This window comes from Zingiber officinale, chromosome 3B (assembly GCF_018446385.1).
Source record: "Zingiber officinale cultivar Zhangliang chromosome 3B, Zo_v1.1, whole genome shotgun sequence".
NCBI classification, from domain to species: domain Eukaryota; kingdom Viridiplantae; phylum Streptophyta; class Magnoliopsida; order Zingiberales; family Zingiberaceae; genus Zingiber; species Zingiber officinale.
The window spans coordinates 89,471,815-89,543,903 of NC_055991.1; the positions used below are offsets into that span (position 1 = coordinate 89,471,815).

Here is a 72,089-nt window from a genome sequence, read left to right on the forward strand (position 1 = left end):
GTTGGTGCGGTTAGCACTGACGGTCTAACTCAGGTTTTGATGAATGACAAAGTAGGTTAAGTTAGTTTCATAGTGATCTAACATTATGACGAAGTGTGCAGGAGAAGCCCAGTTAGATCGATGGGTCGACCGGATAGCTGGCACAAAGCCCCGCTAGGCCGATGGGCTGACCTGATAGCTTGCACGAAGACCAACTAGGTCGACGGGCTGACATGATAGCTAGCACAAAGTCTAGCTAGGTCGATGGGCTGACCTGATAGGTGGCACGAAGTCCAGCTAGGTCAACGGGCTAACCTGATAGCTGGCACGAAGTCCAGACCGGTCAACGGGCTGACCGGACGTCTGGCAGTTAAGTTAAGGTAAGTCACTGGAGGGGAGTGACTTGGTGAGAATGCATTTCCTACTTGAGGGAACAGTAGGTGTCGATCCAACTTAGAACCATTTCAGAAATCTAAGTTAAGATCGTGACTAGATTCCGGTCTCGGTGAGATGGAATCTAATTACTACTCTTTTATTATATTTGTGCTAACTTTTGTTTTGCAGGATAGTATAACTTTTATTTTATCTCGGACTAACATTTTCTTACAGGAGAAAGACTTTCTGGAAGATGGTGGTGTTGGATCGAGAAGCGCTAGAAGGGGGGTGAATAGCGCTCGTGACTTTCACTTTCTATATTGGAAAACGTTCGAGTAATGCAGCGGAATAAAACAGAAACAATCGTGAACACAAGTTATTTACTTGGTTCGGAGCCTAGGGTGACTTCTACTCCAAGGTCCATGCTCGTTGAGCGTTTACTTTGGGCAACAACTATATTATCGCAAATCTTTTACAACTTTTAAATACAAGTACTAAATAAAGAATTTATACTGACAATACAAAAAGATGAAGAAGCTAGTCGTCAATCGTCGAAGTGTCAAAGTGCTTCGGAGCAGTGCACAGCTTTAGAAGATCGCTTGAATTCTGTTTTTCGTTGTGCTTTGAAGCTGCAGCCCGAGGCTCCTTTTATAGCCTTTATAGATCTGATCCAGATCCTCAAAACTCGGGATCAGGTTTCACTCGAAGCGGATCGGTCGATCGATCCCCACGTTCAGTCGATCGATCAGATGATCTCCTCCTCATCCGGTCTACTCGTCCGCTTCGATCTGGTCAACTTCAATCCTTGGTTCAATCGGCCGATCCCGCCGTTCGATCGACCGATCAACTCCTCGGACCTGATCAATCTGGCCGGTTCTAATCATTGCTTATCCTTGATTCGGTCGACCGATCCCAAGGTTTGGTCGACCGATCTCAAGGTTTGGTCGATCGATCCCCTGGTCGAACCCAGTCTGCAATCTGAAAATCTGATCTTGTTGCTTGGAGGTCCGGTCGACCGATCCAGATGTTCAGTCGATCGATTCTGGTCGATTCTAACCCTGCACACAAATGTTAGTCTCCTGCAAAACAGAGTTAAAACATAACATATAATATATAAGTTGACAGCCTTCGGACTATCCGATTCTGACTTCAAATTTCCTACTGTTCCCTCCACGGGGAACGCACCCTCACCTACTCCACTTAGGAGAGTATACTTAATGCCAGTCCGGTCCTCCAGACTGACTGGACTTTCTGCCTAGGGTTACCACCCTCTAGGATTACCAACCCCTAGGGTTTTTCGTCATCAAGGGTTACCTCCCCCTAGGTCCTAAGGTTACCCCCCCCCCCCTTAGGATTTTCTCCACCTAGGGTTACCAGCCCCTAGTACCTAAGGTTACCGCCCCTTAGGGTGTTCCACTACCTAGGATTACCATCCCCCTAGGACCTAAGTGTTGGTTGCTACTCGGAATACCGTCCTAGTTCCCCTGTACAAAAATTTGTACAAGCTTAGAACTATCCTAGTTACCTATGTGCTCTACTAAAGTTAAATTTGGATTGCAAATGATGCTTAACATTATTAATCCAAATTTCTCTTTAGAAGTTAAACTTGGATTGGGAACAAAACTTAACATTTTTACTCCAATTTCAACCGATGTGATCTTCCTAAGTTAAACCATATTACAGAAGTTATCAAATATCTATTTCTAAGATCGGCTTCCAGGTTAAACATGGCGAGGCACTAGGCCTTCTTGGGTATGGGATCATCCACCACTTCCTAGACAAAGTCTCACAGAGAAATTGGATATTTAACTTCTTACAGTAAACTAGGTTTAACTATAGAGACCTCAATAGAAACACATTATCGAAACATGAAATCAAAAAATAAAATTGATAACAAAAATAATAACTTAAAACCGATAACCTCTTGTGTTTGGTTTTACAAGATCTATACAAAAGGATGAACTAGTCATGATGCGGAAACTAATAACTAGTTATATCTTTTGTATCTTATAGACCTCTTGATCTTCTATTGTATTTCTCTCCTTCTCTTGAACGTCATGTGGGCGACGATCTTCCAAGAGGTAGTCCACCCAAGCTTCTTCCAAAGCTTCCAAGATCCGACCACCAACTATCCTCCAAGGGGTGCTAGATAAGAGAGCTTCCTTCTCTTCTTCTTCTCCTTCAAGCAACCGTCCACCAAGAGATCACCACCAATTGATGTCGCTGGCCATCAAGAGAGAAAATAAAAGGAGAGAAGAGAAAGAGCAAGGGTCGGCCACCAAGGAAGAATAGAGAGGAATAGAAGATGTGTTATTGGGTGAGGCACCCACTCCTTCTCTTTAATATTCCTTGGTCTTGGCAAAAAAAGTAAAGTTTTGTAACAAAAAATAAAACTTCCTTTCTTATCATAGCATGGCTGGCCACAAGCTTGTTCTCCAAGCAAGGAAAGATTTTAAACAAAAATTAAAATCTCTCTTTTAAAATCCCTTTTGTGGATAGTTATAAAAGCAATGTTTTATAAATTAAAATCTCTCTCTTTTAAATCCTTTTATGGATATCTATAAAAGATAAGATTTAAAATAAAACATGGTTTCAAAAAAGGAAAGTTTTATAACAAAAATTAAAATATTTCCTTCACATTATAGATAACTACAAATAAGGAAAGAATTCAAATATCTCTTTTATTCCTTTGTAGAAAGCTATAAAAGGAAAGCTTTTAAAATTTAAAACTCTCTTTTAAAACCTACATAAAAGGAAATTTTTTAACAAAATAAAAACTTTCTTTTATTTCCTTTTATGACCAATCTAAAAAAGGAAAGTTTTATATTAAAATCATCCTTTTAAATTCTTTTCATGGATCTCTATAAAAGGAAAGATTTTACAACAAATAAAACTTCCTTCTTCTTGTGTGTGGTCGGCCCCTTGCTTGGATACCAAGCAAGACTTGGCTGGCCCTAGCTTGGGCTCCAAGCTTAGCTTGGTCGACCCCTTGCTTGGTCTCCAAGCTTAGCTTGGTCGGCCCCTTGCTTGGTCTCCAAGCAAGCCTTGGCCGGCCCTAGCTTGAGCCTTAAGAAACTAGGCTTTGGGTGGATATAAGGCTTTATATAAGAGACTACAATAGGGACCTAGAGGAGGAATTGGTTTTGGTCTCCCGATGAGCTTGAGCTTCCCGTGTTCACCCCGAACACTCAACTCAAGTTCATCAATAATAACTCATACCACTAAAGAGTTATTATTGTACTACCGCACCAATCCCATATTACAATATGGGTTCCTTCTTATTATGAGTGTGTTAGTCTCCCTGTGTTTAAGATATTGAATGCTCACTAATTAAATGAGTTACTCACAACTCACTTATTTAATATCTAGCTTCAAAAGTAGTACTACTCAACCTTATCGTCATGCCGGACTAAGTCCACCTGTATGGTTTACATGACAATCCTTATGAGCTCCTCAAGGGGACATCATCAACCTAGATTACTATGACACAGTTTCATTCTATAATCAACAACACACCATATAAATAATATCATTTCCCAACTTATCGTGCATATTGATTTAACGAGCTAAATCACACCCTTTGATAAATTAAAGAAATAAATATTAAATATACGTGCTTGTTATTATATCATGATTAAGAGTACACACTTCCATAATAGCAGAGGTTTTGTTCTTTTATATAGTCAGTATAAAAAGAAACTAGCTCAAATGGTCTTGCTCAATACACTCATAGTGTACTAGTGTAATTTATTAGTCAAGATAAACTAATACTTAATTACACTACAACCACTCCAATGGTTTGCCCCATTCCATCTTGGTTGTGAGCTACTATTTATAATTTATAAGGAACTGATAATATGATCTTCTGTGTGTCTCCTCACACCATGTTATCTACAATATAAATTAAATGGACAACTACACTTAGCATAAATATAGACATTTGACCAATGTGATTCTTATTTCAAAATGATTGTTTATACAAGAAAACTAGACTTTTAGTATATACTCTAACACTAAGGTTACTGCCCCTTAGGATTTTCCACCGGCCTAGCCGCAGTTAGGACTTTCCTGCAAACTCATTCCAGCACATTAGATAACAACACAACTTAACTTTAACCCTTTGACATAATCAAAACATAGGTTCAATCGTCGGATGCTTCCTGCACCAATAGGTGGTCCGAGTGCCCGGAAGAGATCCAGGCGCCCAGAGGCAAAACTCTATCCTATCGCAATGAGGAGTGTACTGATTGGCCGGGCCTACGTCACGGCTCGTGCGCTAGAAAGGGATCCAGGCGCCCGAAGCACTTTTATAAAAGATGGCCTCCACCAGAGCTGAGAACAACAACTTCTACTTCGACTGCTCTCGTGCGCGCTGCTTCCAAGGCGCTCTTCCTACGCTGCGAAGCTTCTCCGACAACCCGCGATTTAAGTCTTTATTTTATTATTGTCGGTAATCTCTTTTTACAAATTCTTGTACTTATTACGAATTATTAGTGATTGCCCAACGAAAGCACTCGACGAGTGAGGGCCTTGGGATAGGAGTTGACGAAGGCTCCGAACAAGGTAAAATTGTTGTTGTTAGCATTGTGTCTTTTATTTTTCTGCTGATTTCGCTATGATATTTTTTCGATCACTATCCAACCCCCCCCCCCCCCTTCCTCCCTTTAGTGACTTCTATGATCCAACACATACAGTGATGAAGGCCAATCGGGAGAGAATCTGCTCACACAATTGTCCAGTCAATCGGACTATAGCCTCCTACGACTAGACTTGAAGGGGGGAGGCTTGTGATGCGGTGACGATGAGGGGCCCTCGCTCTCGCTGCCACGGTGGATATCAAAGGAGGTCAAAGTCAAGATGGCCAACGGGTTGACGGTGTTGGTCGATCGGGCGAATCATACTCCGACCAGGGATTAGGCACCAACCCACCGACACAAGGAATAATCAAACTGACTCTCAAGGGACACGCAGAAGCCGAACCGAGCGGCTCCTCCACTCAGCCTAGCAACAGACTCGACATCAACAAAGTACGCGGATAGTGAACTGCCCATTGAGCGGCTATCCCACTCGGCCAAGCAATAGAGCATGTGAACAGTGGGCTTCCAATCGAGCAGCCATCCCGCTTGCCCAGCAACAGATGACACTCGGACAATGAACTTTCAGCCGAGTGACTATCTCGCTCGGCGTGACAACAGACATCACAGGGATAGTAGAATTTCGGCCAGGCAGCCATTCCGCTCGGCCAAGCAACAGACGCAGCAGGATATCTTTGGACATCCTTTTGGGAGTTAGTGCCTCTAACAAGCAGCATGGTCTGACAGAAGATCGTATGACAGAAGCTTCCACTGTCACTTCAGAGATATGCTCCGCCTGTTAAGGTACTGTGTCAGGGACACTTTACTGACATGTCTTTTTAGGAAAAGGTTTGAGATGCGTGCTCGCCATGGGAAGTATGCGCGCTGCTTCCGGAGCTCTATATAAAGGGGGTCTAAGCATCGGTGGAGGTATGCTTTTTACGCGATTTCTACTTTTGCGCTATAGTTCTTGCTTCTTCTTACTTTGTCGGAGACTGACTTGAGCGTCGGAGAGCCATCGCCAGGGACCCCTTCCCTGGCTCGGCACTAACGTTGCTTGTGTTGCAGGTAGGAGCGAAGTCCACCGGAGGTCAGTAGGAGCATCACGTCCCCGGCATCCATCTCTTCGACTTTCGGACAGGATCAAGTACACTAGAGGATCTTTACTCGCGTATGAATGGGAGAAAAGGAAGGGTTGAAGATCCTTGGAGGAAGTGGGACTCTATCTCCCCTAATCTAGACTCATTGCCCCTCTCTTTGCTAGCCCTAGAGGCAGTGGCTTGAGCCTCTCGAACAACCATGGAGAAGGCGGCGGTTACTACCACGAACAATGACGAAGAGGTGATAATTACGATAGTAGAGAGGAGGTAAAGACCCTGGATCATGGATAGATCGTGAACCTCTTGGAAGAATTAGCCGTCGTGGTCGCCTAGGGCAAATAGAGTCAGCAACGATGAAGTGGACGACAACCTTCGTCGTAGGCTTGGATTTTTTGGGAACCAGCCATGACATAAAACAAAAATTAATCTAGCAAAAGGTGATTCCATGCAACATGAGGACTTTCAACCAAACGATGGAGGGAAATTATTGGAATGATCGCTTAATATTTCTTGCTCACGTTTTTCACCGATAGCGTCAAAATGTTTCGATTTGAAAATCGTATCACGATAATACTGTGGCAAAAATTCACCCCGGCATAAAGAACGATGACGTTGAGCACCTCTCCTAAATTTCTTCTCATGGCCTGCGGAGAATAACAAATATCAAAGAGCTCGTTAGAGGTTCCCCAATGAAGTCATTCCAATGCCTCGATAGTATAGAGAAAAGACAAATGCAAGAAGAAAGATTAGAGAGAGTCTCAGAGATCTAGAGTCTCCCTCTTATCGTTGTAGTAAAAGGTGAATCCCTCCCAGATATTAATACCTTATTAAAAGATATCGTTTGTAACCGCAATATCCTTTAATTATATTGGTAAATGCTGGGGAGCGGGATTCAGAGGTATGTAGCTTTGTGAGTCAGCAAGTCAAAAAGTCGGTGAGTCAATAATTCAGGAGATTGATAACTTGGTCAGATCATATCAGATCGGCTCAACTCGACTAGCCAAAGATTGTTGAGACCCTACATGGGAGCTATGTTGACCGAGTTTTAAAGCTTGTTATATTGATCAAATCTTGACCTTACCATATGACTTCCTAACTTGACTAGGATTCATTATGTGGTTCCTACTTATCTCCACATCATATACTATCGGGTGGAAAGACAAAGCTCTTTTCTTTATTTAATAAATTGATGGAGGTACTGTGTGAGTGAATCTATTTTTGCCACGACACCACAAGACGGCAAGTAGTTTGAAACAGATTATTTTATTTTAATTTTTTTAGGTACATATAGGTACAGGTGTCAAACGTATGATGGGATAAACTCCAGGTCATTAGTTCCTGAGAATCGATCTCTGACCATTACGTCAGAGATGTTATGCGCCCACAAACTTTCATTATATATATTTATCTTTTATTTAATTAACATATATATATATATATATATATATATATATATATATATATATATATATATATATATATATATATATATATATGTGGAGTCTATTAAGTTGTTTCATCCGTTAAATCATTTAAATAGATTGGATTGAATTAAAATTTTATCAATCTATTTAAAATTAAATCTAAATGCTAATATGTGACCATTACATTAGAGATGTTATGCGCCCATAAATTTTCATTATATATATTTATCTTTTATTTAATTAACATATATATATATATATATATATATATATGGAGTCTATTAAGTTGTTTCATCCGTTAAATCATTTAAATAGATTGGATTGAATTAAAATTTTATCAATCTATTTAAAATTAAATCTAAATGCTAATATGCTAACATGTGTAGATTGTGAGTCTAGACGGATTGATCCGTGATGAATTTAAGTTGGCCACGGATAAACAAGAATTTTTTTTTAACTCAAAAGTAAAATGAAAACTCGATCCTCTAACTCAAACTAATAAATTTTAACGTTCGTCCTTACCTAATTTAATTAATTATTGTTTTTTTAAAAAAATAATTTGTATATAATTTTTTTTTAATGAGCTGATGCATTAACTCGTCTAATCCTTTTGTCCATCTTAGGTTGAAAATTTCCTGATTTACCATGATACAGGTTGGCCCGCCCCGTTATGGGCCAACCCTGGGCTTTCATTTCTTTCAATAAACCCAGCTCGGTTCTCGATGCGACCGTAGAGGGTCGAATGTTGAGCACATGGCCAAAGTCAAACTTCTAGAAGCAACCAACACCAAAAAGCGCCGAGTAAAAAAGGTAGGCTAGCAGCTAGCATACAATGTAGCCATGAATCACGTGTGGCCCCACGTTGACCCATCCAACCCGCTTCGATTATTGTGTAGGCGTGCGAACGCGTTGAGTATAAATTTATGCTCCATATTCAATATCCAAAGGAGAAGCTATACCGATGACGTTTCCTCTCGTCGTCTTCTGCGTCGCACTGCCATGGCCGGTGGTGCTGCTGGTCAAGACCCTCGCTCGCATCCGCTCCTTCCTCGTCGTCACCCTCGCCGCACAAAGCTCCATCCCCCTTCCTCCTCCGCTGCCTCCCTCGCTCGTCATGGCCAAACTCCCGGTGGTCCAACTCCAGGCCTCCGCCGCAGGCGACGCCTGCGCCTTCTGCTTGGAGAGGCTGCAGCCGCAGGACGAGGTCCGACTGCTCGCCAACTGCCGCCACACCTTCCACCGCGCCTGCACCGACCGCTGGGTCGCCAAGGGCCAGGCCCAGTGCTGCCCGCTATGCCGGTCATACATTTTGCCCCCTCCAGCTGCAGCGCCATCGATGGTGGTTGGAACGTTAACGTACGTGCTGGTCGAGATATACACGCAAGCTAGGGAAGCGATGGAGACGTGCGTGCATGCATGGCGATATGTATGGAGTTAGTTGAAGTGTGAAATCTGGTGTGGTTATACGTCAATAGAACAATTAATAATGGCAGAAATTTCTTTAGAATAAAAGGGATTTGTTGTATTTAATAAATAAAATTAAGTAAGTAAATAAATAAATGTGCTTCGTTGAGAGTGGTTGGAAAATGAGGCATTAATGTAGTTAATTGATTGATTAGATTTCAGTTCGTTTCCAACTGAGCAAAGCATAGGAATATGTTACTGTTGCTATCACAAATTGATATGTGATACACTAGAACAAGAACTAAGTAGACAAGAATCCGCACATTCTATATCATTTCCAACAAAGCAAAGCATAAGGAAAGGATGCTTTTATCAAACTAGAACTCGTTGGAAAACTACATCTGCCCGGTATATTCCGAAAGCCCAAAGAACCATATCCCCAGCAACTTACAATTCTAAACAGCATGTTTCGAAAGCAAACAGGAAACCGAAATCCCTAGAAATCCAAAATCCTCAACAGCATGTTCTGTGAACTAAAGGAAAACCTAAATCAAAGCTCGAACTACTCTTACCACAGGTGAGTAGCAACTTACCGAGGTGTTCTTGGACTTACAACTGAAGAAGGAAGGTTCTAGGGTTTCGGGTGAGCTCTAAATCTCGGCGATTCCTCTATGTCCGCGTCCCTTCTTGACGAGAAGAGCTCGCGGAGTTAGCCACTTGCTGGCCGCCGGAGACGAAGCTAGGGCTTCGTTTTTCTTCGCTCGGGTAGAATCGGCGCCGTCGCACGCAAGGAAGAAGAGAAGGGGGAAGAAATTAGGTCTCGGGAAATTACCTAAGTTCTTTTCTTATAACTAGGGTTTTTATTAAATTCTATACCTTAAATATTTGCCGCTGCCTATCTGATTAGCATCGACCGCTTGCACACTTGGTCAGCCAGATCCGCTTAAGAGTTGGCTTGGCCGGAGGTTGTGAGTTCGAATCTCGACTTGGACATTTTTCTGTTGAAACTTCTTTCGTTTAGTAAAAATACCAAATGACCTCCAAAAATTACATAAAAATACTCTAAAAATTTCTAGAATATTTCTAAGGCATTTTAAATATTTTTAAATTACTTTTAGGACTCGAAATGAGGAAATTTGGATTGTTACAATTCCTCATACCTTATAAAAAGTTCATCCTCGAACTTAGAATAACTCTGGATTTTTCTGTCTCATGTTGTCCTCACGCTCCCACGTAACTTCCTCGTGCTTCTGATTCTGCCAGATGACCTTCACTAGTGGTACTTCTTTGTTCCTTAGTCTCTTAACTTCTCTGTCCACTCTCTGTGTAGGTCTGCTCTCATAGCTAAGATCCTCCTGGATCTGCACTGACGAAGGCTGAATCACTTGGCTAGGGTCGTGGAGACACTTCTTTAGCATGGAGACATGAAATACATTATGTATCGCTGACATGTCTTGTGGTAAGTCCAGCTTGTATGCTACTTTCCCAATCTTTTCTGTGATCAGGTAGGGTCCTACGTAGCGGGGACTTAACTTGCCCTTTTTGCCAAATCTCATCACTCCCTTCATAAGAGCAACCTTGAGAAAGACTAAATCCCCTACTTGGAATTCAAGTGGCCTACGGCGTGTGTCAGCATAACTCTTCTGTCTACTCTGGGCAGTCTCAATCCTCTGTCTGATCTTCTGAATTGCCTGAGTGGTTTCTTCTATTATCTCTGTCTGGATGCCCAGCTCTACTTCCATTTCTTTTCTTTCACTTGCTTCTTGCCAGCAAATGGGTGATATGCACTTCCTGCCATACAACGCCTCATAAGGTGCCATCTTGATGGTGGCCTGATAGCTATTGTTGTAGGCAAACTCAGCTAAGCATAGATACTTGCACCAACTTCCCTTGAAATCAAGCGCACAAGCTCTGAGCATATCTTCTAAAATCTGATTTACTCGCTCTTTCTGTCCATCTGTCTGAGGATGGAAGACTGTGTTGAACTTGAGTTTGGTGCCTAGTGCATTCTGAACACACTCCCAAAAGTGAGAGGTGAAGCGCCCATCTCTATCAGAAATAATAGATTTAGGAACTTCGTGAAGTCTGATCACCTCCTTAACATATAGTTGTGCCAACTGCTCTATAGAGTGTGACACCTTGATGGCTAGAAAATGAGCAGACTTGGTCAATCAGTCCACTATTACCTATATCGCATCATATCCATTTGTAGTTCTTGGAAGACCTGTTATAAAGTCCATGGATATGTCTTCCCACTTCAACTCTGGTATTGGGAGAGGCTGTAGAACTCCTCCTGGTCTCTGGTGCTCTGCTTTGACTCTCTGACATGTCATGCAGGTACTGACATATTTTGCAACATTTTTTTTGACTCCAGACCACCAGAACCTCTGTTTCACGTCTTGGTACATCTTGGTAGAACAAGGATGCATAGAGTAAGGTGTACTATGAGCTTCTTCTAAAATTTTCTTTCTTAGTTCTTCATCATTGGGGACACAAAGGCGGCTCCCTTGATAAAGAATTCCACTATCTGATACTCGAAACTCCGAATTTTCTTCTTTTTGTATCCCTTGCTTGATCTTCTGGATGTTTGGATCTTCACGTTGCTTTCTCTGTATATCTTCAAGCAAGGTAGACTCTAAGGTCAATGCAGAGAGTTGCCCATAAATAATTTCCATTCCAAAATCTGACAACTCCTTCTACAGTGGCAGGGCTAATGATGACAAAGACATCAAGGATGCACTGGATTTTCTGCTTAGTGCATCTTCCACTTTGTTAGCTTTGCCTGGGTGGTATAGGATTTCACAGTCATAGTCTTTGACCAACTCTAGCCACCTGCGATGTCTCATGTTTAAATCTTTCTGGGTGAAGAAATACTTTAAACTCTGATGGTCTGTGAAGATTCTGCACTGGACTCCATACAAGTAGTGTCGCCAAAGTTTCAGTGCAAAGACCACAGCTGCCAGCTCAAGATCATGAGTGGGGTAGTTCTTCTCTTAGTCTTTGAGTTGTCTGGAAGCATAAGCTATAACTTTTCCTTCTTGCATGAGAACAGCTCTTAAGCCCATCTTGGAAGCATCACTGTAGATGTCAAAACTCTTGTCACTCTCTGGAACAGTCAGAATAGGAGCACTGATCAGTCTCTTCTTTAGCTCTTGGAAACTCTGCTCACATTTGTCTGACCATTCAAACTTCTTGTTCTTCCTAGTGAGGGCTGTTAGTGGAGAGGCTATCCTGGAAAAGTCCTCCACGAATTTCCTGTAGTACCCAGCTAAACCAAGGAAGCTTCTGATCTCCCTGGCATTCTTGGGTCTACTCTAGTTGTTGACCGCTTCTATTTTGGTTGGATCCACCTGGATACCTTCTTTAGAAATGATGTGACCTAGAAACGCCACCTGCTCCAACCAAAACTCGCACTTCAAGAATTTAGCATAAAGTTGCTTTTGCTGAAGGATCTGCAGTACTATCCTCAAGTGCGTGTCATGCTCCTCTGGGGTTCTTGAATAGATTAGAATGTCGTCGATGAACACGATGACAAACTTGTCAAGGTATTTTCTGAACACTCTGTTCATTAAGTCCATGAAGACTGCAGGTGCATTAGTCACACCAAATGGCATGACTACAAATTTTTAGTGTCCATATCTGGTCCTGGAAACTGTTCTGGGTATATCACTTTCTTTCACTTTCAGCTAATGGTACCCAGAGCGCAGGTCTATTTTTAGAGAACATTGTTGCCCTCTTTAGCTGATCAAATAGATCATCTATTCTGGGAAGAGGGTACTTGTCCTTAACTATTTCTCTGTTCAGGGTTCTAAAAGCCATGCGCATCCGCATAGATCTGTCTTTCTCCTTAACGAACAACACTGGAGCTCCCCTGGGGGTGAATGACTAGGGTGGATGAAGCCCTTGTCAAGCAGCTCCTGAAGTTGTTCTTGTATCTCTTTTAGCTTTGTTGGAGAAATTTGGTATGGATCTTTTGAAATTGGACCAGTACCATGAACCAACTCAATTTCAAACTCCACTTCTCTGTTGGGAGGTAGTCCAGGTAGCTCTTCTGGAAATACCTCTGGATACTCGCAGACTATCCGAACTTCCTCCTGCTTGGGTCTTTCTTGTTCTTCTGTACTCACAATGAATGCAAGAAAACCAGCACACCCTTTAGCTAACATCTGGTGAGCTGTTAGAGAGGAGAGGAATTTCTGGGTCTTCCTCTTCGGCACTCCCGTGAACTCAAAGGATGGTTCACCTTCTGAATTCTATAAACTCTTTATAATGTTTATTGGTGATCCGTTGGTGGAAGAATTCTTCGTGAAACTCTGTCTCGGAGTCAGTCCAGCTCATCTGATTGACTACTCTCTTGCTCTTAACTCTCTCTTCCACCACATACGAGCATTTCCTGATAGGCAAAAAGAGGCACACTTGACCTTCTCGACTTCTGGCCAGTCAAGAAGTTCCATGGTGCTCTCCAGTGTCTTGAACCAAGCCTGAGCATCCCAAGGCTCAGTCGTGCCTGAGAAACTTTCTGGCTTCAGCTTCAGCCACTGTATCAGGTATGCTTCTTGTCTCCTAGGTGTTGTGACGACTTCCAGGGCGGCTGGTGGGACCTCAGTCACCACTGGAGTCTCCACGTTTTCAGTTCGGGGAGTGGTAGGAACTAACTGCTGATTAGCCATCAGATTGACAATCACTTATTGCTGCTCTGCTACTTGTCTCTGGAGTTGAACAACAACTTCAGAAAGATTAGGCTCTTCATTCTCCTGAGCTCGGTTCTCAGTATGAGTGGTACGGGGATGCCCTCTTCTTGACATCTCGTCATGCAGAGGGAAAACTTGAAATTATCACTATACTTTCTAGATATATCTTACTTAAGCATGATTCTTGACTTTAAACACATATGAGCAGGCACTTCTAAACATTTCTCTATACTGCAAGCACTAAAGGAAAAGTATAAAAAAAAACTTAAATACTTTCTTACTTGAAGACGGCAAGGCTGGTGCTGATGTGTGATGCTGGAGAATAGGAACTGCTCTGATACCAACTTGTAACGACCACACCTCCCTACTACTCTCTAGAGGTGGACGCTACTTTACTACTAACTCTACTTAACCGGTATGATCGAAACCATGAGGAGTCTCTACCGAAAAATTTCGGCAGCATCTCCCCTGTACCGGTGACCATAAACTGAGATACATATATAGTATATATCAGCCACAGGTGGCTGGAACATATATCAAACATCCATGTAATTAAATAAGTGTCAAACACCAACATATCTACTTATTAAACAGAACTCATCTCAGCATATAATCTAAAACCAGAATAATGTTTAATGGCATGAAATGTAAGATACAATCTCAAATATTTATTAACCACTAAAACACGAAAACTCAATAACATCCCAAGTCTCTCCCATAGTCCTGGCATCACACACCATCCGCACCACCTTGTCGCCTTCCTTTGCATATCTTTTCCTTGCCTTTATCTGCAGTAAGAGGAAATGCAAACTATAAGCAAAATTGCATAGTAAGCGCTATCTAACTCACAAAAAACTTGAATATGCATGTATACAAGAAGAAACAAAAAACTGAATGCTTTATAAGAAAACATATATAGCTGCTCATATTAAAAGTGCTAAAATTAGGAAATAAATCTGCTCATGTATAATCCATAGCAAAGCGCTAAAATCTGCATACACTTGATGTACAAGGATAAAACTGCATGCTGGAAGATAAGGCTAATCATGCTCAATAAACTAATCAGGAAATAATAAAACTAATACTGCATGCTTCGAATTAAAAGAAACTAAACTTGCTGACTCTAAACATAAGTGAAGCTTGTTTTATTTGTTTCAAAACTTATACTTTAATACTTCAAAATAATAATCAACTTCTCTTGGGCCCAGGCTAAGTACCAAAGCGCGCTCCCTAATAGAGACTGTGGTAGCTAGTCACAAGTCCTACGAGGGTAAAGACTTTGGTCTTACCAGGGCCAAGACCTTGGAATTGGTCACCTGGATTTGTTTAACGACAATCATGGAAGTCTGGTACTAGCATCTTCAAAGTAAAATATCTTAATTACTTCTTCTTTAAATGTCTTGACATTTTAACAAGCACCTTGTGTGCCAAAATCCCTAAAGTCTTGACTTTGGGATCTACTTAAGGCCTTGGCCTTTTTCTTTCTTTTCTTTATCTTTCTTATACTTGTTAATACCTCTAATAAAAGGATGTCTCATACAAGATTGATCTCAAATACTTTAACAAACCAAAATTGAATACTTAACAAACTAAAGTTTAATGCTATAACAACTGAAACTGCTGAGCTTGGGAAGTTCCAAAACCGCAGTTTAAACAAAAATAAATCTGCATACTTTGTCTAACAAGATTCTGAAATGCTAAACAAATCAAAATTTGCATACAATACTTATCAAATTCTGCAAGCAATACTTATAAAAATCTGCATACCATTCAAGCTTAAACTAAATCTAAAACTTGTTGGAATTAAAACATATACTAAACTTATTCACAGCTAAGCTTTTATAAGGTAATCGAAATCTTTTAACCATGCTTCAACAGAATTGCAAAGGAAACCAAAAGACAAACCACAGCATGCTACTAGAAATCAGAAGCAAATCACGCATGCTATTCTTAACCTCTTCCAAATCCTAATTCTGTACATAAAGCACCCATCTTTAACCAAATCTTCAACCTAGCAAAGCCTAAGGAAAAGTTACTGTTGCTATCAAAGGTTAATTCGTGATATACTAAAACGTGCACTCAATAGATCTACACATGCTGAATTGTTTCCAACCGAGCAAAGCATAGGAACATGTTACTGCTGCTATCACAAATTGATACGTGATACACTAGAACAAGAACTAAGTAGACAAGAATCTGCACATTCTATATCATTTCCAACAAAACAAAGCATAAGGAAAGGATGCTTCTATCAAACTAGAACTCGCTGGAAAACTACATCTGTCCAGTATATTCCGAAAACCCAAAGAACCATATCCCTAGCAATCTACAATTCTAAACAACATGTTTCGAAAGCAAACAGGAAACTGAAATCCCTAGAAATCCTAAATCCTCAACAGCTTGTTCTGTGAACTAAAAGAAAACCTAAATCAATGCTCAAACTACTCTTGCCGTAGGTGAGTAGCAACTTACCGAGGTGTTCTTGGACTTACAACCGAAGAAGGAAGGTTCTAGGGTTTCGGGTGAGCTCCAAATCTCGGCGATTCCTCTGTGTCTGAGTCCCTTCTTGACAAGAAGAGCTCAGATCCGAGAAGAGTTCGTGGAGTTAGCCACTCGCCGGCCACCGGAGACGAAGCTAGGGCTTCGTTTTTCTTCGCTCAGGCAGAATCGGCGCCGTCGCACGTGAGGAAGAAGAGAAGGGGGAAGAAATTAAGTCTCGGGATATTACCTAAGTTCTTTTCTTATAACTAGGGTTTTTATTAAATGCTATACCTTAAATATTTGTCCCTGCCTATCTTATCAGCATCGATCACTTGCACACTTGGTCAGCCGGATTCGCTTAATAATTGGCTAGGCCGGAGGTCGCGGGTTCGAATCTCGGCTTGGACATTTTTTTGTCGAAACTTCTTTCGTTTAGTAAAAATACCAAACGACCTCCAAAAATTGCATAAAAATACTTTAAAAATTTCTAAAAATCTTTAGAATATTTCTAAGGTATTTTAAATATTTTTAAATTACTTTTAGGACTCAAAATGAGGAAATTTGGGTTGTTACATCCATTTCCTTAAGTAGTATGTTATTTTGTTCCTTGGACTTGCTTAATTTTTAAACAAACATTTTATAATTTTAAGTAAATTTGATTTAGAAGAAAAAGTTATCATATCAAGACCTTTAGAAACAAATACGGTCCGTGACTTCTCTCAGACTCGACGTCAGATTCAAATTCATACTCTTCCTCGAACTCCGAATCTTCATTTCTTGATACAAAAGCAAGATGACTTGTGTTCTTCGGTTCTTCCGTGTTGAATTCCTCGGAAGAAGATTCTCCCCAAATCGCTTGGAGGGTTTTTTTTCTTCTTGTGGATTTTGTCTTCTCCTCCTGATTTGGACACTCGTGTTTGTAATGGCCCTTCTTATTACATCCATAGAACATTACTTCTTTTTTTGGTTCTGGTTGATTGTACTTTCTTCATTCTTCTTTTGAACTTCCTCTTAGTGAACATTCTTCTGACCATGTTCACCAATTCTTCTTCGTTTATTGAGTTTGAGTCTAACTCACTTTCAGGTTCACTTTTTGTTCTGGATTTTGTCTCTTTGCTTGGTCCTGCATATAAGACAATTCCTTTCTCAGCTTAACTTAAATTAGACTGTTCATGCAATTCTAATTCAAAAAAGAGTTCATCTAACATAATATTTGAAAGGTCTCTAGAGACTTTGTAAGCATCTACTATTGATGCCCATAAAGCATTTCGAGGGAAGGCATTCAAGGCATACCTTATCGTGTCACGGTTTTTCAGGTGATGACCGATTAAGTGGAGGACGTTGAGAATGTCTATGAGTCGTGCATAAAGTTAGGTGGCAGTTTCTTTGAGAAGCATTTTGATATTGAATAAGTTATTTAGTAGGAAATCTCTTTTCATTACCTTAGAGTCATATATTCCTTCATGTAATTTTACCAGGAGATCACAAAGTTCTTTCACATTCTCATAGGATCTGACTCAGTTTAATTCCTCCATGGTTAGGCCGCACTGGATGGTATTTATGACTTTGTAGTTCATTTGTGTCTTTTTGATCATTGGAGGAGTCCAATCTTCAAGATTTATGGTCTTTCCATCTACCATTGGTGGTGTGTATCCCTTCAGTATAGTAAACTAGAGCTCGATGTCAGACTTGAAGTAGCACTCCATTTTATTCTTCTAGTGGCTAAAGTTGTCTCCCTTGAATAGTGGGGGGCGGACTGTGTTGTAACCCTCTTAGTATGAGTTCGACATTCTTTTTCTTGCACAAAAAGAATTAGAAGGTTTCCAAGACTTTCATCTTGAGATTAGCAGTGCGAGATAAAGAATAAAAGAAGATTATCTAAGATTAAAGAAAAATTCTTTAAAGAAATAGAAAATGTTTTTGAAATTTGCTCGAAAAACTGTTAAGTTACTTCAGAGCAACCTCGCTCTAAATCAATTAAAGGATCAAAAAAATGATAGGGGGTGAATATTGTTCATTTAAAAAACTTTTATCTTTTATCAAAGTAAGAAATGGAATAAAAATAAAAGTAATGTAAGTGACTCATTTTGTTACTTGGTTCAGAGCTTATGTTGACTCCTACTCCAAGACCCAGGATCATTGATCATACCATTGAAAAATTAACTATAATCCTTCTTCCCAAAACCTTCAGAAAAAGTATTTCGTACAATGAAAAGAATGATAGTAACACACCACTATCTTCTTGTAAATAATACAAACTTGAATGTAAAGTATACTAACAAAGAGTAAAAGATGATGCTCGTCGGCACTTCTTAGCATAGCAACTTGCATGTGTAGTTTGAGATGCAGAACAGCAGAAGCATGAGAAGAGGGTTGCATAGAAAAAGATGTTTTGTTGACTTGAATCTCATGGTTTTTTTATAAGCTTCATTAGGTCTACTGAAAAGACGTTCGATCGACTGATCCTTTCAGTTGACCGATCTCCCTATTAGCAACTTTCCTTCTTCATCAACATTTGATCGATGCCTCATTAATTGCATTTATTGTTCAGTCGACCGATCCTTGGGTTCGGTCGACCAATTAGCCTGCTTTCTATCTTAGCAGAGATTCGATCTTCTTCATCATTAATGTCTTTAATTGTTCGGTCGACTGATCCTTGGGTTCAGTCGACTGAGCCACCTGAATTCCAAGTTTGCCAAGATTTAATCTTCTAGGTTGTTTACCAAAATGGGTTCGGTTGAATGATCATTATGTTTGGTCGACCGATCCGCCTTGAATACCAAATGTGCTATACTCGATCTAAACTCTATGCCATGTTGATTGGTTCGGTTATCTGAACCTCTTGTTTTGTCGATCGATTCTTCAAAATCTACAAAACAAAGTTAGATGCACAATATATAAAAGATATCCCTATAAGATAAAGTTAGCACAGAGATATGATACATGAGTAATAATAGACCGTAAAATCAGTCTTGATTTTAACTTGGAAACCACTTAGTTTCTTCAATTGGATCAATGACCTAGGGTGTGTCCCTTCTCAGGACATGACCTATCTGTCACTCCTTTCCAGACTTATTTACCTCAATCTACCTGCCAAACATCGGGTCCTCCAGACTTATTTGGACTTCTGCTTAGCATCATATCAGCTCACTAAGGCTTCCTCTCAATATTAGGTCCTCCAAACCTATCGACTCCAACTGTCAGGTGTTAGGTTCTCGACTCACTTGGACTTCCTGGCTAGCTTCCACGATCTGCTAAGACTTTCATATCTAGCCGCAACTAGGGCTTTTCCGATTGAGTAAATAGCCTGCACACTTAGTTAATTTATCATATCACAATAAGATTTAACTTGAACATTTGGCAACATCAAAACTCAGGTTCGATGCTGGTGCACTCTACATTAACAAAAACTTGAAACAAGGGATATAAATTGTTAACAACTCTGATTTTACTTGTTATCCACCTCCTTGAGGTGACTAATCTAAGAATATACTCCTCACTCTCTTCTTCCACTATGAACTTCTCCTTCTTAGACCTTCCAGAGGTGGATAAACCTCTTACAAGCTTAAGCACAAGAATACAAAAAGAAACAAGAAAACAAAGATAAATACAATAAAAAATGACTATACAATCAAAACCTTACTTGCTTGATCTCTTGTAGTTTGGAAACACCTCTTGTTGGTCTGGAAATGTAGCATCACTATTCTCCAAAAACCCCCAAGAACTAACCCTCAAAAACTCATTAAAATCCCTTCTTTAAAGCCTTTAGGTCGGGGTTGATTTTTACCTATTAGTCAACTGATCTTTGATTGATATGGTTTCTGACCGTTGAACCACCTCAAAGCTTTCTAAAACCTGTATGATTTTATTGATTATTCAAATACAGTTGACTATTGTAATCTATCATTCGACTTATCTGATTAGTTGAATCGAACAAATGAATCTAACTCACTTTTGTTCAACTTTGATCAGCTTCAGTTGACTGATTTCATCAATCAAATTGAATCAAGTAAATCTAACTCACTTTTGTTCAATTTCTGAATTCATCAATCGACTTATATCAACCATCAGTCGATTAATATCATCAGTTGAGTCAAAGAATCGAATCAACTTACTTCCATTTGGTGTCTAAATCCATATAGTCAACTGATGCATAAGTTTTACAAACATAGATCTTTGAATGAGCTTTGTTTTACAACAAAACTTGTCTCGTTCTGATATCTGAGTCAAAAGTTATGACCTTTAAAAGTTTGCTCTATCAGGACTTCCTTGTTTCATGTCAACTCCCTATTGGACTTCCAACTGCCAAGTGTTTAGGCAACCATGACCCACTTAGACTTTCTATATTGTGCCAAGTGTTTAACCCTCAACTGACCCACTTTGAACTTAACCTAATTCCCAACTAGGTTTGCCTAGTTCCCAACTATGTCTTCCACCATCTAGCCTAGTTAGGACTTTCATTGCCTAGTTCTCAACTAGGTCTTACACTACCTAGCCCCGGTAGGACTTCCATTGCCTATTCTCAACCAGATCTTTTATTGACAAGTTCTCAACTAGGTCTTCTACCGCCTAGTCCCACTAAGACTTCCATTGCCTAATTCTCAACTAGGTCTTCCATTGCCTTGCCCCGCTAGAACTTCCATTACCTAGTTTCTAACTAGGTCTTTCACTATCTAGCTCAACTAGAACTTCCATTGTCCAATTCTCAACCAAAACTTCCTTTTGTCTAGTCTCACTAGGACTTACATTGCATATTGATCAAACATCAAAATCCCAACTCGAGTTAACTTGATCTTGATCAACCTTGACATAAGGTCGATTGCACCAACACATTTGGTGAAATGACATCGAAGCATGGAGGAGCGGATAGCTGAGTTGGAGAGCCAACCAACTCAATGAAACCCATCAAAATGCGGGGTCACTAAGGCTCTGGTAGTGACAGATAAAGTCAAGATTGAAGAGGTCATGGCTTAACAAGCTAGGGAGAAGGTAGAAGTATAAATGGAGAAGTGGCAGAAAAGGGCTAGGGTGCATTCTGATAGAGTTTGACAACTACCCTAGTCCTAAACCCATGTACAACTCTTGACGAGTCATCTAAGGAAGCTTAAGCCACTTTCCAAACTTCTGAGGAGTTTGCCAAGCAAGTTTGGGAGGAGATACTTCAAGTCCAACAGGAGTTGGTCTCGTAAGAGGTGAAGATTGCCACCTTGGAGGGTCAGCAACTACAGCTTCAATCTAATCTTCACACTGAGATCTTAGCTAAGGAGAGGTTAGAGATGCAACTAGCTAAAGCGAAGGGAAAAGAGGTTGAGCTGAGTTCTTAACTGAAGGTGGAAAAGGCTAAGATAACTTCTGATTTGGAGATGGACAAGGCCAAGATGGCGGACTATCGAGTGAGTGAAGAAAACCATTGGAAGGACCAAAAGAAAGATTTTTTAGCCGCTGAAGAATTCGATGACTTGCTTACGTAGAGAATAAACAAAATGCTGAAGTATAGGTTTAAAGGCATTATCTTCTAGTTCGTTAGGTCAAAGCTAATCCCGAGGGGGAGTGATCTGTCATTCTTGGACCTGAAGAAAGCCTAGGCTAAGTTGCCCGACTCCAAAAAGGCCAACTGATCTCGTCTCCTTTCTCCCGCGTTGCCTCCTACTTTAGTTTTTTGGAAACTTGTCTTTATTTTAGATATCTATGTGTCATTTCCCATTGTACTGACTTTCTATAAAAAAACTTACTATGAATAGATGTTACTTTTTGAAACTTACTTCACGTACATGTGCTAATTTTTGAAGTTTGTCTTGTGTGTATGTGTTGAATGTCAGCTTCTGTGGTATATCTGAGTGAGGAATGAGTGAGGTAGGAATTAAGTCAATGGCCTTTCCTAGGGAGTCTAAGCAAGAAATGACTGAGAGCTATACTGAGTAATATGATTGCCTTTTACTTGTCATGTTTGCTTTGAGGAGCATTGATCAGTGAGTGACCTGATAGAGAGTTGCGAACAGAGCTTGCTGTAAAACTAAGCGCCTCATTCAGGATTTGTCATTCCAAGCATAGTATAGGCTAAGTTGCTAGCTCGAAGTTAGGAATTTCAAGCTTGTCATAAGACTAAGATAGAGAGGATATTGACAACTAAGGACAAGATATGGATGATGTAGGGATTCGAGCCTGAGACATGGATGTAGGCAACTAAGGCCAAGTCTCAGTAGTTATCGTATCTCTAGGCAAGCTCCGTTCCTTAGGCTAAGTCACTAGTGTGAGGTTAGGTTTTAAAATTTATACAACTTAAGTCTCAATTTACCAGAGATAAAGGGCACTTATTGAATTGAAATTACATAAAATTAATTTCAGACTTATCTGTCGAGATTACCTAAGCTGATAATATCAAGCTATCAAGTAGGGAAGGATGAGATACTCAAGGTTGAGCCTATCATAGGGTTGAATCACTAGCACAATGTTAGGCTTTTGAGCTTGTCATAAGGTGGAACCATTAGCGAGTCGGACTAAGAGGGTAGGTAGAGTCTCAATCACTAATGCTATTAGTGAGTGGGTTCAAGAGGGCAGACTAAGTTTGTTTGTGCAATCGACCTCCAAGATTTTAATGTCCGATAAATATGTTTAATAAAGCTTAATTAAGGGAAGTCCTAGTTATAGTTAGGCAAGAAAAATCTCAGTAGATCATGGAAGCAATGTAGAAGGATTTGATAGGTCTGGAGGACTCGATATTGAATCTCTGGTGGGTCAATCCAATACTGAGTCTTGGTGAGTAAAGACAGGTGGAGAAACCCCTTGGGGGAGATAACCTTAGGTTTTAGTGAGTGAATTCAGATGGAGAAAATCCTAGGGGGAGGTAACTTTAATTAACAGGAAGTCTTGGAGGAGTGAACTCCAAGCAAGGTTGATAGGATGGTTTCCATTCGACACCGTGTAGTCGACCGAACCAGCGGATCTTGGTAAATCTAACTATAGTTTTACTATAGTATTTTCTATTACTATTATTATTGTTGTCTAATGTAGTATTTCAGGAAAAAACCATAGTGGATCAGGGATAAGACACTGAGTAAGCAAGTCCAAAAAGGTAAACAACTGGAGAGGAGCGACGGTGAAGGCCATGTTCCGGAAAAGAACAACCTAAGGTCACTAATCTAACTGAAGAAACCAGGAAGGTTTCTAAGTTGAGATCAAGATAGTATTACTATCAATTACTACTCATGCATCATATAACTATGCTAACCTTTGTTTTGTAGGGATATATTTTGTTTAACTCTATTTTACAGGAACCGGTTTGATCGATTGACCGAACCCATGGATCGATTGACCGAACCAGGTTAATACAGAATAGAGATCAGATTAAGTTGAAGCAAAGAAGGAAGTCAAGTTGATTGGTCAATCAAACCCAAGGATCGGTCGACCGAACGATTACCGCATTAATGAAGACTTAATGGTGTATCTCGACAAATAGGGAAACTATACTATTTGGTTGACCAAACAAGTTGATCAGTCGATAGAATAATAAATGCTATTAATGTAGCCATGATTGGATCTGGACAAAGATGGAAAGCTGATGGTTCAGTCGACCGATAGAGGGATCGATCGACCGAAAGGATCAGTTGATTGAACGTCTTTTCGGTCGACTGAACCATGCTTATAAAAGCGCAGCTTGAGGTCCAAGGCATGTAGAAGTTTTCAGTTCTTCTCTGTGCTAAGTCTTTGTTCGTGTTACTGCTCTGCTACTCATCATCAAGCAAGCTACTGCTCCAACCAAGTACCAATGATCTTCATCGCTATTCTTTTCGATATATTTGTATTTAGCTTTCACTATACTTAATGTCATATAATATAGTAGGTTGTTACTATCTTATAATTTCATTGTATGAATTGCTTCTTTCTGAAGGTTTTGGAAATAAAAATTATAGTGAATTGCCTAACAATATGATTAAGGATCGTGGGTCTTAGAGTAGGAGTCGAGATAAGCTCCGAACTAAATAACTACCCGAGTCACTTGTCTTTCTTTTGTTATTCTATTTTCTGCTGCTTATTCTGATTGGTTTTACATTACTAAAATAAAAAGTTTTTCAGAAGCGATATTCACTGTTAGTTAGAGCCCTAGAGCCAATCATATGATGACTGTTGTATGGACTCATTGTATATATATATATATATATATATATAAAGGCATTTGTTTTTGGTTATTATACTTATTTGTATTGGTGCCAAATAACTAAGTATAATAGCGTCCTTGAGTAGAAGTTTCTTATCTATATCAATCGATTGGTTGAATCGATAGTGAGATGATATAGAGAACACTACTCTTAATCACTCCTAGTCAAGTATTAACATTCAGGGACAATGTTAATGCGACGAGACTAGCATGTAGGTCAACTCGATGACTTGATCTCACAAGTCATGGATAGAGAGATATCAAGTTGACACATGAGTATGCATTGGAGAATGTATACTGAATGACCCGCCATGAGAAAGTATCATGGATCATTATATGAGTGACATATACTTTCTCATGTGGCTATTAGTATGACTATTAGTCCTTGGACTTGAAGTCACCATGGTTCCCTACATAAGGAGTTGCACACTTTGGCTTCGTCAAACGTCACCCGTAACTGGGTGGACTATAAAGGCAATTACTGGGTATGTAACAAATTATGCGGAGGGATGTGAGTGATGTAGATGGGATTTATCTCTCCTATATAACGGGAGTGACATCATTATTCTTGATAGAGTGAGACCACTAACTGCATGGCCATGCCCAAATAAGTCAATATGAGATGTTGAGCTCATTTGATTGAGTGAGTTTACTTGGAGTTCAAGATTTAGATTGATTAGAGGATGACAGGGTCTATGCCTCACATTGATCAATCTAGATGTCAAGGATAGAAGTGCACTTGTCATATATTGTGAGGAATCACAATTAGTAGTCACAAGGTGATGTTGGATCTCAACATTCTTGTAACTTGGGTAGTGATGATGTGTTGCTAGATACCGCTCATTACTTATGCTTCTAAAAGGGTTTAGGAGTATTGCCAACGTTACAAGAGCCTATAGGGTCACACACAAAGGGCAATTAGATGGAGATTAGGTTTATTTGATGAACCAAGAGGATTAGGTTCATGTGATGAATCAAATTGGATTAAGAGTAATCCAAAGTAAACTAATTGAGTTGGACTCAATTTGGTTCATGTGTTAAATGAGTCTAATTTGGACTTAGACTCATTGAGTCAATTTAATTCAATGAATAGAGATTCATTAAATTAAAATTGACTTGAACCAATGGTTAGATTTGATCAACCATGGGAGAGAAGTGGTCAAGTTTGACTTGACTTGAGAGGAAGATGAAAGGTCAAGTTTGACTTGGCCATTGCCACCTCATTTGTGAGTTGGCATTAAGTGGGCTAATGATGATATGCCACATCATCAAGATTAGCACATGTGTGTGCCACATCATGAGGGAGATCAAGAGTTGTGACTCTTGATATCGCATGGGGTTTAAAAGCCCCTTCTTGAAGTGGTCGACCACTTTAACACAAGTGAGAGTTTCATTTTGCTTTGTGTAACCTCCTTCTTCTTCCTCTCTACCTTTCTTCTCTCCCTCTCCTCCACCATTGCTGATCCTCTAAGGTTGCTAGCACATTTTTAGAGGTTCTCTCCATCGATTTGTTCGTGTGGATAGACATAGAGGGTTGTACACTTGACAACTTTGAGATCCGGCGAACCTTGGACGAGCGGGATACGCGAAGGACTTTGCTACAAAGGTATAGTCTCTTCCTTGTAGATCTAGTGTAGATCTAAGCTAGAAAACATGTAAACGAAGTTTTTACAAAATTTTATAACTTCGCACGGATCCGGTGGCATGAGATTCGGGGTTTCCGCAATGCAAGAAGCGATTTTTGCGGTCCGAAAAACTCAACATTCACGCCCCTTTATCGCTTTCTATCGATCCTTCAGAGTCTCGGTCGTTAGCGTGATGCTAGGTTTTTCGAGCCTATCATAAGATGAAACTATTAGCTAGTGGGGCTAAGAGGGTAGACAAAGTCTCAATCGTTAGTGCGATGCTAGGTTTTCTGAGCCTGTCATAAGGTGGGGCTAAGAGGGCAGGCTGAGTCTTGATCACTAGCACAATACTAGTATTTCAAGCCTATTGTAAGGTGGAGTCATTAGAGTGTGGGACTAAGAGGTCAGGCTAAGTCTCAACTGCTAGCACAAGGCTCTGAGCCTATATTAAAGTAGAACCATTAGCGAGTTGGGCTAAGAGAGGGTAGGCTAAGTCTCAATCTCTAGCATGATGCTAGGTTTTTTGAGTTAGTCGTAAGGTAGAGCCATTAGTGGGTGGAGCTAACACTATAAGAAAAACCCTCATAGACATTGGTGAAACAACAGTGATTTTAAGCAAATTTCGATGTTTTTGAGTATTTTACATCGGTTTTTCCAAAAATCGGTGTCTATGAGCGCAGATTTTCACTTATAGACATCAATTTTTTTAGCCGATGTCTATGAGCGTCTTTTTTTCGTTAATAGACATCAATTTTAACAGCGATTTTTAAAACTCAGTATCTATGATAACTTCCTTCTTCTATCTACAAAATCGGATAGTAAAAAACTGTTGTTAAAAGTGGTGTTAATGAACTAAAATAAAATAATTTAATTTTTCCACCAATACTTAGCCAAAATTTGTAACACTTCACTCTTCCCTCCAAACCTAAACATATATCGCGCCGTCCACCGTATACCGTCGCAACGCCACCACCGCTTTCCTCCTCACTGCTGGTCGTTCGGTCATCTCTCTCAACTTCATCTCCCTCTTTCCCTTCCTAGATCGAATCCCTTCCTCTCCCAATCAGGATCAACACACAATGCCCTTGCTTCTTTGTCCAACCACACCGCATCTCCTCCAACTCACGATCAGGAAATTTGCAACCACAAAATTTCCTCCCGGTGTTCTTGTCTTATCAAGATCTCACGTCGTCCCCCTTTCATTTTTTTTGTTCACCTAAACTTCCCCTCGCAGCTTCTCCTTTCCTCTCCACAACACAGATCTTCTTCTATCATCAATAAGGGGGTCGTCGATGAGGAGGCTAGCGACAAGGAGGCTGCGAGCGTCGACTGCATGAGAGGTGGTCGTTGCCTCACCTCCTCCATCTACTCTGTGCTCAATGATCTCAAGAGAGGTGACATCGCTTCTTCTTCTATGAAATAGGATTCTGGAGTTGCTCTCGCACGGTCTGGAGAAGGTGATGAAGTACGTGCTGGTGACAGGGGGAGTGGTGAGTGGGCTAGGGAAAGGGGTGATGACGAGCTGCATCAGAGTCCTCCTCAAGTCGTGAGGAGTCCAAGTCACCCTTATTAAAATCGGTGCTTGCCTCGATTCCACCCCGTTTATGTTCCAAACTGTGGTTTTCTTTCATGTTTCTAATGCCATTTCTTTGCCTTGATTCCACCTTTAATAAAACCTCATGTTGTGCTTTTATGTTCCCATAAGTGGTAAGGGAAGAGAGGGGTCCTTATAGAGATCCTCAGCATCCATATTTTTTATGAAGAAGATGATGTGTGGATGGCTCCCGGATTCGTCAATCAATTTTATGATGTAAGACAAATATTGGCTTGTCTTTGCCAGATAAAGCGTTGGGAGATATTGATAAATATTATGGATAGGTTCCAAATTACTGGAAGACATATGTTGAAGAAGTAGATCAGAAAAGAGGGGATGTGGCTGAACTCTTTCTGTAAAGCACCTCTAAGACTTCCTATGCCTGCTGAGCTTTAATATTGGTGGGAGAAAGGTTTTAGTTTCTTTCTTTATTTATGTCATTGCCACAGTTTTGACATTGATGTTCCTAATCCTTTGTGCATCACCCATTAGTCACATTTGTCGGTTGCAATGTATGCTCTTGATAAGTCTTCATAAGCTCAATACTGTTAGTTTTTTTTCCTTTCTTTATTTTCTTGTATACTTTATATGAATTGTTTTAATAGTTTGTGTAACTTTTGCTTGCTATTTCATGCATACTCTAAAATAAGCTGTTAGGTTGGAAGGCTTTTGGGCACTCGTCATGCTGCCTTTGGAAATCCTATCCTTGTTTCTTCATTTTTTGTTTCTATCGGGAGAGTAAGCGTTTATTTAAATCTTCAGTTTTCTTTTGTCAATTTAAACATAAGCTCCTTCCTTTATTTGTTTCGAGGTCATGTTTGTTGTACTAAAATGGAAAATTTATTATGTTGTCCCCTCTGTAATAGACAAAGATAGGATTATAGGAAAACTACATATACTCAATTTGTCACATATTCTGCTTAGTTTTGGATTGAAAGAGTTCTGGACTTGTATTTACATACAAGAGTGACTAATTAATAACTGATTCTTAAACTCAGATTAATGCAGCTGAAGTGAGCTACAAAGAGAGCTTAGATATATTTGATGCCACTAGGGACAAAGGCTTGCTGCCTAATGTTATCAAGAGGTTGCCCATGTTTAAGCTAAGTTATGATGAGATCATTAATTCATGTGGGAGGAATGTATGTTGTGCCGTCTACTTTCAAGTACTCTTTTTTTAGTTTAGAATTTCTTCTTTTTTCATAATTTTGTTTGTTTTCATAGGATTTCATTGATGGAGATACTGCAAGGATGATGTCGATGTGTAACCACATTTTCCATGTGGTGTGCATTGATGTGTGGCTTGTGAAGCATGATTCCTGCCCTACTTGTAGACAAGAGGTTCTGCAATTTGAGGTTTCTTGGGTGGATTCTCTCTCTCTTTTCTGAATAAAACATTACATAATCTTGAGAAAGAAAAAAATACTTTTAAGGCTTCGAATGGGAGGATGAATGAAAATTAATAGATGGATGAACAAATGAATATTATTTAGTTTATGTTTTTCCATCTGGTATCCCGATCTATTAGATACATGCTTAGTCGAGATTAACTCTTCATTCAAAATCTAACAGATGTTGTGAAGTGATACTTGATTGCAAAAGTAGGCATCTATCAAAATTAAACACTGAAGAAACTATGGAGCACAAGCATAAGATGCTTTCACTTACTAAGAAAAAGTTCATTTATTTGCTAAAAAGATGGTGCATGCAATGGCATCAATGGATGCATTTTTGCATCCTCTTTTTGATGAACATAATTCAAGAAAGAGAGGAAGAAAGAAGAATGACACAGAAGAATATTATGAGGTTTTCTTCCTATTATTTTTTATTATGAGGTTTTCTTCCTATTATTTTATCCTAAAAAGAATAACAAGCATGTAAATGAAAATGACTTCATTTTGCAAGAAAACATTGCACAAGAAGCTGATTTAAGCAACAATGGTAATTCCTTAAGTAGTGCATCTGCGATCCAAAATCAAAATGACCAAATTATCAAGTACATTCTCGACATGCTAGAATTGTGAATCAAACTAACACAAGATTATATTTGATGAACATCTTGGCACCGTTGGCACTTTTTTATATCTACTGAAAAATATTTTTTGTATCTTGATTCTATAAAATGTTGTATCTCTAACTCATATGTAGTATCTTGTAGATGAGAATTACGATTTATCTTGTACACGGTACTCAATTTTTGCAAATTAAACTATGAGGTTAGAATATATACATATATATATATATATAGTCTTTTTCGAACATAAGTTAGAATTTTAAAGTCTAAACTACTTCATGCTAATAGCCTTTTCACAATCATTTAATTCCTTCCTTCCTGAATCTTCAGATATGTTGATTTAGATAAATCTCTTTAGATTGCTTAATTCTCTATTTGGTGTTGTTCATTGTTCTTATTCTTTGGTATTGAGGGTTAGTTGTGCACATTTCATTAGCTTTGGAGTATGCAAATTTCAACAGTTTCCTTGAATCAATGGTTTATAGGGAAAATAAGCTTGTCTAGAATATTATGTATTTCTATCCTCTTAATCTATTGATCGGGTTTTAAGGATTGATTGGCTGGCCAACAGACATTGATATTATATGTAGTATAGTTGTATACTTATGAGGGCATATATGTTAGTGAGATGGTGTTAACCTATACTTGATGGAAATCACTCCCTAGTAGAGGAGTAGTGTATTTTACTAGACTTTTCTCTTCGGATCAACCCATAGGATAACTTGATCTTGTTCCCGTTATTTATTATATATGTGATGATACTATGGAATTAGTTAAGATATTAATAATAGATGACTAGTATTCTCTTAATGAGATTGGTTGACTAGTATTTTGGAGACCTAATGTCTATTTTCTGCCTATATTTTAGTAGAATTATATTATAGTATAGGATACTGAGTATCAAATGTCTATATGAAAAGTATTTTTCACCTTCATATTTTGATATAATGGTTCACTTAACAGCCCATCTCGTGCGTGAGGTCAACATGTAAGTTTTTTTACTTCTTTTCTTACCTTTGTTGAAACATGGATGTACTTTGATGTGGCAATACAATTCCCATGGGTTATATGCATGAAGGGCCTTGAAAATGTATAATGCGGAGGTAGGAAGAAAAGGGAAAAACAACCAACATGGGTAGTTGTCAAGGTATGTCCCTTTTATTAGCAACTGTTTCACTATCCTCGAAGGAGTTATTCCAATATTTCTTTTCTAACATAGGCTCCTCAACAACTGGATACGGAGCAATGTGGTTTTTATATCATGCGATATATGAAAGATATAATTAAAAATTTTGGAGTTGACTACAAGGATTCACTTCCAGCAATGGTAATAATATAATATCTTCCATTTTGTATATAAGCCCTAAAGAAATTTTGTTGCATTTTCCAACACTGCTTCAGTATCATAATTGATTTGATATAAGACAAACTCATATTTGATTTGATTGATTATGAACTTCTCTTAGCTTTTCCCTCATTATATCAGATCTTGTTGCTGATATGCTTTTCCCCTAGTGCTTGATGTGTTTCTATGTAGTCTTTGAACTTCTCTTATGTGAGATGAACAAGTAGATAGATCCCTTTTAGATATTTGTTGCTCCAGTTGTTGCGCTTGGGGTTTATGATCTGATCTTTCATTTGATTTCCTCTAGTTCTACAAAGTTTATGTCTGGTTGAAAGAACAGTCTTGAATTTGTCGAGTTTGTTCTTAGAAATGATTTCATAAGCCTAGCTCAAAGAGGATAAAGTTTGAAATTCGTGTTGACTAGTTTGCATTTTAGCTATTTTCCCCTTGAAATAAAAACTTGTTTTGATGTTATTGTATCATTGGAAATCATATAAATGAATTGATGTTACTCATCTTTATTACTGCTGAGGAATTTATTTACTTTCCATGTACTCTTAGTGATAAAAGTGAATTTAATATTTGCAAACTAAAAGTGAATTTATTTAATTTCCATGTACTCTTAGTGATAAACAGTTATATCATTTGGGTCGACTACTAATGAATTGAATTTGAAAGATTAAAATTGTTGTTTATGTAGTTGGATTCTTTTAAATTTTAATCAAGGTGATTTAGCCCCTGTCAATGATATGTCATCAGCCAATATGGTTTAGGCATCATAGTTAATTATCTTGGAATACAACTAAGTTTATAGTCGAACAAAATACATATAGCCCCTCTAGCTGATGACCAAAACTATAAATCTTGTAAGAATATCCATATCAGCAATAATTCTAGTGAAAAAAGGCTTATAGTTCAGTATTCAACTTGTGAAGAATTGGTGTTTAATACTAAGGTTATAAATTGCATATATTTCAACAAATAACCTTTTTTATAGTGTTTTAGATATTCAGACTCGGTGAAATTTGTTTTTGTTTGTATCTTTCTACTTGTACATACTGTAAGTCATAGATAAGTATTGATTAATTAAATTGCAACTATGAGAAAACTTCATTGTAATAATTTCTTGTTTGGATTATATTAAGTTCCCAGGAATGATAGATCTATCACTATATGATGTGGTTGAGATAATTGATGAACGTTTCTCTTTTTAAGCATTTCAATTAGTCATCTTGTTACCTGGTGCTCTTACTACTTTTTCAACTATGATTTTTGGTCTTTGTTTACTAATATATTATTTATGTATTTTTATAGTTTACAAATCTCAAGTACTCCAGAGTTGAAATTGATGAAGTGCGGTTTGAGTGGGCTGAATGTATGCTAGATTACATTTGAGTAGGAAAGATATTTGATTTTTGAAAACTTTGGATGATGCATGCATTTGCATGGAATGTAAATTGCGGATACTACCCTGATGTTGTAAAAAGAATATTTGTGTATTTTATGGATATTGACTTGATGTGTACAATATCTATTACCTTTTGATGTTGTTAGAAGAATATTTGTGTAATTTGTGGATACGGGCTTGATGTGCGCAATATCTATTATCTTTTTATGTTGTAAGAATAATATTTATGTGTTGGTTACATGGACATTGACTTAGTGTGTTTAGATACACCGATGTATAGTAATATTAACTAAATTTTGTACTATTAAAATGTTGTATAATATCGATTTTTCACTATTTCGAAAATCAAATCGGTGTCATTAAACAATACTGATATTACATCGGTTTTCCACCGTTGCCAAAACCGGTATCATTAACTAATATTATATCAGTTTTACATCGTTGATGGAATTGGTGTTGTTAATATTACATCGGTCGTAAACCACTGCCAAAACTAGTATTATTAACATATATTACATCGATTTTACATTGTTACTGAAACGGTGTCGTTAAGTGATACTACACCGGTTCATAACCGATTCGAAAATCGGTGTCATTAAGTGATACTACACTGGTTATAACCCGATATCTAAAATGACAGACCCTTTACATCGCCTTCATAGACATCGGTCGATTTTGTAATAGACAGCGGTGGAAAATCGATGTCTATGAAAGTTTTTCTTGTAGTGTAAGAGGGCATACCGAGTCTCGATTGCTAGCACAATGCTAGATTTTTTGAGTCTATTGTAAGGTAGAGCTATTAGCGAGTGGGGCTAAGAGGGCTATCAATCCTTGGCCTATCGTAAGGATGAGTCGTTAATGAGTGGGGCTAAGAGGGCTATCAATCCTTGGCCTATCGTAAGGATGAGTCGTTAATGAGTGGGGCTAAGAGGACTATCAATCTCTGGCCTGTCATAAAGGCTAAGTCATTAATGAATGGGGCTAAGAGGACTATGAGTCTCAGTCACTAGCACCGAACTAGGAGTTTCGGGCTTATTGTAAGGCAGTTGCATAAGAAGAGATAGAAAAATGGAAATTCGAGACTTTACTAGATAGAGTGTGAACATTTACAAAGATAAATGACAAGAAATGTAAAAACATATAACAGTGGTACCCGATGTTAAACTGTTATATTTGAGAGGTGTCCTAAAGGCAATCTCCTTTAAACATTGTATTATTTACTTGATAAATAAAATTTACTATTCAAGTGTGCATTCTTTATGTATATTGATACAGGTTGTAACGAGCAGACCTAGAAGATGATGTGGCAGTCAAGGTCAAGGCGATATGGCGACCAAGGCCAAGGCAACACGGTGGTCAAAGTCAAGAGAAGAGAGCATTCCCCACCTGCTTCGTTGCTCACCCAGCACTAAGGCTATCAGGTCCAGCTCGACCGGAATACAAGACCAGCTCGACCGGATTATAAGACGGGCAAGAGAGAGCTAACCGGCCTTTAAGTTTGTCGAATATAAGGGGTTTGGTGTTTTATTCTTGAACTGAAAAGATAGTATGTCTAGTCATTCAATAATCGACCGAGTTTAAAGATGATCAGCCTTATAGGTTGGTCGGAATGTTTGACCCACCTCATAATCGACCAGCCATATATATGGTTAGAATAAGAGTTTGCCTCCTCGAGGCTCATAAATCTCTCTTTGCATGCTCGTCCAAATAAAAGGTCGGTTGAGCTTAAGGTACTTATGCTTACAAATCTCTCTATTCTTGCCCAGCCAGATAAAAAATTGGTCGGGTTTAAAGAACTTACCTTCATATTGATTCCCAAAAGAATTTCTAGCACACACAGTTCATCATATGATTTCTTGAACAGATTTCTAGCACACCCAATGCATCATATTATTTTTCAAACGGATTGCAAATATTATGTAGAATAATGCAAGGATAGATACAATGATGGTCGGTCTTATGGGTCGGTCAAGATATACGTAGCACAATGCATAATTGAGCAGCTTAATACAAGGACATGCATAAAGACGACCAACTTTATGGGTCAGTCGAGATATACACAACCAACAACAAGAGCAGAGAATCTTAACAACCTGTCAGAATAACAACCACATATTAGATAATATTTTACTAGAACTTTCTTCAAGGATTATTGTGTCTCTTATCAGTCGACCACTTTTAATAGTATATTCCTTCAATGATCTCAACAATGATAAAAAGGCTATACATATGGTGGGTAAATGAAAGATTGCTCTGGACAAGTATTGCACATTGCCTACGTTATACACCTTTCATTACCCAACAACCTCTGACATTATTACCCACCTCATAATTGCGAAAGCTATGAGAGGTGGTATATAAAGGGGGGTCATCTCCATTGACAAGTTACATTCCCTGAATATTTGAAGCTTACTCTTATATGCATGTTCTCTACTGTTCTTCATTCACTCATCCAGAATTATACTAACTTGAGAGTTGGAGGGTCTTCACCAGGGACTCCCCCTTAGTTTTGGGGCACTAATGTTTTGTTGGCTAGTCTCCGTGTGTGCAGGATAGAAAGGAAGCCGCTACGTGGAGTGAAAAGTCCTCTCTCAATCAACAACCAATCCACCATTTCCAATGCGCCATCTCTACAGTTTTCAAAAAGGATCATATATGATTTGATCTTAAAGTCAATTATAGGAAGTCCACAATACGAAGCATAGCATGAGGGAAATTATAATTGTATTACAATTAGTAGGTATCTCATTATGTGTAATTATATATTTATTGAAACCTTTCTTAGTCGATGAATTGATGAGATTGGACATCGTTAATTCTATGAGACTAACATATGTTATACTCCATGATTTATCCAAGCAGTTGATTCTCACTAAATGAAAACATTGGGATGTTGAAAGTTAGCACGTGGATCCTAGTTATCAGTAACTAGTTCATTGGATGTGATCTACTATCAGATTTTATGTGGTTCTTTGTATGTTAATAAAGATCTCATTGCAACTCGAGTACAAGTTTCCTTAGACTTAAGATATTCAAGTTATCTTGGTTATAGAAACTTATACTTTGACATCTCTGTAGGATATCTCCTAAGAGGTGTAGATTTGGGATGATTGGGTATAAGCTAATATGACTGAAGATGTTTAAATTGTTGGATCGTGAAGAATCGATAGAGGGGGGGTGAATATCGAAAAACGTTCGAAGGCGAGTAAGCACAGTGGAAAAGAATGAATAAGCCAAAGAGAACACAAGGATTTACTTGGTTCGGAGCCTTTGGCGACTCCTACTCCAACGCCCGCACACAAGGGTGCTTTCTATGGGCAATCACTATCAATTCGAAAATAGAATTACAAGATTAAAGTACAGAAATTGATAGAAAAAAAATACCGACAAATATAAAACAATAGAAAGGAAGAGAGCTTTGTCGGAGTAGCATCGCAACATCGCGAGAGCACAGGAGAGCAGATCGTCAATTCTGAGTTGTGTTTTGAACTCTGCCTTTGACCCTCGTTTTATAGGATGCTCGGGGCGCCCTGGTGTGACATAGCAGTCCCAACCAGCGAGCTCCACATGTCGACGCCACGTCTTGGATAAAACTTACCTCCGGGTGCCCGGATCCCTTCCGAGCGCCCGGACCTCCAGGCGCCCGGACCCCCTTTCTCCAGAAGCTCCTTTCCCTGCAAGACAAGTGTAACGACCCTTACCCTCCTCTTAGCTAGTCTGAGGGAGTGGCCATTACTTAACTATAAACTTTACTTAACTAGTGTTGCTCACGCTATTAATAGTGATACTTAGAACTCTCAGAAATTTGCTAAATATTGATTAGGCATGCAAGTAACATTTCTAATTACTTACTGCATGTGTTAAGAATGCGGCCAAGAAACATTTAAGTTAGTAAGCGCTATCTAACTTGAATGATGAAATTAAGTAGCAGCTGAAACATAAAGGATGTAGGTAGTTCATCTCAACACTCTACTCAAAAGATAAAGAGAGCAACTAAAAACCAATCTGCACATACATGCTACCACTATATGACTCAAATAATGGGACTAATGTATATAGCAATTGAAATGGAAGAATTCTATGAACAAAACCAGCAATACAAAAGGAATTAACCCATTTATGTTTCCCTATCACTCTAAGACAGAATCTTAACAAACTTTTAGTGAAGTGTCCCAAGGCTTCCATTCATCAGTCACCACACGCCCATCCCATATATCCTTGTCGCCTTCCTTCACTATAGCTTCCCTTTTCCTTTATCTACAGTAAGAGGAAATGCAACTATAAGCGGATTCTTAGTAAGCGCTGTCTAACTCACAAAAACTCAATGTGCATATACATGTATATATATATGACAGAACTAAAAACTGAATGCTAAAAGAAAATCTGAAACTGAAATTGCTTAATGAAAATCTGCACTGAAATGCTTGATAAAAATCTGCACTGCAATGCTTAATAAAAATCTGCACTGCAATGCTTAATAAAAATCTGCACTGCAACGCTTAATAAAAATCTGCACTGCAATGTCTAATCTCCACAACGAAGAGATCTAAAACTGCATGTATAAAACTGATAACAACAAATCGAACAGCATGGTTAACACAAGTTGTTCCTACTAAATCATTTCGAAGGGAATCAAACTGCATGTTTAGATGAACTGCTAAAAGATCTAGCTGAATACTCCCAGAAACAAAGGTTGTTCATGTCCAATGCATAGCACAAACAAAACTAAAACCTGCTGGAATTTCAAAACCCGTGTAAAGCTTGTTTCATTTGTTCAAAGCTTATACTATTATACTTCAAAATAATAATAAACTCTCTCCTGGGCCCAGGCGTAGTACCAAAGCGCGCTCCCTAATAGAGACTGGGGTGGCGAACCACCAGTCCTACGAGGGTGAAGACCTTGGTCTTACCAGGGCCGAGACCTCGGAACCGGTCACCTGGATTTGTTTAACGACAACCTCGGAAGTCGGGTACTAGCCTCTTCAAGAAAAATACTTGTTACTTGTTAATACTCCTAATAAAAAGAACACCTCAGAATTTAAACAGTAAGCTCAAAAGAGTTGTTCATATTCATTGCATAGCACATACGAAACCAAGCAGTAAAGGTTGTTTGTGCCCCTTTCATAGCACAAACCAAAACTGCACAGCAAGCTCAAAAAGGTTGTTCGTGCCCCTTTCATAGCACAAACCAAAACTGCAACTTGTTGGAATTAAAGCCTAAATTATAAGGCTGAAAAATCTAAACCACATGCCTAATCTATGCAATTTATTTATTTTCCTTTTGAGATTCACGGCAGCAAGCTTCAAAAACAACACTCTTTACAGCATGCTTCGAAATCAAGAAGAGACAAGGATCCGAAAGCTACTCCTACTGCAGGTGAGAAGCATTTACCTTTGTTCTTAGACTTACAACCGGAAAGAGGCTTCTAGGTTTTCGGAGACTTGCAAATTTCGGCAACTTCTTCACGTCTATGCGTTCTCCTCGACGAGGTGATCGCGATGGTGTAGAAGGCTCTCGGAATTGGTCCTTGGCCTACCGTCGGAGACGAAGCCCTAGCTCCCTTTTTTTTCTTCGCCCAAGTAGGAGCCGACGTCATGCGTATGTGGAGGAGAAGAGGTTTCTGACCAGAGAGAAAACCTAATTCCTCTCTTAACTTATCCCTCTTTATACCTAAGTATTTCTGTTATCACTTACCACGTAAATTTATTTCCACCCTCTAATTTATCAGCACGGCCCTGCTGGGTTCTTGGTCATCCAAAACAACTTAAGGCTTTGCTTAACGAGGGGTCTCCAGTTTGATCCTTGGCCCGACCTCTTTTTGCCTCAACTTTGTTTCTTTTGGTAAAAATACCAAATGAATCCCGAAAATTGTATAAAAATACTCTAAAAAAATTCTAAAAATCTCTAGAATATTTCTAAAGCATTTCTAATTATTTATAAGTAATATTAGGACTTGTAAGGAGGAAGTTTGGGTTGTTATAACAAGGTTAGTCCGATGCAATGTATATCCTACAAAATAAAGTATTAGCACAGTTTATAATTTGACATAAAGAGTATGACTTAGATTCCGTCTTTCCGAGACCGGAATCTAGTCAAGATCTCGACTTAGAGTTCTGAAATGGTTCTAAGTCGGATCGGTGCCTAAGTTCCCTTCCCAGGAATGCGTCCTCACAGTCACTCCCTTCCAGTGACTTACCTTTACTCACCTGTCAGACGTCCGGTCAGCCTTCGACCCATCTGGACTTCTCGCTAGCTATCCGATCAGCCCGTCAACCAAGCTGGACTTCATGCCAAGCGTCTAGTCAGCTCGTCGACCCGCTTGGACTTCATGCCAGCTATCCGATCGGCCCATTGACCTAACTGGGCTTCGTGCCAGACATCCGGTGAGCCCATCGACCTGTCTGGACTTCGCCTGCACACTCGATCAGAGTGTTAGACAACGACAAACCTAACTTAACCTAATTTGTCATTCATCAAAACCTGAGTTAGATCGTTAGTGCTAACCGCACCAACAATCTCTCCCTTTTTGATGGAATGACAACCTGGTTAAGTTAGTGAAAAAATATGCAAGTAAAAAAAACAAGCATGATATTTAAGGTTTAAGTTAGTTTTTAAGTTTGACTTTTTTTGTTGCTCTAACTTAACCACCTATCCCTCCCACTTTGGCATTCATCAAATAGGAACATAGGTCAAGTATAGAATACAGAAAAAAAAATTGAGAAATGAAGTCAAGTTAACTCGGGGGAGTTTAAACTTTTGAAAACTTGTTTAAAGCATTAGCTTTTAGTCTTTAGAAAATAACTAAGTTTTTGAGAAGTAGCTAATTGTTGCAAGATAACTTAGTGCGTTTTGAAAGATAATTTTTGCCAAATTAATTTAATTTTCAAAGTGAATTTGCAATCTTAAAAAGAATTTTCCAAAAAAACAATTAAAAAGCTAATTTTCAAGTTTTAGTTTTAAACATAAGTGTATAAGTTCCAAAGTTCAAGATCAAGTTAAAATTTTTTAAAATAAGTTTCAACCCTGAAACATTTGTCAAACATGAGTTTTCAACACCAAAACTTCAAGATCAAGGTTTAAATTTTCAAAGTAAGTGTCAACTTTGAAATACTTTTCAAACATGAGTTTTTCAAAACCCAAATTTTAAGATTAAGGTTTTAAATTTTCAAAATAAGTTTCAACTTTGAAATACTTTTCAAACATGAGTTTTCAAAACTAAAATTTCAAAAACTAAGTTTGAAAGATCTACTAATTAAAACTAAGTTTGCAAAAGATTCAATTTTCAAAATCTTAGTTTATAAAATCCAATTTAAAAGCTTAGTTTTATAAAAGCTAGTTTTCAAAAATAGATATATCAAATTAGATTTTCAAAGAACAGATTTAAAAAGAAATTTTAAGAGAGGACATTATTTTTAAAGCGGAGAAAATAATTTTGGTGCTAAGTAAAAAAAATGATTTAATCCTCCCCCTAAACCTGGCATTCAAAATAGCTGTCTAACCAATTAGGTATTTACTAACTATCAGAGGACAGCAGCTTTCACTTGGTTAGTCAAGTTAAGTGCATTTGTAATCAGTTAGTGTTTGACTAAACTGAATAACTTAACTTGATCAATATATGTTTGGTATTTAACTCCCAGATTTATCTCGATGCACTAACATAAGCATCTTAAGTCCAGGCAATCTGGCCTATGCATCTCACCCCTTTTTATGTTTGTCAATCACAAACAAGGTAAACCTAGGGTGTTGGTGAGATGCTCAAGTACTAGTCCTAGGGGAACATGATTTCTAAGAAAAATTTTCTAATCTAAGGCTAAAATTATTTTGAAATTCTAAAAGTAGGAAAGTTTTGAAAAATAAAATAATTTTAACCTAGAATTTAAAACACTCATTTTGAAAGCTGTTTAAATTTTAATGATCCTAATCTACTAAATTAGAGCAGAACCAATCAAATCTGAAATGATAATCAATAGATCAAGATGTACTACAAGAGTTATAATAGAGTCATAACAGAACTATATAACAATCACAACTACTGAGATGATGAAGGAGGTGGTGTAACACCCACTAAGCTTTTAAGATAAATAAGAGAATGATGAATTTTGCCTTAGAAAAATAATAAGAAGTGAGTTGAAACAAAAAGAAATAAAATGAAATAAAAAGAAGAAGAGGTCAAGGATTGAACCTTGAACCTCTTATACTATAATTTATAGAATTAATTAGTAGAAACCAATTGGGATAGAGAGAAGATATTGATAGCAAGGAAAGGGAATGCATGATAAAGATAGGAGTAAAGATCTAAGAAGAGAAAACAAGAAAAGAGCAAGAGAAAGACAACTTGCCTTCCTCCCTTCCTCTCTCTTTTCCCTCTCTTGCCGTGACCTTAAATGAAGAATTAAGGGGATTCATTCCCCCTTGTTTCATCATGAATGATGAGAATAAATTAGAAAATAAAATAAATAAAAGAAAATAGAAAAAAAAGGCTAAGGGAGAAGGAAAGCAAAAACCAAGTTTGCTAACTCTTTCCCCTTAACATAAAAGAGAATATGTGAAGGGAAAATTCTATTTTCTCTCATTTTTCTCATTCTCTCCTCTCCCTCACCGAACCCTCAGTCCCCTCTCCTCCATCTTCAGCCCCAAGCCAAGGTTTTCTCCTAAGAAAGCCTAAGATACAAGGAGGACTTAGCAAGGGAATCAAGGAAAGGGAACTAGAAGAAGAGGTTACTTCTTCCATCACCATACCTTAGATCCACAAGCGAAAAGGATGTAAGCTTCCCCTCACCTGTGGTACAAGGTTTTGTATGTGATTTTCGGATTTTATAAGGATTAGAAAACCTAGAAAAGAATTTAAGAAAATTCGGCCAAAGAAGAGTTTTCAAATCTAGGAAGGTTTAAACAAGTCCTCATTTCATGATATTTTTCTATACTATGTAGGAAGGTTTTTCCTTCATGTTTTTATACCTATATGATGCTTGATCAGAGGAGTACCTAACCCTAGAATTTCAGCCAAAAATATTTTCAAAAGGTTGGAGAAATCATTGTTTAATCAAACTAGTACAAGATTTCCCCCATGAACTACTAAGGGCCTTTTATTGGTTTTCTTGCTTGAAAGTTACTTGGAACCAAAAGAAATCCACTCATATGTTTCGGCCAAGAAAAGGGCTTAGGGTTAGGAAGACCTTTAAATTTAAGTAACCATGTTTGTATGATAGAATATAGAGTTCTCTTAAAGAATTGCATGTTGAATATTGCTAGAAATTCATGAACTCTTATTTTAAATTTTCGGCCATGATAAGATGGATAGCTTAGAAAAGTTTAAACAAAATTTTAACATGTTCAAGACCTCTGTAATATTATGATATGGAAGTTGTTTGATGCTCTTATGCTTAATTAGAGTATAGAAAATTTAGTTACATGATATATGACATGTAAGATCACAAGGGTCCTAGCTTGTTTACGAACCAACTTTGTATATGATGTTCTTAGTAATTTTTACCATGAAACTTACTTAGGTTTTCCATGCTTTAGGCCACTTAAAACCTAGTTTAGGGATTGGTAGGTTTCGGCCATGAGGAAAAAAAAAGAAAAAGGGAAAGAAACCTAGGAAGCCTAAGACACAATTCACATGTATGTTTATTATGCTTGTCTTTATATATGCTATGAAACTTGTAAGACTTCTTATGCTTTTAGGCTATTTGAAGCAAGTTTAGACACTGATGAGTCTCGGTCAAGTAGGGTTTAAAAGACCTAGAAGCCTTAGAATTGAAACCAATGGTGTTAAAAATGCTTCTTATGGAAATATGATAATATGTTGATTGTGTCACATGCTTGTATAATTTTTCCATGACCTAAATGGACCATTGTATGTTTCGGCCATGAAGGGATAGATGCCCTAGAAACCCTAGAACAAAAATTAAATATGCTTATGTCACTCTACATGAAATATGATAAGTAGAAAACCAAAGTTCTCATGCTATATGTTATTTAGTGACCTAAATGAGGCTAGGGTAAGTTTCGGCCATACCTATTGTATGATGTTTTATTATGAATTTATACATGATGTTAGTTCAAGTTCACATTCTTGTATACTTGTTTTTAGCCCTAAGGAATACTTGTTAAAAGTTTGGCCATGACATATGTTAAGGGCTTGAAGAACTTAGTAACTAGCTCAAATGTGCTTACTATGTTACTTGGAAAAAAATGCTATAAATATGGTTTAAGGTTTCCATGCTTTCATGACATTTGAGACCTTGTTTCACATCTGATAGGGTTCGGCCACATGAAGTTTAAGGACTTGGAGAACTTAGAGACCAAGTTAATCATGCTTATAATGCTTCCTATGAAATTGATGTAATGATAATTTAGGTTCCACATGCTTGGAGGTTGTTTTTACCTAAATTGAGATCTAAGGGGGTTCGGCCATGATAAGAACCCAAGGGATTAGGAAGCTTAGAACCCAAGTCAACTATGTTACCATGTTTCTTATGTTAGTATAATCACATGATACACCCTTATGCTTAAACATGTATGCTTGTTATTTATACTTTCCATGATATGATATGTGCTTAGAAATATGCATGCTTTGATGATATGTTATGTGCTTAGAATATGCATGCTTTCATGATATGCTATGTGGATAGAAATATGCATGCTTTGATGATATGCTATGTGCTTAAAATATGCATGCTTTCATGATATGCTATGTGGATAGAAATATGCATGCTTTGATGATATGCTATGTGTTTAAAATATGCATGCTTTTATGATATGCTATGTGGATAGAAATATGCATGCTTTTATGATATGCTATGTGGTGAAAATATGCATGCTTTTATGATATGCTATGTGGTGAAAATATGCATGCTTTTATGACATGATGTATGCCTAAGTGATGCATACTTTTATGACATGATGTATGCCTAAGTGATGCATACCTTTATGATATGATGTATGCCTAAGTGAAGCATACTTTTATGATATGATGTATGCCTAAGTGATGCATACTTTTATGATATGATGTGTGCCTAAGTGATGCATGCTTTTATGATGTATGATATGTATAAGTATGACATGTACTTTACTTTATGTGGCTTGTACCAAGGGTGGGCTCCATAAGCACCCCTGGGTCGATGGAATAAGACTCGGGCCTCGTTAGGGATGGGCTCCTAAGTGCCCCTAGGTCGATGGAGTAAGACTCGGGCCTAGTATGTTTGCCTTGTAGGGTTCAAGACTTGCTACCTTGGACCTACATAGGTTGCGCACAATATGTAAGTGGTACATAGCCGGGATCCCCTTTAAGTTAAGATTATGTTCAAGTATATATGTAAGAAGAAATGATTTTAAAGATCATGAGACATACACATGTTTTTCGGATACATGTTTTCAAAATCATGTTGCATATATCTTATGATCATGTTGTGATGATGCTATGATTTATGATATGCCATGATTAGATATGATTATGTTATGTTTCATGCTATGCTTGATATGCCATGCTACCTTATGATGATGCTATGATATGCCATGATTAGATATGATTATGTTATGTATCATGCTATGCTTTAAGAGATAATATGCCATGACTAGTTATGATTTTGTTATGTTGCATGATATGCTTAAAGAGTATGATATGTTATGCCATGACTAGTTGAGATCATGTTATGTTGAGATATTCTTTGATCATGTGATTATTTTCGGTTTTAGTGAGTAGGAAAGGGACTTACTGAGCCATAAGTGCTCATAGCATACTTTCCTTGTACCGCAGATAAAGGAAAAAGCTGGATGAGCTAAAGGAGTAGCAGGAGTGGCAAGGAGATGTGTGTGGCGGTGGCTAGGCAACCAAATAAGAATCTGCTTTAAGAACTTTTAAGAATTACACTTTGGTTTCATAAATTGTAGTACTAAATGGGTGACTTGATGTTATGTTTCTATTTATCTTGTTATCATGTTATGGAAACTGATCCGGCGGTAAGAATGGGGGATCCACTTCCTGAAGGGTCTCAGCTTGAGGACAGATGGAGAGCTGACTAAGCGGTTAATGGCCGCGCCGAGCAGCTGAGTAGGTCCGAGCGGAACCAAAGATAACCCAGTCATGGGCTGGGGTTTCCGACGCCAAGGCGGGAGAACCGAATGGCCGAGCGGGGCGTCTGCCCGGCTGGGACCGAAGGGTCGAGCGGGTGGTCCGTTCGGCCAGGATAAGGGCGAGGGTACGAAGGTTAGCCGAGCGGCCTATTCGTTTGGCTCAGGATATGGGATGTCAATAACGGCATGTCTGATGATTACGCCATACACAAGAGTGCACGATGGAGGATCTTGCCGTCACATCATGGAAAGGTTGATACAGTAGCAGTATGACCTCATGGACGTCTTTCTGACAGACTCATATCTGGGCATGGTCCTTCTGACAGACCCATACCTGGGCATGGTCAAAAGCATATGGTTGCTTTGATTAGCGCGCCCAGGCTTCTTCGAGAGGTCTATATAAGGTCTCCATTTCTTCACCGGAGGTATGCAAGTCTTCATCTTGAGGCCACCTTTTTGTTATTCCTCGCCTGACTTGAGCGTCGGAGGGCCGTCGCCGGGACACCCCTCCCGGCTTGGTTTTACTGCAGGTTCGCTGGAGCACTCGAGGATCTAGCGAGGGGGCGCCACGTGCCCAGCGTCCGTTGACTCCTGGTTCGGACAGGATCAAATTGGCGCCGTCTGTGGGAACATTCCTGCATCCTAACGGGAACGATGGACGAGGCTGGACGACAACACACGGTGGCGCTTTCGACGGAAGAACTCGAAGCTCTGGTCGAGATAAGGGCCGCCAAACTTATGGAGCAAAAACAGAAAGCAGCCGCCGAGCGGCCGGAGCAACAAGCAACATCTGCGTCGGGTGGCCGAGCAGAAGCACCTCAAGCCACCGTCGCATTCCATCGGGCCTTATTTCGCACCCCTCAGGCCGTACCAGCTCGAAGAGATAGAGGATCTTCTTCAGACGAAATGCCAAGGCGAGATGACAGAAAAGGGAAAGCCCCCCGTGCGGACTCATCCCCCGAGCGGATCAATCGCCAATTCTCGGAGGCTATTCTACAAGACCCTCTACCAAAGCACTACGTGCCTCCGACTATCGGCGAGTACAATGGAACAACGGACCCGGATGATCATCTGGGTAAATTTGATAACACAGCCACGCTCCATCAATACACCGATGGAGTAAAGTGCCGAGTCTTTCTTACCACTCTCTCGGGATCGGCTCAACGGTGGTTTCGGAGGCTGCCGGACGGATCCATCACGAGCTTCAAGGACTTCCGAACGGCCTTCCTCCACCACTTCGCTAGCAGTCGGCGTTATCGAAAGACAAGTGTCAGCTTGTTCGCCATCAAGCAAGAGCCGAGAGAATCGCTTCGAGCTTACATCCAGCGATTCAACCAAGTGGCGATGGATATCCCAACGGCCACATCGGAGACGATGATGAATGCCTTCACGCAGGGCCTTGTGGATGGGGACTTCTTCCGGTCGCTCATCCGAAAGCTGCCCCGAGATTATGATCATATGCTACATCGGGCCAACGAATACATAAACGTGGAAGAAGCGCAAGCCGCCCGGAAAAAGGAAACTCCCACCGAGCGGGCACCTATTCATGCCAAGCGGAAACAGCACGCCGCTCAGCAGCCACCTAGAGACCGAGGGTCGAAGCAATCCGATCACCCCACGCCAGATCGCACGTACAAGAAGTGGCTGCCGCTCGGCCCAAGCCAAAGAAGAGATGGACCCCTATGTTCTGCTCCTTCCACCGGACGGATACGCACAACACGAAGGATTGTCGAAGTCTTCCCTTCGTGGCCAATCCCGTTCCCAGGAATGCCGAACGACGGTCACCTCCCATCGACAGGAGACAAAGGACCCATGAAGCTGACCGGACCCGCACCGAGAGGCGACATCAACAGACACCCGATCGGCACCGATCTCCGAGACAGGAGAATCGCCGGGCGTCCAGAGAACGGTCCCGACCGTCCACTCGGGAAGAGGAAAACAGGAGCAATACTTCCCGGGGCGAGATCAACGTTATTGCTGGCGGGCCGACCGGAGGAGACTCCAACCGAGCCAGAAAGGCGGGCGTCCGGCAGCTGCAGATCCACGCAGTCGGCTGTAGCCAAGAGCGGGCAAGTGGACCGGAAATCACTTTCGGGCCCGGAGACTTAGAAGGAGTAGAAGTGCCCCACGACGACGCTCTGCTCATTAAAGCGGTAATAGCAAATTACACTATTCACCGCATATTTGTTGACACAGGGAGCTCGGTCAACATCATATTCAAGAAGGCGTTCGATCAGCTGCAAATTGATCGAGCCGAGCTGCTGCCCATGACGACCCCGCTTTACGGGTTTACGGGCAACGAAGTTCAGCCGGTCGGACAGATCCGGCTGGCTACCTCACTGGGAGAAGAGCCGCTCAGGAGGACCAGGACAATAAACTTCGTGGTGGTCGACTCTCCTTCGTCCTACAACGTCATTTTGGGACGACCGGCGCTCAGTGAATTCCGAGCAGTCGTCTCAACCTTCCATCAGAAGGTCAAGTTCCCCGTGGAGGACAAAGTAGGAGAAGTACGTGGAGATCAGCTAGCAGCTCGGCGGTGCAATATAGAGATGATCCGAGCAGAAGCCTATTCCGCTCGGAAGGCGCCCCGAATCGAGGTAAATGTCATCACTGAAAAGCCGCCCTCTTTAATTTATGAAGAAAAAGAGGAAGTACAGATTCACCCGACCCGATCGGAGGCTACAACTTTTATCGCCTCTGATCTGGAGGAGCAGAAGGAAGAACTGATCCAATGCCTCCAACGAAATCATGATGTCTTCGTCTGGTCGACACATGAGTTACCCGGAATTTCGCCGAGCCTAGCGCAGCATGAATTGCATGTCCGACCGGACGCTCGGCCAGTGAAGCAGAGAAAAAGGGATTTCAGTGTCGAGCAGAATGCCATCATCCGGGCGGAAGTAGAAAAACTTCTGGAGGCCGGCCACATACGCGAGGTGCAGTTCCCGAGTATTGGTCTCCAAGCCGGAGGCAAGTGGAGAGTCTGCATCGACTTTCGGGACTTAAACAAAGCATGCCCCAAGGACTTCTATCCTCTGCCCGGATAGATCAGCTGGCTGCGAATTAATCTGCATGCTTGACGCCTATCAAGGATATCATCAAGTGCCGCTCGCCCGGGAAGATCAAGAAAAAGTAAGCTTCGTAACGGCCGACGGCACATATTGCTATAATGTGATGCCGTTCGGATTGAAGAATGCCGGGGCCACCTATCAACGCTTGATGAACAAAGTGTTCAAGGAGCAGATCGGGCGTAATCTGGAAGTCTATGTGGATGACATTCTTATCAAATCCGTCCGAGCGACCGATCTTTTCAAGGACATGGAAGAAACCTTCCGAACGCTGCGCAAATATGGAGTCAAGCTAAATCCCCAGAAGTGCCTGTTCGGAGCAAAAGGAGGGCATTTCTTGGGGTACATAGTAACCGAGCGGGGAATCGAAGCAAATCCCAGCAAGGTGAAAGCTCTGCAAGACATGCCGCCCCCAAGAAATACAAGAGAAGTGCAGAGGTTGACCGGTCGGATAACTGCTTTGTCCAGATTCATCTCCAAAACCGCCTACCGGAGCCTTCCATTCTTCAAGATCCTGCGCAAGGCTACTAAGTTCCAGTGGGATAAAGAATGTGACCGAGCGTTCGGAGAATTGAAGACATATCTTAATTCTCTGCCAGTGCTAGCCAAGCCGATCGGGGGTGAGTCGCTTTATATTTATTTGTCGTCAACTGAGCATGCTGTAGGCTCAGCACTTGTGAGGGCAAGCGGCGAAGAGCAGCCGGTGTATTTTCTAAGCCACATTTTAAAAGATGCTGAATCTCGTTACACCGGGCTTGAGAAGTTGGCCTTTTCTTTGGTTCTAGCCGCTCGACGCCTTCGACCGTATTTCTTGGCTCACACCATCATTGTCCGGACGAACAGTCCACTAGGAAGAGTACTGTTGAATCCAGAAGCGTCCGGACGGCTCATCAAGTGGACGACAGAATTAAGTGAATTTGACATCCAATACTAGCCCCGCTCGGCGATCAAAGCACAATCCTTGGCTGATTTTGTGACCGAAGTGCAAAGGCCAGAGCCGGAAGCTATGTGGAGAATATATGTGGATGGGTCCTCCACTCGGCTCGGAAGTGGGATTGGAATATTGCTGCTCTCACCTCAAGAAGAGAAGATGCACCTATCCGTCCGGCTGGATTATAAAGCTACCAACAACGAAGCAGAGTATGAGGCCCTCATAGCCGGATTGCAGGCAGCCCGGCATGTGGGTGCCGGTCGGGTGACTCTCTATTTGGATTCACAGTTGGCCGCTCAACAACTTTCTGGCACCTTTGAAATCAACAGTGTTCGGCTTAAACTCTACGTTGAGTCCTTTGAAAAACTCAAAGCTACTTTCCGAGAGGTTCTTATACAGAAGATCCCCCGAACAGAGAACCAGGCAGCAGACGAGTTAGCCAAACTCGCGAGTTCAATAACGTCAGTTGCCATTCAGCAACCAATTGAAAAAGTATTGTTGGTGGCGCACGTCGATCGGATGCAAGGCCTCACATTTCCAAGCGACTGGAGGACACCTATTATAGAATTTCTCCGTTCGGGCACCACACCCTCCGATGAATATGCAGCCCGGCTCCTCAGAAGAAGAGCCGGTCGGTTTACACTCATCGGAGATCAGCTTTACAAGAAAGCTTTCTCGCGCCCGTTGCTGAAATGTGTAAGCTCGGAGGACTCAGCTTACATCCTCCAGGAAGTACATCAAGGATCATGCGGGGGTCGTCCGGGCGGGTGCTCGTTGGCCAAGAAGATCCTCTTGGCCAGATACTTTTGGCCAACTTTACAAACAGATGCCGCTCGGACAGTATCTACCTGCCTTTCATGCCAGAAGTATCATAACTTCTCCCACCGACCGGCCGAAGAAATGAAGGCGTCAAGCGTTTCATGCCCGTTCGACCAATGGGGAATGGATATTGTCGGTCCATTTCCGATGGCGGCCGGGCAGAGGAAATTCTTACTAGTGGCAGTAGACTATTTCTCCAAGTGGGTGGAAGCCGAGCCGTTAGCAAAGATCACTGAACAAATGGTTAAAAAATTCATCTGGCAACACATCATTTGTCGGTTCGGCATCCCTCGCCGACTAGTGTCCGACAACGGGCGGCAGTTCACAGGGAGGATGTTAGAGGATTGGTGCAAAAGCTACGGCATTGAGCAACATTTCACGTCCGTGGCCTATCCTCAGAGCAACGGTCAAGCTGAAGTGGCCAACCGGGAAATTCTCCGTATCCTGCGCGCTCGGCTCGACCATTTGGGAGGAAGTTGGCCGGATGAAGTGCCGAGCGTCTTGTGGGCCATCCGAACGACGCCGAAAGAAGGGACAGGAGTCACACCGTTCCATTTGGTATATGGCGGCGAGGCCGTCATTCCGGTTGAAGTCGGCGTTGAGTCCGCCCGGATCCAGAGCTACGATGATGACAACGCCGAACGGAGAAACATGGAGCTGGATTTGGTAGAAGAGGAGAGGGCAAAGGCGTCCGTTCGGCTGATGGCATACCGTCAGCGGATGAAGCAAAACTACAACCGGCGCGTCATTCCCAGGTCATTCCAGGTTGGCGATCTTGTCTGGAAGAAAGTCAAGCCGGTCGGCGAAGTCGGCAAGCTTGAAGCTCCGTGGGCAGGTCCCTTCAAAATCATCGAGAAGCTCCGCTCGGGAGCGTATTATTTGGAGGATGAGGAAGGTCGGCAGCTAGATAGGCCGTGGAGCGCGAACCACCTCCAGCCTTACCGGGCAGGGTGAAAGGTGTGCCTATGTAAATCATCTTGTGTACTTTTTTCGACTGAATACTTGAAATGCAGAAACGAAAAATCAAGAGAACAAATAAGGCATCGCCAACAAAAGAACGAAGGCCCCGAGCCGCTCGGCCGGAGGTAAATGGGTCGGGCCAAGCACTCTAAAATTGAAGGTCCCGTACCATTCGGACGGAGGTATATTATCCTAGCCAAAATGCTCGACGAAGCAGACCCTGAGCCATTCGGCCAAGAGTACGTTATCCAAGCTGGGTGAAAGGAACCAAAAGTGATAAAAAGGAGGGCAAAAAGCTTCGCCGAACGGAAGCGTCAAAATTAGCCTGAATAAAGACGAGAGAAGAGCCGATCGGCTATAAATATCCGCGTCCGAGCTCCGGCGTTAAAGATCGAGATGAGCCGTCTATAAACGTCCGCGCCGACGAGCCCGTCGTTAAAGATCGAGAGCGGCGATCGGCTATAAACATCCGCGCCGACGAGCCCCCGAGAGCCGCGCCGATCGGCTATAAACATCCGCGCCGACGAGCCCGTCGTTAAAGATCGAGAGCCGTCGATCGGCTATAAACATCCGCGTCGAGCTCCGGCATTAAAGATCGAGACGAGCGAGTCTATAAACGCGTCCGGCGGAAGGTCGACGAGCCCGTCGTTAAAGATCGAGAGCCGCGCCGATCGGCTATAAATATCCGCGCCGACGAGCACCGTCGTTAAAGATCGAGAGCCGCGCCGATCGACTATAAATATCCGCGTCGACGAGCTCCGTCGTTAAAGATCGAGAGCCTCGCCGATCGGCTATAAATATCCGCCCCGACGAGCACCGTCGTCAAAGATCGAGAGCCGCGCCGATCGGCTATAAATATCCGCGCCGACGAGCCCGTCGTTAAAGATCGAGAGCCGCGCCGATCGGCTATAAATATCCGCGTCGACGAGCCCCGTCGTTAAAGATCGAGAGCCGCGCCGATCGGCTATAAATATCCGCGCCGTCGAGCTCCGACGTTAAAGATCGAGAGACGAGCCGGCGTCTATAAACGTCCGAGCGGAAGGCCGACGAGCCCCGTCGTTAAAGATCGAGAGCCGCGCCGATCGGCTATAAACATCCGCGCCGACGAGCCCCGTCGTTAAAGATCGAGAGCCGCGCCGATCGGCTATAAACATCCGCGCCGACGAGCACCGTCGTTAAAAATCGAGAGACGAGCCGGCGTCTATAAATGTCCGAGCGAAAGGCCGACGAGCACCGTCGTTAAAAATCGAGAGCCGCGCCGATCGGCTATAAACATCCGCGCCGACGAGCCCCGTCGTTAAAGATCGAGAGCCGCGCCGATCGGCTATAAACATCCGCGCCGACGAGCCCCGTCGTTAAAGATCGAGAGCCGCGCCGATCGGCTATAAACATCCGCGCCGTCGAGCTCCGACGTTAAAGATCGAGAGACGAGCCGGCGTCTATAAACGTCCGAGCGGAAGGCCGACGAGCCCCGTCGTTAAAGATCGAGAGCCGCGCCGATCGGCTATAAACATCCGCGCCGACGAGCCCCGTCGTTAAAGATCGAGAGCCGCGCCGATCGGCTATAAATATCCGCGCCGTCGAGCTCTGACGTTAAAGATCGAGAGACGAGCCGGCGTCTATAAACATCCGAGCGGAAGGCCGACGAGCTCCGGCAGAGATCGAGTGCCGAACTCGCTACTGTGAACTTGGACGGAACTAAGGACGCCAAATAACGAGCGTTCGCAAGTACCAAATTAATTAGGTCCGATCGGCCATCGGTTTGCCAATACTTCGCATTCACTGAATGCAAACAGTACAGCCAATCGCTAAATGATTTTGAGGAAAATGAGCCAATTGATTAACCTGGTCGGTCGTCTAGTGAGAAACACGTGGAGCCTAATTGATTCTACGAATGAGCATCAAACAGAATAAAAAGGGGCAATGAAGGGCAAACCAAAAATACAAGTAAAGGAACGCAATTATGCCGAACGGCATGTACAAAAGTTTTATATTCGAAAAGCGGATGAAATACAGAAAGTACTTAGAAGAGCTCGCCTCACTCCGGGTCCTCAAAATTAAAAAAGGCGTCCGGGATATCATCTATCATGGCCGCCAGGTCGGAAGCGGGAATGTGCATCCCCGCGGGAAGGTGGCCACCCTTCTTCAAGTACGCCATGGTGACCTTGACCGCCTCGGCGAAAGTTGAGGAAACGTTGCCGCCGAACTTTGCGCCGAACCGCTCCGAGCGGAGGTATTCTTGGCGCGCTACTGCTAGGCTACTCGACTCTCCCTCCTTATATTGTCTGAGCGCCGCTCGGGAGGCAATCAGTGAATCTTGAAGAACTTTCTGGTCCACCTCCGCTTTGGTGCGTTCAGCAGAGCGCCCATCCCGTTCGGCAGCCAGTTGGGACTCCAGCTTTTTAGATTGTTGATCTAGAGCCCAGACTTCAACTTTCATCTTATCCAGATCAGTAATCGCTCGCCTCTTCCGGCCACTGGCTCGCTTCACGTCCCCGTCACGCTTCTTCACCAAGTCTTCGAGTCGGGCTACCTCTGCAGCCAGATCGGCGGCCTTCTTCTGTTCGGCCTCGAGGGCTTGTTTCTCCCGCTCGGCCGTGGGACCTCCCGACACTTGGAGTTTTTCCAGGAGATCCTCCAACTCGGCTAGCCGATGGCTAGTGGCGATTTGCTCAGCCCAACGCTATAAAGGAAATAATAAAATCAGGAGCCAAACGGTAACATGACACGGGAAGAAAAATGAACGTACCTGAGTGGCTTGCTGCATGTTGTTATCGTCGAGCTGCTTGGGCGTCATGAGGGCCACCTGAATCTGGGCGTCCTCGAAGAGCTTGGCGAGCGGACCCGTCAGGGTTACTTCGTGAACGGGGCTCGATGGCCGATCGGCGGACAATAGATATTCCTCCGATGGGAATCGGAGGGTGGTCTTGATGGTCGGGTGGCCGGCCGGCGCTTCTTCAGCCGCGGTCGCCTGACACGAGGACTCCCCTATGGTGGGAGTTTCGCCCAACCGTCGTAAGCGACGACGAGTCTGTGGAGGAGAGCTAGAGGGCTGTGCGGTAGGTGAGGTCACTGGGGTCCCGATCCACGACGGCGTGTGATCTGGCGAAGCGACCCCGATCGGTGCCTGTGGCTCGCCCTCCTGGGTCGGCGGAAGGCTGAAGTATCTTCGACGTTTTCGCCGAACTTCCAGTGTTGGATCCCCGACCTGAGGGACTCCCAGCTCGGCTGGGGCCGAGGAAACAGGATCCGCCTCAACCTCCGTTGAAGCGGATGGGGTAACTTCTGTCTCAGGGGCAGACTGCGCCCCCCCCCCCCCTCTCCTGCATCTGCCGGGCGGCTGGATATGAGACCCCGCTCAGCTAGCTCTTTTTTGGTGGCCGCCTCAATTTCCACGACCTTCAATTTCAGATGGTCGGTAGTCTTGGAGCGCCACATGACTTCAGCTGCAGCAGAAGAAATTAAAATCAGTTAGACAAAAAAGGTGAAAGAAGTAAAGAGTCCTTACCCATGCGGTAGGGGAGGTTGGCCCGAACGGGAGATAATCCAAAAATATACAACACTCCCTTGAGAAGCAACTGGTCGATTTTGTACCGTTGACCGGACAACCAGTTTGCCGCATGAAGGTAGGCTGGACTGCTTCTGAATTTGCCGAGCTCTGGCTGGGTCGGCACAGCGGTCTGCCATTTGGTTCTAAACGCTGGCCGCTCGGGAAGTCGTATGTAGAAGAAGAACTCCTTCCAGTGTTTGTTGGAGGTCGGCATATTATCAAAAAATTTGAAGCCTATTCTACTTTGGAAAATAAAAGTGCCCAACTCGGATTGTTTGGGATAGAAGAAATAGTGGAATATCTTGGAGTCGAGTGGGATACTGTGCAGCTTAAAGAGGACGACCACCCCGCTCAGCAGCCTAAAGGAATTCGGCACAAGTTGGCTGAGCAGGATGCGAAAATAATTACAAACCTCTAAAATAAAGGGATGGGTAGGAAATCTAAGGCCGCCCTGGAATTGGTCAAGAAAAAAACAAATGGTGCCGATCGGGGGGTCATGGGGCCGGTCAGTCGGGTCGGCTATAATTATTTCATGGTTATCAGGAATCCCATACGTCCGAACAAGGCGCCGAGCACCCTCCTCATCAAATCGACTCTCCATGGTCAGGTACCAAGGGCCATGAACACCAACAGCGGGTTCGGAGGAGCTTGCCATCTCGAAGAAGCAAAAAGATAGCAAGAAATCGAAGGAATGGGAACAAAAGAGGCAAAACAAGTTGGGAAGACCTTGTAAACGAAGGGAGAAGACTCACTGAGAAGGAAATGGATGGAAAGGATCACCGGTGAGATGGTAGCCGCTGAAAAATAGGAACTGGATCGTCGGAGGTCACGGCAGAGGAAGAGACAGAAGGACAACACGCAAGCGAATATGCGGCGAAGGAAGGAGACGGAGGCTTTATACGGCTGAGGTCGATCGGCCTTCGCCGTCGGATGCAGGTCACGGGAGACAAGGTCATCATCTAACCGTCCATTTCAAAGCAATCGGCGTCCCATCGTACGGATCATCACCGCCACGCAAGAGGAGGCACGTGGCGCTCTGTCACCAGGTGCAATTAAGGCGCCCATACCGCGCATGCTTCGGCTTAATGGAGAGGATTTGCGTGATTTTCGAGAAGATTTAGACAAGCAAACATCCCCGTTGAGCGACAAGACAACCAAAATGAAGAGCCGAGCGGCTGAATTTGGCAGAAGGGCCGAACGACCCCAGGGATATTATAAGCTACGGAAAGGCGGCGACCGCCCGCTCGGACACATAGTCCAGTCAGTCGGACTCACTGCCTCCTTCGACTAGACTTGAAGGGAAGGCAAGTGATCCGGCGGTAAGAATGGGGGATCCACTTCCTGAAGGGTCTCAGCTTGAGGACAGATGGAGAGCTGACTAAGCGGTTAATGGCCGCGCCGAGCAGCTGAGTAGGTCCGAGCGGAACCAAAGATAACCCAGCCAAAGGCGGGAGAACCGAATGGCCGAGCGGGGCGTCTGCCCGGCTGGGACCGAAGGGTCGAGCGGGTGGTCCGTTCGGCCAGGATAAGGGCGAGGGTACGAAGGTTAGCCGAGCGGCCTATTCGTTTGGCTCAGGATATGGGATGTCAATAACGGCATGTCTGATGATTACGCCATACACAAGAGTGCACGATGGAGGATCTTGCCGTCACATCATGGAAAGGTTGATACAGTAGCAGTATGGCCTCATGGACGTCTTTCTGACAGACCCATATCTGGGCATGGTCCTTCTGACAGACCCATACCTGGGCATGGTCAAAAGCAGGTGGTTGCTTTGATTGGCGCGCCCAGGCTTCTTCGAGAGGTCTATATAAGGTCTCCATTTCTTCACCGGAGGTATGCAAGTCTTCATCTTGAGGCCACCTTTTTGTTATTCCTCGCCTGACTTGAGCGTCGGAGGGCCGTCGCCGGGACACCCCTCCCGGCTCGGTTTTGCTGCAGGTTCGCCGGAGCACTCGAGGATCTAGCGAGGGGGCGCCACGTGCCCAGCGTCCGTTGACTCCTGGTTCGGACAGGATCAGAAACCATATTAGTGTAGTTCGGATATGAAAACAAAAGAAAAGTTTTATTAATCTAAGAAAAATTATTTTAAGTCTTCCGCTGTAATATGTATGTAGAGTATCGTAGCCCCATCCCTTAGGGTTAGCAGGGAGGGCGGGCGTTACAGGTGGTCCGGAACCCAAAGAACAAAGTAGTGCCAACAGCTCAGTGTGACGGGTCCGGTCATCCTCTCGTAGGTCTCGTCGTAGGTCGGAGATCTCCTGCCACACATCTCGTCGTAGATCGGAGACCTCCTGTCGCACCTCTCGTCGTAGGTCGGAGATCTCCTGCCGCACATCTCATCGTAGATCGTGTAACACCCACAAAATTATAAGATAAGTATATGGGTGTTATTTGCTTTAGAGCATAAAAGAAAATCAAAAGAAAAAGAAATAAGAGAAATAAAAAGAAGAGGTGAAGGTTTGAACCTTGAACCTCTCACAAAGAATAGAAATAAAGTTATGTATGATAACCACTAGGATAATGAATAACATATGAATGGAAAATGATGGGAATTGTAATTAAAAGTGAGGATATGATTAAGTGAGGGAACAAGAGAAAATCAAGTAGGTTTATTCCTCTTGTTTACCTCTTGGTTAAGAAAAGGAGTAAGCAAAAGACAAGTTGTCTTTCTTCCTTTTCCTTCTCTATTTTCATGGAGTTTAAGAGAATAATGAAGAGAAGAATTAAGGGGAAGGAATGAGGACATATTCTCATTAGAAAAATACATGCATGAATTAAGGAAAAAGGGAAGCAAAGTTCATCTTTGTATCTTCCACCCACCTAGCATAAAAAGGAAAGAAAGGAAAGGATTTCATTTTTCTTCCTTCTTCCTCACCATTGCCGAAACTAGAAGCCCTCCTCCCTCATCTCCACAAGCCAAGTTTAGGTTTCTCCCTAAGAGGAAACTAAATTACAAGAAGGAGCCTTCAAGGTGCACCCTTCCAAGCAAGAGAAATCGAAAGGAGTGCTAGCCTCCTTCCTCTTCACCAAGGGTACCATTTCTTTAAGGATTAACAAGGGAACACTAGGTAAGCTTCCCCTAACCTGTGGTACAATAGTTTATATGGTTTTCCATGAAGGTAGATCGCTTAAAAACCTAAGGTTTGCTTTATGAGAATTTCGGCCAAGACAAGAGGAAGTGTTTAAGAAAATTGTAACTAGATATGCTTATTATTTATTTTTGTGACATGTATCTTATATAAGAGGTTAATCTAAGGTTTCCATGCTAGAATGAACAATGAAAACTTAGATCCATGAACTCTAGACTCTCGTCCAAGCATGAACAAGAGGACTAGGTAAGCTTAAGACTCAAACTAAGTATGTTTCCTTATTCTTGTGTTATGTACCTTATGATAATGATGTTGTTAAATTTTTCTCTTACTTGTATGTTGTTTGAAACTCCAATTCCATGCTCATGAATGTTCGGCCATGGAAGAACTAAAGGCCTAGGAGAGTTTTAAACCTAAAAAAAAAAACTAAGCATGCTAAGATTTTTCCTATGACAAGATATGAAGCTATAATGTTATGCCATGATTGTATGTTGATTATGAATCCTATTACATGCTTATGAAGATTCGGTTATGATGAAGTATAGGAAAGTTTAAACCAAATCTAGGAGGCTCATGACCTTCTTGATAAAATGATATGAAACTAGTTGATGTTCTTATGGTTGCTTTTTACATAGAAGATTGGTTACATGTAACTTTCGGCCACACTAAGTTTTAAAGCTAGGATGCTTAGATTTTAAACTAAGTTTACCCATGTTGTTCCTTGTAATGTTGCCATGAAAATTGTGTAGGGTTTCCATGCTTTTAGTCCATATGAAAAACAAAACCAAGCTCACATGTTTCGGCCACCCTTGGGTTAAAGGCCTAGGAAAACTTAGAACCCAACTTAGATATGCTCATGATGTTCTTGTGATAAATGCTATGAAATGTAGTTGTGGTTTCCATGCTCTTGTGCCCCTAGAAACTTAGTTTCATGCTTGATATGTTTCGGCCACTACTAGTTTAAAGGCCTAGAGAAATTTAGAACCCAACTTGTATATGCTTATGATGTTCTTGTGATGTATGATATGAAATGTAGTTGTGGTTTTCATGCTCTTATGCCACTAAAAACCTAGTTCCATGATTGATATGTTTCGGCCACCTTGAGTTAATGGGTTTAGGAAGTTTGGAATTTAAAACAAATGTGCTCATGATGTTCCTCATGAAAATGTATAAGATATTGGCTTAAGGTTCAACACTTTCATGCTACTTGTAACCTAGAATGAGACATGCTAGGGTTCGGCCATGATAAGGTTAGAAGCTTAAGGAACTTAGAACCCAAACTAAACCTGCTTAAGTTGTTCCTTATGAAATATGATATGATATGTGTTTAGGGTTTACAAGTTTGCATGTTGCTTAGAACTTGATTGCTCTTCATGAAGGTTTCGACCATGAAAGAATTAGAAACCTAGGAGGGCTTAAAAATTTAGGTTAACATGCTTATGACCTTTCTTATGCTAGTATGTGAAGATATCATGAGATTTTTATGTTGTATGTTGTCTAGAGATCATGCCCTACTCATGACTTTTGGCCATATGGGTTTAGTAACCTAGATGTACCTCACATGCTATGTAATGAATCAAGAAATGTTATTTAATGATTCCATGAATGGTTATGTCTTCTTATGATAAGTGATATGCTCTTTTATGTATGCTTATGATCCATGTATGTGCTATGTGCCCAATTATGCATGCTTTATGATATGATAAAATGACATGTTCATTATGCAAGCTTATGATCCATGCATGTGTTGTGTGCCCAAATATGCATGCTTTATGATATGATAAGTGATATGTTCATGATGTACGCTATGATTCATGCATGTGCTGTGTGCCCAAATATGCATGTTTTATGATATGTTAAGAAACATGATATGCATGAAAGGATAAGAACTATGATATGTATGACATGCTATTTTACTTTATGTATGGCTTGTACCAAGGGTGGGCTCCATAAGCGCCCTGGGGTCGATGGACTAAGAAACGGGCCTCGTTAGGGATGAGCTCCTAAGTGCCCCTAGGTCGATGGACTAAGAAACGGGCCTAGTATGTATGCCTTGTAGGGTTCAAGACTTGCTACCTTGGACCTACATAGGACGCGCGCATTTATGTATGTGGTACAAGTCGGGGTCCTAATCATGTTGAGATTATGCTTAAGTATGTATATTATAAGTTTTCAAAAGACATGTTGCATATGTTGCATGATGTATGTTTAGGAATTTACCTTGCTATACTCTATGATTATGCCATGATATTTATGATGATGTTATGCTATGTCAGGATACATTTGATGATCACGTTATATTATGCCATGTTACTTTATGTTATGCTACGATATGCTATGATATGCTGCTTGATATGATAAATTTGTCTTTGTGCCTCTTGACTTGTGATTTTAATATGCTTTACGGTTTTTGTGAGTAGGAAAGGAACTTACTGAGCCATGAGTGCTCACAGCTTACTTTCTTGTACCACAGATAAAGGCAAGGAATGGATGTACTAGGGGAGCAGCAGGAGGGGCTAGAAGGAGGTGTGTGGTAGTGGACTGGCTAAAGGAAAAAACCTGCTTTTGTTTAATAAGAAATATGCCATGTTGATATTTTTATTTTATGACTCCATGACATTAAGTATGTGTTTGGGTATTGAGACTTAAAAATTATGATGGGTATGCTATGTGGTTCTTTTATGTCTATGGTAATGTTAAAGTAAGAAAAGTTTTTTTAAATTCTCTAAGTAAGACTTCCGCTGTATTAAGCATGTATGTGTCCAAGTAACCCCCGTCGCCTTAGCAGGAGGGGCGGGGCGTTACAGATCGGAGACCTCCTATCGCACCTCTCGTCGTAGGTCGGAGACCTCTCGCCATATGTCTGTTGGTGCAACCTTAGGTCAAGGTTGACCTGGTTGACCTGACTCGAGTTGACCTGACTCGAGTTGTATTTTGATGTTTGACTTAGGAAGATTGTTGGTGCAACCTTAGGTCAAGGTTGACCTAGTTGAGTTGTATTTTGATGTTTGACACTCGTGGAAGAGTTGTATTCTTGATATGGGACAAGAATAGATGTTTGGGAGATTGTTGGTGCAACCTTAGGTCAAGGTTGACCTGGTTGACCTGATTCGGGAAAAAGTCCAAGTATGGAGACTTGGCAACGGAAAAGTCCAAGCAGGGAGCTTGGCACTAGAAAAGTCGCAGGGAGCTTGGCACGCGAAAAGTCCAAGTATGAAGACTTGGCACGGGAAAAGTCCAAGTATGGAGACTTGGCACTGGAAAAGTCCAAGTATGGAGACTTGGCACGGAAAAGTCTTAACTGGGATGTTAGGCAGTGTGGAAAGTCCTGGTGAGTGAAGCCAGGCAGTCGGGAAATCCTGGTGAGTGAATCCAGGTGAAAATCCTAGTGAGTGAAGCTAGGTGAAGGTGAAAGTCCGGGTGAGTGAAGACCGGGGTGGGGGCAAAATCCTGGTGAGTGAAGCCAGGTGAAAATCCTAGTGAGTGAAGCTAGGTGAATGAGAAAGTCCTAACTGGGATGTTAGGCAGTTGGAAAGTCCTGGTGAGTGAAGCCAGGCAGTTGTGGAAATCCTGGTGAGTGAAGCCAGGTGAAAACCCTAGTGAGTGAAGCTAGGTGAAAGTCCTGGTGAGTGAAGCCGGGCAAGGGAAAATCCAGATGGATCAAGGGTGATCGGACATCTGGTGATGGGAAGTCCAAGTAGGTCATAGGAGTGACCGGATACTTGGCACGAAGAGGAAAGTCCAAGTGGGTCAAAGGGATTGACCGGACACTTGGTGGAGAGTCTTAGCAGGTTAAGGGAGTGACCGGATGCTAAGCATGATGTACCAATAGGTTAAGGTTGACCGGATATTGCTTTGGAAGGTTTGGGATTTGGTTTGGGCAAAAATCAAGCTCTGGATCGGTCTGCAGACCGATCCAGTGATACGGTTGTGTTTCTGATCGGTCTGGTGACCGATCAGATAACAAACAGAAGGCAAAGCCATCGGTTCTGTGAGCTTACTGATCGGTCTGGGGACCGATCAGAGACGTAGCCGAGAGAGGTGGGATCGGTCTGTGGACCGATCCAGATATGGCCTGATCGGTCCACAGACCGATCAGGAAACGAACAGAAAGATTGGGAAACTTTCTGTGGAGCAATCTGATCGGTCTAGGGACCGATCAGCCCAGGGCCTGATCGGTCCCCAGACCGATCAGAAGGGTCCTGGACCGATCAGGGTGGAGCCTGATCGGTCCACGATTCGACCGTTGAGTCACAACGGGTCGCTCCGTCTTCTCCGCTGGCTTCTGTCTTCGCTGTGCAGGTTCACAGGTTATAAAAGGAGATCAAGGCTTTGGTGCAACTTGTTCTTCTTCCTTCTTCCTGTTCTTGGAGCTGCTGCTGTGCTCTTGAGCTTTGTTGAGTTCCGAAGCTTCGTGTGAGCTTCTTCGACTGGGTTCCTGCTGTTGTAGGCGTCTCGTGAAGTTGCTGCTTCAACCAGTCGACGAGAAGGCAAGCGTGTTTGTTTTTACATTCATATTGTCTTGTGCTTCTTTGTATTTTGTGTACTTCTATCGCAAGAGTTATTGTGGCGAGGTTTCTCCACCCACAAGGAGTATATATTAGCCGGTTCTCCGGGGACTCATCCACCGACGGATTGATAGGCTTCGTCCACCTTACGGACACGCCGAGGAGTAGGAGTTTCATCTCCGAACCTCGTTACATCGCTGCGTCTAAGGTTTGATTTCTCCATTTACGTTTCTTTTGTTATTTTTCCGCTGCGCTAACCTGATTTGTAGAAAGAAACGAGCGATTTGGGACGGCTATTCACACCCCCCTCTCTAGCCGAGTACGTAGGATCCTAACAATGTCTTGGTGAAACTCGGAGGACTCCTGCTGGAAGCTCGACATAGCTCTCTTTAGTCCGGATACTCGATCAGCTAGAGTGCGAGGAGCGGGACATGGTGCTCGAGCTGGTGGTGGGGCAGGAGCGGCCTCGTCAGGAAACAGTGCGAGAAAAAATTCATCCTGCTCTGCCTCCTCCTGCTGGGCATCTGGGTCGGGCTGGTGCTGTGCCCCCCTCTGCCAAGACATTATACCCTCATCATCTATATGGACACCAGTTAGGGAAAAATTCCTAGCTCCTATAACGTCAAACTCGATCATAGGGTGAATATCACCTCTGGTGACATCAATGCCCAAGTAGGCAATATATACTGTCAAAATATGACAGTATGGCATATAAAATCGTCCACTAGTCACAAATCCAGCCGAGTAGATAATGGTAGAAAAAATATGTAAACTGATGTCAATATCTAACCTATGACACAAGGCATAGAGAAGAAAAGAGTGAAAAGGACACATCACCGCGATATCGCGAGTGGTCAATGGTAGAATGCAAAAGACTAAGACCCTATAAAGGACGTAGTCCTGGACTCGAAGAGCAACTAACCTAAACTGGGTCACAGTGGGTACTCGCTCGCCCCTAAAAAAATACGAATAAATTGTATCAAGAGTAATATGCGAGTAGGGATCTCCAAATGGTAGAACCCTGGGAGGATAGCACTGAAAGAGACAAGTAGACGGTCGTAACTCTAAAAAGTCTTGGATGACACTAGGGGATAGCGTGATATCAGTACTAGCTACCCTAGTAGTATAGGTGAGGTCATCTACTTTCACTAGGTTGTTATAAAACTTAGCACACAGTCCTATGTTTACTGAACTAGTATAGTAAACTAGTTTCTGCAAGTTATAGTGGCTAATAACCTCTATAACTGAAATGCTAGAATTTAAAAAGAACTCACTATCTAGACATTTAGTCCTAATGACCATATAAATGGTCGACTCAAACTTAACCCTAAGTTTGTCAGTAGGAAACCTAGGGTCAATGCTAGCAGTGGAGGGCCCAACACCAGATTTAGAATGTTTCCTAAATTATAAAACAAAATTATACTAATTAAAGAGAACAACCAAAAAAAATTTACACAGAAGACAAGAATTTTACCGAGGAGCCATCGCAAAATATATTTAGAAATGACGACCTCGGTTGATTCGCAATAGCGTATTAATCGCAGAACGAAGTAAAATTAGATTTTAATCACTCTTGAAATAAAGCTCGGAAAGAGCCTTGATGAAAGTGAGAATTTTGTGGTGCAAATGGAGGGGGCGCCCCTGCCCCCCTATATATAGGGGGCTCCGGGCGCTCGGACCCATTCTAGACGCCCGGGGTCAAGTAGGGCGGGGCACCCAGAGTCCCTTCCGGGCGCCCTGAGTCAGTATACCAGGGGCGCCCGCCCTTGGTTTTTGACTCCGGTTTTGAATTTTTTTTTAATAAATTTTTAAAATTAAGTTCAAATTTAAAATAAAATTTTTAAGTTAAAAAATTTAAGTTTAATTTTTGAAATAAATTTTTAGGTTAAATTTTTTTTTAAAAAAATAAATTTTAAGTTAGAAAATTTTCATTTTAATTTTTAAAATAAATTTTATGTTAAAAAAAATTTAAGTTTAATTTTTAAAATATATTTTTAAGTAAAAAAAATTTAAGTTTAATTTTTTAAAATAAATTTTTAAGTTAAAAAAATTTAAGTTTAATTTTTAAAATAAATTTTTAAGTTAAAAAAAAAGTAAGTTTAATTTTTAAAATAAACTTTTAAGTTAAAAAAATTTGAGTTTAATTTTTAACATAAATTTTCAAGTTAAAAAAAAATTAAGTTTAATTTTTAAAATAAATTTTTATGTTAAAAAAAATTTAAGTTTAATTTTTAAAATAAATTTTTAGGTTAAAAAAAATTTTAGTTTAATTTTTAAAATAAATTTTTAAGTTAAAATAAATTTTAGTTTAATTTTTTAAAATAAATTTTTAAGTTAAAAAAAAATTTAGTTAAAAAAATAAATTTTTAAGTTAAAAAAAATTTAGTTTAATTTTTTAAAAATAAAAAATTTTAGTTTAATTTTTTTTAAATAAAATTTTAAGTTAAAAAAAATTGAATTTTTAAAATAAATTTTTATGTTAAAAAAAATTAAGTTTAATTTTTAAAATAAATTTTAATTTAATTTTAATTTAATTTCATTTTAGGTTCTTAGTCATCTCAACCGATCAATGTTTTCAATCAGGGAATCCTATAATTTTGTAAGATGAATTAGGTTCAATTTTAGGGTTTGTTTTTAACTTGTGTTAGATTCAGGTTTAGCTTTGGGTTCAACAAATAGTCGTTCTCTGGATAAACTTCTAGACTATGGTGAGTCACTCAGACATCATTAAAGTAACCATGCCTTCGAGGTTTTCCAAATAGTCCTACTGGACTTAGTACAAAACCTTGGTCTAACTGGTTATGATCCATAAAGGGTAGCTTCAGTCAGTTCCACTTAGCCAAATGCACCAGGTCGAAGTCATATCTTCCTAGACATGCATAGACTAAGCTTCCCTAACGTACTATCATCCAAAACTTCACCAGTACCATTTTTCAAGTTAAACTTAAACCCCTTTTAACTACTCCTAGTTACCCTGTCGGGTAGGTTGGTTAGGGTTACCCTGCCGGGTAGGTTAATTTTGGAGGTGCCAGCTATTCTGGAGCCTCCCCCTGAATTATTGGCCGTTAATTTAATTTTTAATTCTAGATTTATGTCTATTTCTTTTATAGTTATAATTTACTTGGTGATAGTCTAGGTTTTGGTGAGTTTTAAAATATTTAGTTTTTGAATTTTTTAGTTTAGGTTTGTATTTTGGGTTTTGATTTGGTTTATTTGGATTTATATAATATATTTTTTCTTTAGGTATATAATATTGGTTAAGTCCTACTTGCGTGGTCAAACACGCTTTCGGAACCCAAGCTTTACTTGTTGGTTTATGTTGGGTTATTAATGATTTAAAAGTTTTATTTGAGTTTGACTTATATCCGAGTCCAGTTTTATTATAACATGATTTTTTATTATTTAAAATTAGATCTAAGTTTTTAGATCTTGTTGTAAATTCTTCTAGCATTTCTTTTAATTTATTAATTTCTGATTTTAGTGATAGATTCTCCTCCTTAAGTGTTAGATCTTGAGTTGTATTATTACTTACAATTTGTTCCTTGAGGTTTTGATTCTCCTCAAGGAGTACTTTGTTTTCATTTTCTAATTTAATTAATTTACTATTCAAGCAAGAAATAATTTTAAAAAATTTCCGATTTAAGGTTAGGTATACCTCTTCGGAACCTTCGGAAACGAGTACGGACTCGTGGCTCGATTCGGGTTCGGACCCGTCTTCCGACTCTACTTCGCGGGCCATCAACGCGAGGTGGCTCTGGTATTTCTGATCTTCGGTCTCCGATTCGTCCGAGGAGGAGTCGTCCCACGTCGCTTTGAGGGTCTTCTTTTTGGTTGGCTTGGTTTTGTCGATCTTCAGTCTTGGACACTCGTTCTTGTAGTGCCCCTTTTTGTTGCATCCGAAGTATGTTACGTTCCTCGAATCGGCTGGAGAACTGATCTTTTGTAGATCCTTCTTGCTGAAGCTTCTCTTCCTCCTGGTGAGCATCTTCCTTACCAGGTTCACCAGGTGCTCTTCATCTTCAGAGCTCTGGTCAGAGTCTTCTTCGGGTTCAGGCTTTTTCTTCTTAGAGGAACTTGCATATAAAGCAACACCTTTCTCGGCTCCGGCATTAGTCTGCTCATGTAACTCCAATTCACAAAACAATTCATCTAATTTAAGAATTCTTAGAAATTTTGTAGGCATCCACGATGGATGTCCACAAACTATTGCGTGGAAACGCGTTTAATGCATACCTGATTAGGTCTCTGTTGTCCATCTGGTGGCCTATCGTGTGGAGCCCGTTGAGGATATCCTTGATCCTCACGTGCAGCTGACTCACTGTTTCTCCTTCCTGTATTTTTATATTAAATATTTTATTTAATAATAAATCTCTTTTTGTTACCTTAGCGTCGCTAGTTCTTTCGTGCAGCTCTATTAACTTATCCCATAGCTCTTTCACGTTTTGATGTTGTCTGACCCGGTTTACCTCTTCCCTTGTCAATCCGCATTGCAACGTGTTGATCGTCTTGTTTTCCATCGACGCTTTCTTCTTTATGTCTGCTTTCCATTGTTCTGGATCAAGCAGATTTCTGGAGTTGTCAACTGGCGGTTTGTAAGCTTTTGTGACGCTAAGCCACTGGTCGAAATCCTTCTTGAAATACACCTCCATCCGCTTCTTCCAGTACGGAAAATCATCCCCGTTGAACAGGGGAGGTCGCACTGTACTGAAGCCCTCAAGCTGCAACATTTTAATATGCACACAGGAGAACACACAAGAAAGGTTACAAGACTTGGTCTTGAATTAGTAGTGCGGGAAGAATTAAAAAAGAATAGCTAAATTGGTGTTGCACCAATTTAGATTTAATTAAAACGGAAAGAGATTTCCAAAAAGGTAATAATACTAGTTTGAAATTATACGAGAAACTGAAATCCGAAAAAAAAGAAACAAAATTTAAAACAGATCACTCTCTTGTCCGATTGGTGGTTGCACCAAATCAAAGCGGTACCCGCTCTGATACCACTTGTTGGATCGTGAAGAATCGATAGAGGGGGGGTGAATATCGAAAAACGTTCGGAGGCGAGTAAGCACAGCGGAAAAGAAAGAATAAGCCAAAGAGAATACAGGGATTTACTTGGTTCGGGGTCTTTGGCGACTCATACTCCAAGGCCCGCACACGAGGGTGCTTTCGATGGGCAATCACTATCAATTCGAAAATAGAATTACAAGATTAAAGTACAGAAATTGATAGAAAGAAAATACCGACAAATATAAAACAATAGAAAGGAAGAGAGCTTTGTCGGAGTAGCATCGCAACGTCGCGGGAGCACAGGAGAGTAGATTGTCAATTCAGAGTTGTGTTTTGAGCTCCGCCTTTGACCCTCCTTTTATAGGATGCTCGGGGCGCCTGGATACCTTCCAGGCGCCCTGGTGTGTAACGCCCGCCCTCCCTGCTATCCCTAAGGGACGGGGCTACGATACTCCATGTACAAATTTTTCTTTTTAAAACAGCGAAAGACTTAAAATAATTTTCTTAGTTTAATAAAAACTTTTCTTTTGTTTTTCTTTTCATCAAATCTGAACTACACTATCATGGCATCAATAACATGATATCAAAATTAGTAAAAACATAACATCAAGTCACACATATGGTACTACAATTCATGATACCAAAGCATAGTTCTTTAAAAGTTTTTAAAGCAGGTTCTTATTTGGTTGCCTAGCCACTGCCACACACATCTCCTTGCCTCTCCTGCTGCTCCTTTAGCTCATCCAGCTTTTTCCTTTATCTGTGGTACAAGGAAAGTAAGCTATGAGCACTCATGGCTCAGTAAGTTCCTTTCCTACTCACTAAAACCAAAAATCATCACATGATCAAAGAATGTCTCAACATAACATGATCTCAACTAGTCATGGCATAACATATCATACTCTTTAAGCATATCATGCAACATAACCAAAATCATAACTAGTCATGGCATATCATCTCTTAAAGCATAGCATGAAACATAACATAATCATATCTAATCATGGCATATCACAGTATCATCATAAGGTGGCATGGCATATCAAACTCTTAAAGCATAGCATGAAACATAACATAATCATATCTAATCATGGCATATCACAGTATCATCATAAGGTGGCATGGCATATCAAGCTCTTAAAGCATAGCATGAAACATAACATAATCATATCTAATCATGACATATCATAAATCATAGCATCATCACAACATGATCATAAGATATATGCAATATGATTTTGAAAACATGTATCCGAAAAATATGTGTATGGCTCATGATCATTAAAACCATTTCTTCTTACATATATACTTGAACATAATATCATCATAATCAGGGCCCCGGCTTGTACCACACATAGATAAATCACGTAGATATGCGCGCTTCCTAAGTATATCCAAGGTAGCAAGTCTTGAATCATACTAGGAACTAGGTCCGGATCACACAGCCATAGACCTAGGGCATACTAAGGAGCCCATCCCTTTGTTTTTACTAGCCTGGATCACACAGCCAAAGGCCTAGGGACTGATTAGGAGCTCACCCTTGGTACAAGCCTTACAAAGTAAAGTAGCATGTATAAAAATGCATCATTTAGTCACATAGCATATCATAAAAGTATGCATCACTTAGGCATACATCATGTCATAAAAAGTATGCATCACTTAGGCATACATCATGTCATAAAAAGTATGCATTACTTAGGCATACATCATGTCATAAAAGCATGCATATTTTCACCACATAGCATATCATGAGAGCATGCATATTTTAGGCACATAGCATATCATCAAAGCATGTATATTTCTATCCACATAGCATATCATGAAAGCATGCGTATTTTAAGCACATAGCATATCATCAAAGCATGCATATTTCTATCCACATAGCATATCATGAAAGCATGCATATTTTAAGCACATAGCATATCATCAAAGCATGCATATTTCTATCCACATAGCATATCATAAAAGCATGCATATTTTAAGCACATAGCATATCATCAAAGCATGCATATTTCTATCCACATAGCATATCATGAAAGCATGCATATTTTAAGCACATATCATATCATGGAAAGTATAAATCACAAGCATACATGTTTAAGCATAAGGGTGTATCATGTGATTATACTATCATAAGAAACATGGTAACATAGTTAGCTTGGGTTCTAAGCTTCCTAATCCCTTGGGTTATTATCATGGCCGAACCCCCCCTTAGAACTCAATTTAGGTATAAACAACCTCCAAGCATGTGGAACCTAAATTATCATCACATCAATTTCATAGGAACCATTATAAGCATGATTAACTTGGTTTCTAAGTTCTCCAAGTCCCTAAACTTCATGTGGCCGAACCCTATCAGGTGTGAAACAAGGTCCCAAATGTCATGAAAGCATGGAAACCTTAAACCATATTTATAGCATTTTTTTCCAAGTAACATAGTAAGCATATTTGAGCTAGTTCCTAAGTTCTTCAAGCCCTTAACATATGTCATGGCCGAAATTTAACAAGTATTCATTAGGGCTAAAAGCAAGCATACAAGCATGTGAACTTGAACTAACATCATGTATAAATTCATAATAAGGCATCATACAATGGGTATGGCCGAAACTTACCGTAGCCTCATTTTAGGTCATTAAACAACATATAGCATGAGAACTTTGGCTTTCTACTTATCATATTTCATGTAGAGTGACATGAGCATATTTAATTTTTGTTCTAGGGTTTCTAGGGCATCTATCCCTTCATGGCCGAAACATACAATGGTTCATTTAGGTCATGGAAAAATTATACAAGCATGTGACACAATCAACATATTATCATATTTCCATAAGAAGCATTTTTAACACATTTGGTTTCAATTCTAAGGCCTCTAGGTCATTTAAACCCTACTTGGCCGAGACTCATCAGTGTTTAAACTTGCTTCAAATAGCCTAAAAGCATAGGAAGTCATACAAGTTTCATAGCATGTATAAAGACAAGCATAATAAACATACAAGTGAATTGTGTCTTAGGCTTCCTAGGTTTCTTTCCTTTTTCTTTTATTTTTCCTCATGGCCGAATCCTACCAATCTCTAAACTAGGTTTTAAGTGGCCTAAAGCATGGAAAACCTAAGTAAGTTTTATGGCAAAAATTACTAAGAACATCATATACAAATTTGGTTCATAAACAAGCTAGGACCCTTGTGATCTTACATGTCATATATCATGTAACTAAATTCTCTATACCCTAATTAAGCATGAGAGCATTAAACAACTTTCATATCTTAATATCACAGAGGTCTTGAGCATGTTAAAATTTTGTTTAAGCTTTTCTAAGCTATCCATCTTATCATGACCGAAAATCTTAATGAAGAGTTCATGAATTTCTAGCAATATTCAACATGCAATTCTTTAAGAGAACTCTATATTCTATCATATAAACATGGTTACTTAAATTCAAAGGTCTTCCTAACCCTAAGCTCTTTTCTTGGCCGAAACATATGAGTGGATTTCTTTTGGTTCCAAGTAACTTTTAAGCAAGAAAACCAACAAAAGACCCTTAGTAATTCATGGAGGGAATCTTGTACTAGTTTGGTTAAACAATGATTTCCCTAACCTCTTTAAAATATTTTTGGCCGAAATTCTAGGGTTAGGTACTCCTCTGACCAAGCATCATATAGGTATAAAAACATGAAGGAAAGCCTTCCTACATAGCATAGAAAAAATATCATGAAATGAGGACTTGTTTAAACCTTCCTAGATTTGAAAACTCTTCTTTGGCCGAATTTTTCTTAAATTCTATTCTAGGTTTTCTAATCCTCATAAAATCCGAAAAGCACATAAAACGCCTTGTACCACTGGTGAGGGGAAGCTTACATCCTTTTCGCTTGTGGTTCTAAGGTGTGGTGATGGAAGAAGTAGCCTCTTCTTCTAGTTCCCTTCCCTTGATTCCTTGCTAAGTCCTCCTTGTATCTTAGGCTTTCTTAGGAGAAAACCTTGGCTTGGGCCGAAGATGGAGGAGAGGGGACTGAGGTTCTCGGTGAGGGAGAGGGGAGAATGAGAGAAATGAGAGAAAATAAAATCTTCTCTTTACATATTCTCTTTTATGTTAAGGGGGATGAGGTTGCAAACTTGGTTTTTGCTTTCCTTCTCCCTTAGCCCTTTTTTTTTCATTTTTTTCTTTTTATTTTATTTATTTATTTGTTCTCATCATTCATGATGAAACAAGGGGGAATGAATCCCCTTAATGTTCCTCTTTAAGTCACGGCAAAAAGAGAGAGGAAGAGGGAGAGAAAAGAAGGAAGGCAAGTTGCCTTTCTCTTGTTCTTTTCTTGTTTTCTTTTGGCTAGCTTTTACTCTCACCCTTATCATGAGTTTCCCTCCTTTGCTATCAATATATTATTCCTATCCCAACTGGTTATTACCCATTAATCTTATCATTTACATCATGAGAGGTTCAAGGTTCAATCCTTGACCATTCCCTATTTTTATTTCTTTTTATTTCTTTTTTTTTTGGTTCAACATTCTACTAATATTTTTCTAAGGCAAATTCATCATTCTCATATTTATCTTAAAATCTTAGTGGGTGTTACATGGTGTGACGTAGCAGTCCCAACCAGCGAGCTACACGTGTCGATGCTGCATCTTGGATAAAACTTGCCTCCGGGCGCCCGGATCCCTTCCGGGCACTCGGACCTCTGGGCGCCCGGATCCCCTCCGGGCGCGCGGACCCCCTTTCTCCAAAAGTTCCTTTTCCTGTAAGACAAGGTTAGTCCGAGGCAATGTATATCCTGCAAAACAAAATATTAGCACAGTTTATAACTTGACATAAAGAGTATGACTTAGATTCCGTCTTTCCGAGACCGGAATCTAGTCAAGATCTCGACTTAGAGTTCCGAAATGATTTTAAGTCGGATCAGCGCCTAAGTTCCCTTCCCGGGAATACGTCCTCACAGTCACTCCCTTCTAGTGACTTAGCTTTACTCACCTGCCAGACGTCCGGTCAGCCCTTCGACCCGTCTGGACTTCTCGCCAGCTATCCGGTCAGCCTGTCGACCTAGCTGGACTTCGTGCCAAGCGTCTGGTCAGCCCATCGACACAGTTGGACTTCGTGCAAGCTATCTGGTCGGCCCGTTGACCTAGCTGGGCTTCGTGCCAGACATCCGGTCAGCCCGTCGACCTGTCTAGACTTCGCCTGCACACTCGATCAGTGTATTAGACAACAACAAACCTAATTTAACCTAATTTGTCATTCATCAAAACCCGAGTTAGACCGTTAGTGCTAACCGCACCAATATAAATAGCCCATATAGGATTCACCACTCCTTTTATAAGGAGACATATTCCCTATGGTCTCTTGTCAGGATTATTACTCATAAGTGTTTAGCTAAAGCAAACATGTCAAGAGGACGATCTTCCTGGACATGTGTTTTGGGTAATTCGAATACATAGTAGGATAAAGAACTAAAACTTGGGCTAGGGGTGACATAGTTAGCTTAGTGGGGACTAACACATATACCATGTTCTGAACTAAGTGGATGTAAGATGAGTAAAATGAACAGATGCACTAATAACTATAGCTGCTGAAGGGCTTAGAAGATGTTCTAAAATTAACTATGGTTTTTCTATCAATTAGGGATTATAATGTACTACTATGTGTCACTCATAATTGATTCATAATTAATGGTTAATTATAAATGACTAACATAGATAAGAACCTATTGGGTCACATGTATTATAAGTATATCTTAAAGACCTAAGAGTAAGTTGAGAATAAAATTCTCAAAGAGAGAGAGAAATTAAGTTTGGTTGGACCAAACGAAAAATAAATGTGGAAAGTATTTGTTGCAATGAAAAGGCTAATGGGGCATGCCTCTTATAAGCAAATTGGGCCTACTCATGAGACATGGTTTTGGTTTTGGATGTGGATTAA

General features: G+C 40.9%; 1 protein-coding gene and 1 long non-coding RNA gene across 4 annotated transcripts; both read left to right on the forward strand.

Annotated features, from left to right (window-relative positions):
• The first annotated feature begins 8,413 nt into the window (after window positions 1–8,413).
• On the forward strand, window positions 8,414–8,890 carry LOC122055008 (RING-H2 finger protein ATL40-like). The gene has a single exon (XM_042616408.1). The coding sequence runs from the start codon at window positions 8,414–8,416 to the stop codon at window positions 8,888–8,890; it is 477 nt and encodes a 158-aa protein (XP_042472342.1).
• A 17,896-nt stretch (window positions 8,891–26,786) lies between these two features.
• Window positions 26,787–32,119, forward strand: LOC122056745. Of its 3 annotated transcripts, XR_006133376.1 has the most exons (6): window positions 26,787–27,148; window positions 27,232–27,618; window positions 27,687–28,544; window positions 28,627–28,758; window positions 30,380–30,404; window positions 30,495–30,526. It is a non-coding gene; the product is annotated as an uncharacterized LOC122056745 (long non-coding RNA). The 3 variants fall into 3 exon arrangements; XR_006133377.1 differs by lacking the exons at window positions 30,380–30,404; window positions 30,495–30,526 and adding an exon at window positions 32,076–32,119; XR_006133375.1 differs by having other exon boundaries at window positions 28,627–30,404; window positions 30,495–30,552.
• Window positions 32,120–72,089: the final 39,970 nt, after the last annotated feature.

What these genes read in the sequence shown, in the direction of transcription:
- LOC122055008 (XM_042616408.1), top strand. Translation starts at nt 8,414, where the DNA reads ATGACGTTTCCTCTCGTCGTCTTCTGCGTCGCACTGCCATGGCCGGTG.